Source organism: Hyaena hyaena, unplaced genomic scaffold, assembly GCF_003009895.1.
Source record: "Hyaena hyaena isolate Hyena2069 unplaced genomic scaffold, ASM300989v1 scaffold_66, whole genome shotgun sequence".
Lineage (NCBI taxonomy): Eukaryota > Metazoa > Chordata > Mammalia > Carnivora > Hyaenidae > Hyaena > Hyaena hyaena.
This window is the reverse complement of record NW_024080696.1, coordinates 721,179-793,267: the sequence shown is the minus strand read 5'-3', so window position 1 is coordinate 793,267 and position 72,089 is coordinate 721,179.

Below are 72,089 nucleotides of genomic sequence, written 5' to 3'. Positions count from 1 at the left end.
CAAAAGAGACAAATGAGTATGCAGTAAAGATATCTGCAGGAAGACCTTCTAAAAAGCAAGAGAAGCACATGCAAAGCCCTTGAGATGGGAGTATGTCCCGGGAGTTTGAGGACAGTGTGGACAGATGGTGTGTGAGTAGAGAGAATGAGAGGAAGAAACGTAGGATATGAGATCAGAAAGATGGTGTGTGGCCCATCAGGTAGGTCCAGGCATGTTAAGGTAAATATTGACTTCTATTCTGAGTGAGACAGGAGTCATTGAAAGGTTTTTAGCAGAGAAATGATATAGTTTGACTTATGTTTCAAGATCACTCTGGCTGCTGTGATATAAGGCTATGAGAGATAGAGAATAGAGATATAAGAATAAGGCTAGGAGAGATAGAGCAAGAATGAAAGTAGGAAGAAAATTAGGGGTCATTTGCTTTATCTAGGCAAGAAATGAAGGCAACTCCAAACTCAGAAAAAGAATGTGGTAGTGTGGAAGGTTAGAAGTGGTCAGTTTCTGGATATACTATTAAAGTTTCCATGCTAAGGGACAGGAATGTAATTCAGAGAAAAGTATGTGGTGACATAGACCAAAACTGCTTTAGCTCCCTAAACCAGAAATTCCAAGATCTGCACGTGGTAAGCTAGATATCCCCAGGAGATCCGATGTGTAGTACCAGTCTCTAAAAGCCTGTGGGCTCAAGATCCAAGATGCTTCAGTCTCAGTCCAAAGGCCATGAAAGACCAATGTCCCAAGTCACACAGTCAGGCAGGGGTTTCTTCTTAGCCTTTTTGTTCTACTCAGATCTTCAAATGATTGGATGAGTCACATCCACCTTAAGAAAGGCAATCTGCTTTACTCAGTGAGCCTCTTCAAATGTTAATCTCATCTAGAAATACCTTCACAAGCACATTCAGAATAATGTTTGACCAGATGTCTGGGCATCCTGTGGCTCAATCAAATTGACATATAAATTAACCATCAAAAAACCAACTCTTGTATGTACCTTCTTAAAACATACTTAATCTCCAAACAAAAATAACAACACAGTCATAATTCTACCTAACATGATACAACTATCTTGTATACAACTGAAAATATAGCATCCCCTTTCGCAGAACAGCAGGTAATGTTCTTGAGTGATGTTCACTCTTTTCTCTGATATTTCAAAACTAACTAACAATACTTAAATATAATGTGATATAAAATCAATACATCTTATCCTACATGATGAAAGAATAGAAACGGAAGAAAAGAAAGATAATTACTTCTACATACACACATATTTACAGCAAGATACAGAGGAAATACTTGTGACAATTTTAGTCCTCATTTGTATAAATGGTTGCGTAGTCATAGCTGATATTTGTGACTACCTCTCTCCAGTACCCATTCTGTATTACCTCCTGAAGCAAGCACTCCAGCTGGTTGTGTTTCTTTTCCTGGTGGGGTGACCCAAACCTTCATTGCTGAAGAGTCTGAGCCGTTTGTAGATCTACCTGGGTTGACTTTCCTATTGTGCGTAATCACAGGGGATGGTGATACTAGAGAAAACCTAGGGGATCTCCAGAAATACTCTTCCTTACCTCTATTTTGGAGTAGTAATCCAATTTTTCCTTGATGGTCAGAATTAAGCATGAGAATTAACCTTGCTAGCAAGGTTAGTAACTCTTTTATTTGCCCGTTAATTCAGAGGCACGAGTTGCCAAAATGGCTGGACAGCAATTTTAATTTCCAACTGAATGGAATCATTGTTGTGTCTTCTGGTGGAATTAAGACAAAGCTTAAGGTCATGGGAGCAGGAAACAAAACTTTTGCTAGTGGATTACTAAGGGTAATAGCGAGTAATTCCATTTCTATTTCTACGTATGATTTCTGGGCCTGTGAAACTGGCCATGAGAGAAAACGATACCATGTATCTGGAAAGAATCTTACCTCAAACCCTAGTTGGCATTGTACTTTAAAATGTCATTCAACAATTCTATTAAGCTCGCTGCTTCAGGATGGTGGGGAATATGATAAGACCAGTGAATTCCATTAGCATGGGCTCATTAGCATACTTCTCTTGTTATAAAGTGAGTTTTTTCTCCCTCAGCCCTTTAGTTCTATTCAGGTCTTCAACTGGTTGGATGATGCCCAATGAGGAAGGGCAATCTGCTTTACTCAGTCTGCCAATTCAAATGTTAATCTCATTTAGAAATACTCTCACAGACATACCTAGAGTAATGTTTGGACAAATGTCTATGTATAAAATTATCATCACACCAAGCTTTGTCTAGCCTAGCTTTAAGAATGAATGTGCAGTCAGCAAGGAAACCATCAATGAAATGAAAAGGCAACCTACTGAGTGGGAGGAAATATTCACAAATCATATATCTGATAAGAGATTAATATCCAAAATATATAAAAAACTCATATAACTCAATAGCAAAAAAAAAAAAAATCTGATTAAATGGGCAGATGACCTAAATAGACATTTTTCCAAAAAGATATACAGATGACTAATGCCACTTATTATCAGGGAATTGCAATTCAAAACCACAATGAGATATCAACTCATACCTGTTAGAATTGTTATTATCAAAAAGACAAGAAATAACAAGTGTTGACAATAATGTGTAGGAAAAATAATTCCAGTGCATTGGTGGTAGGAATGTAAAATGGTGTAGTCACTATAGAAAACAGTATGGAGACTTCCCCCCAAAATAAAAACAGAACTACCATATGATTGTAGCACTTTCGCTTCTGGGAATTTATATGAAGAAAACAAAAACACTAATTCAAAAAATACATGCACCTCATGTTCATTGCAGCTTTATTTACAATGTTAAAGACATGGAAACAGGCTAAGCATCCACCAACAGATAAATGGATAAAGAATATATCTAATTCAACCATAAAAAAGAATGAAATCTTGCCAACTTTGCCAGTGGAGGCAATATGGACAGACGTTGAGATCACTATGTTAAGTGAAAAAAGTCAGGCAGAGAAAGAAAAATCCCATATGATCTCACTTATATGTGGAATCTTTAAAGAAGAAGGAGAAGGAGAAAGAGAAGAGGCAGCAAGTCATAGACACAGAAAACAGACTGGCAGTTGCCAGAGGTCCAGGGTTTGGAGATGGAAAAAATGAGGGAAAGAAGTCAAAAAGTACAAGTTTTCAGATGTAAACTAAGCCAGAGGAATGTAATGTACAGCATGGTGACTATAGTTAACAATATATCATTGTATTTTTGAAAGTTGTTAATAGAGATCTTAAAATTTTTTATCACAATAAAAAATTTTAACTGTGTATGGTGAAAGATGTTAACTAGACTTATTGTGGTGATCATTTCACAATATATAGAAATATTGAATTATTACATTGTATGCCTGTAACTAATACAATGTTATATGCCAATTATATCTCAATAAATGAAGCAGCAGCAAATAGGAAGAAGAAGAAGAAGAAGAAGAAGAAGAAGAAGAAGAAGAAGAAGAAGAAGAAGGAGGAGGAGGAGGAGGAGGAGGAGGAGGAGGAAGAGGAGGAGGAGGAGAAAGAGAAAGAGGGAGAAAAGGAGGAAGAAGAGGAAGAGGAAGAGGGGGAAGAACGGGAGAGGAGGAAGAGAGAGGAGGAGAGGAAGAAGTGGAGGAGAACAATGAAAGGAGAAGGGAGGAGGACAAATAGGAGGAGGAAGAGGGAGAATGGATGCACATCTAAATCAAGCCTGTCCTACTAGCTTTGGTGGGGATAGAGTTCATTTCAGAGCCAATCTAAAGTTTAGGTCCAAACATTACCTTAAGGTCACAGTATGGCCTATAATAATACGTTAGAGAGAGGGTCTCAACATTTTAGTGTACCCTGTTCTGTTACCCTAACATCAGGGCAAGATAGAATAAAGGAAGTAGGAAGTCAGAAAGAGACATAACCTTGCTCAATGGGAGGCAATAGCAATAAACTGAACAATAATACACTACCCAGGAGAGAAGATTCTTTCCATACTTGATACTGAATGTAATATGCAAAATGCAGCTAAAATTTTTGATTTTAGCTCAGGAAGGATGTTTAAGTCTGAATCTACATAATGGTTCTTGAAAATATAGTGCCATAACCTTTTAGATGTTGACCTTGATGTTACATTTACTGTCTTATTGGCACCAAACTCTGATAATCTACCAACAGATGGTCAGGGTATCTTGGTATGCTTTCTAGTCCCTTGTCTATTTGTGCATCATTTGACAGGATACTTCTGAGGCAGCAAAATTTAGCTGATGATGTTATGGTTCATTGTTTCCAGCAATGGTTTTGGCTTTATCTAGAAGTCTTTGATTCAAATTGACATATAACTCTAATCTTATTCAACCTGATTGTCAAATTTTAAGGAAGTGACAACTCTGTAAAGTTTCAAGATCTATTGTCTTCTGCAGCGTATTTCCAGAGTGCTGTCATGTTGTGGTTAGTAAACAGAAGCATTTTTGAAGAGTGGATTTAAAAATGTTATGAAGATTAGTTATCTTTTGAACTGAATGAGTTAAACTGACTAGTATTTTAATACTATAGCTCTGTATTCCTGGCAAATATTAAAGTAGAATCAAGTGTATCATTATTTATTTAGAGATAAGTGGTGGCACAGATTTTTATCAAATTGTCCTCTTCATACTTTTAATAATTCTATTGTAACATAGAGGAATAGTAGAGGAATTCAAAGCCAAAAATAGTTTGCGGTTAGCATGTGATAATAAATAAATAAACCTTTGACAGAAGTCAGTTTATTTCACAGCTCTTGTAAAGAAATATTACAAATATAATTTGGCAATATACATCCGAAGGGTTGAAATTTCACTTTTGTCCTAAGAATTCTATTATCTTTTACCTTGATGAAATATCAGAAACATAAACCAAATTTTAAGTATAAAGTTAATTATTACAGGATTATATATAAAAGCAAAAGTGGGAAGTAATTTTAAATATAGAATATTTGAATAAATTTTGACATAGTAACATGATGAATATTAATGCAATGAATATTATAAGCCAGCTACATAGTACCCCCCAAATATTTACAGATTATTTCAACTATGGGTTGGTATGTGTGTATATGTATATGCAAGTAAATGTAATAAAATGTCAATAGTTACCTTGTTTTTAAGGAATTTACATGTCTAGTTAGCAGGAAACAATGTTTCTTTAGTGGTGAGATAATTAGGTGCTTTTTATTTTTTCTTCTATATTGAATTTTTGCCAGTTTCTACATTGATACATACCTTGTAATTAGAAAAAAATCCACAATAGTTAAGACATAACACATAAATATTATTTAGTGGTTAATTCTGTGCCACTAATAGACTTAACAGGGTTTTTAATCTCATTGTAGGTGAATAAATGTACCCAGAAAAATTACTCTGAGTTTTACGTCCTTAAGGAGTCTTATTATGATATTCTAACAAACCCAAAAGAGGCTTTCTCTTATGCACTTTTTAAGAATTTAATAATTAAAAGAGTAAATTGTTTTTTTGGAAGTTTCCATAAGAATTAATCAATGTTCCCAGTGATTTAATTGGCCTATTATCTCAGTATCTTCTGATTTGAATGGTACTGGTGCCAGAGTCAGAAAAAAAAATAAATAAACAAACATACAACATTGGCTGAATCAATAAAAACCAAGCAGAGGAAATTGTTATTCCCCATGAAGTATCAGATACAAGAAAGGCAGGCATAATAATAACTTATATGAAGGTTTACAGTGCATACGGCACCTACTAAACTGAAGACATTTCAATGACAAACATTCTAGTCACATCTGCTCAATAAAAATTTTGCTCTATGTAAAATGTTAACACATAATGAGGAACATTTATTGACATAATGACATAATAAGGGTGGGGTTTTTTCCCCTTATTTAACAAGTCAGGCAATCATTTTGTTTCAGTCTTTTTGTATAAAGTGTGTAATCACTTCATTTTTACCACTTGACTGTTTACTAAGGTTTCCCTGTGTACGAATGTCTTGTTTTACCTCATTATTTCTTTATTAGATCTCCACTCAGTGGGTTCCTCAACGAGACCCAATAGCCTAAGTAACACTAGGAAAGAATGAAGCTCTGATGCTGGATAAGTCTTGAGTCTGTTCTTTATGAAACATATAAGGAAAACCAAGCAAATAATAAGTCCAAATTTCTACCCTTCTTCTTTCTTGTTAGATACTGTTGATACTAAAGCTTAGCGATCAAGTTGGCAAGGAAAAAACTTAGTTCTAAAACTTTTAAAAGGTAAAATAGAGGGGCACTTGGGTGGCTCCGTTGTTTAAGCATTTGACTTCGACTCAGGTCATGATCTCATGGTTTGTGAGTTCAAGCCCCGTGTCAGGCTCTGTGCTGACAGCTCAGAGCCTGGAGCCTGCTTCAGATTCTGTTTCTTTCTGTCCCTCTCCTGCTCACATGTTCTCCTTCTCTCTCTCAAAAAAAATAAATAAATAAACATTAAAATTTTTTTAAGTAAAATAAAGAAATTGTGCTGCATTTAAAAGTTTTACCAAAAACAATTCTTCTGAGGACCTGATACCATTTAAATTAAAGTCCTACTTAAAAGTATAGTGTGTCATACTAATTTTGAGGTTATGTTGGTTCATTAGTTAACAGCCTCAATGTCATTTGATACCATCAAGCAGATGACACCAGAATGATTTATCTAATACAAAGTTTTTCTTTTTGATAAAGAGTTTTTCTGTTGTATATATACATATATATATGTATGTATATATATATAGGAAGCAATTGCTTCCTAAATTATATAGCTACATCAATCTATCAATCTATTGTCTAAATCAATCAAGTTTAATAGGAACAAAGGTAACATATTAAATGACATTAAAAGATTCTTATCTGTTGAAGTGAATCAGACCTAGGGACATGATTTAACTCCTGAGGGATCTAGAGTCTGCTCAATGATTTTCACTTTGAATGTCTTGTTTATGCTATTCAGCATAAAAAATTAAAACATGGATTATATAAAATGGATTTTCATCTCTCATCCCATTTATCAGAATAGGGTTGCAGAATTAGGAAAAGAAATTTGTTGCAGGATGGTCTTGTGTTAAATTCCTAGGATGGCACCCTCGTTTTATATGTTCATAAATCCTCTCTTTGAAAAAACTCCCTGTTTCTAACATCAACATGACCACAGACACCATTTACAAAGAACACAATTATGTCTGTATAACATAATGGAAAATATATATTGGTCTCTGTCCCTGGTTTCTGGCATAGAGTTCCTAAAACCTTTGTGATTTCTTAACTGATAAGAATATCTTTTATTCTGATGAGTCAATGCTAGATGGGCTCCTGGGATTCTAAATGAAGTCTGTTCCCTGTAAAGACCAACCCATGACTAGAAGCTTGGAATTTCCAGCCCTGCCCCTGTTCTCTTAAGAAGAAAGAAGGGCTAGAAATGGAGATCATGATCAATCATGCCTATATGATGAAGCCTCCATAAAAAATCCTGAGGTTCAGAGAGTTTCTAGACTGGTGAACATGTTCACGTGCTGGATGATGATATGCCTCAACGCCCCAAGAACAGAAGCTCCTGTGCTGAGGACCTTCTCAGAGTTTGCCCCATGTATCTCATCTGGCTGTTAATCTATATCCTTTGGCATAGACTTTAACAAACTGATAAAGTTTTCCCAAAATTCTGTGAGCTTCTCTATCAAATTAATTGTACCTGAGGAGGGGGTCATGGGAATCTCTGATTCACAGCCACGTCAGACAGAAGTTGTGGGTAATCTGAGGACCTACTACTATTTGTAATTACCATCTTGCCATCTTGAAGAAGGCAGTTTTGTGGGACCAAGCCCTTAACCTGTGGGGTCTGATGCCATCTCTAGGGAGATATTATCAGAATTTAGTTAAATTATAAAACACACCCAGCTTGTGTCACTGAATTGCTTGGTGTGGAGAAAAAAAAACACATATATCTGGTGTCAGACATGTAGATGTCATAAGAATATGAGAGTAAGGGAGAGAAACGCAAGTGGAAAGATGGATTTTCCTCAAACAGTCTGGTTCTACACTAACCTATTTTCAAAAAGCTTGGAGTGTATAACTGTACTCCTGAGAAGAGGGCCATGCATAGGTATGGCTAGCAGTTACTACTCCCAATAATGTTGCTGGGGAACAAGAGTTTGGTGCTGTACAAGGCACGTTGGGGGTCAGGATGGTCCTGGGATGTAGGGATTGTCTGATGAAAAATGGCAGCTATCTCATTTGGAGGCTGCTGTGTGCTATATGGAGGTGCATATAGCAGACCTGAAGCAATGGGGTAAGGCAAGGTCCTAGGTCTGAAGCTATGTAAGTCTCAGAGAAGAGCAAGTTAGATGAGTGGGTGGTAGGAGTCTTTCCATATATTAAACATTATTATTAAATATGTATTTACCAATATGATTATATTAACATTATGTAAATTTTAATATAATGAATATCATTAATATATGATGTATAATATAATATATATTAAGTCATGATGCATTGACACATTTTCTATTGGATATCAAACTAGATTAAGTATGACATCAAATATCTCAGAAAAAAATTACTTGCTATTAAAAGTAATATTGACTTTAATCTTAAAGAAAGCAAGAGATACAGACTGAATAAACTGAGTTTGTTTTTGTATTCTGAGTCATAAGGAGTTGCAATATGAATTAAAGTAACCAGGAAATAAGCAATTAGCCTAAAAGTCCATGTAACTTTTAAGATTTAACTATTACAAAGAAAACAGCACAGCACTGTGCAGCAATGAATTATGGATTATAATTCATTATATTTTTGTTTATATGAAAAAATACAGTAGAGCAACTGAATTTGACTTAGCTTCCCAAAAACTTTTATCTCTTCATGTATAAAATCATAATATCTATCCTATTTGCCATGAGGTACAAATAAGAGAATTCATATGACAGCAATGGGAAACTCTATTAATACCCTTTACAGATGTAATGAGTATTACAATGATGCAGATTACTACAAGTTCATTTGTCATGGATGAAGTTGGAAATGTCATTTGTGAGATGAAAAGCAATAGTTGCAGAATCATTGTGCATTAATGTTTTTAGTGATGATGATGATGATGATGAAGATGAAGAAAATGGTTTTTCTTTAAACATTATCACTTTTTAAAATAATATATCATTTTTTCCAAATCTATACTATAATACAATGCCATTTTAATTAATTCCTATAAATTAATTAATGTAACTTTCTGAGAGTTTTTAGGTTTGAAGGATTAATGCACGTTTTCTAGATTGGGGGTGGGATGATGAAGAACCCATCATTTAGGGAATGTATCTGAGCTCCTGAGGCAGATGCTGAGATAAGGACTCAAGTGCAGGGAGCGTGCCTGGGAGGTAACCTCAGAAAGCAAGTGCTAGAAGTAGGGGGAGGGATAGTAAATATGTAATTACTGTGGCCAACTGGGGTTCAATCCATCTGGGGACTCTCTGAGGAACTTTGTAGAACCTTTCTCAGAACTGTCCTTTATTGAAAATATTGCTCAAGATTCTTATGAGTTTTTTGTCTGTGTGTTTGCACCTGAGGGTGTTAAATCCCTGGAAGAGCTGAGTTCAGTAATCCTTGGACTCAGCAATTTCCATGGTACTGGATAAAGCCCCCAAGAAGAAAAGCAGAGATGTAGGAGCTCTTAGTGGGTGGTTGTCAGTGTGTATAGGAACTGGTCACTTGGGCTCTACCTGAACTTGAAGTTTAGTTGAGGAGGCATGGAGCATATTAACAGGAAAAACTCATGAAATCAAATATCTCAGGTATTTGGAGAAAAAGTATGGGAATGAAATAATCACGTGCTGGAATATTTACTTTATTTACCTATCATTTCTCCAAAAGTGTATAAAGCAGAAAATTTAGCTTTCAAGCCAGAAGACCTGGGCACAAGTCTTAACCCTATTTATTAGTAGCTGTGAAACTCCGGTGAACATAACTGACAATTTCACCATTGTTTCTTAATGAATAAAGGAGGTCCATATAAAGCTACTCTGCAACTTTGTGGAGAGAATTCAACAAAAGTGCACAGCTCAAGGTGTCGGCCCTCGCTAAAGATTTAATATGCGCTATCTGGATTTCCATCTCAACTGTTGCTATGGACTGAAATGAATCACTCTAAAGTTCATATATTGAAACTTTAAGCCCCAATGTGACTGTATGGAGATATGGAGACTGTGAGGAGGTAGTAAAGGTTGAATGAGATCATAGGGTGGAGCCTCAACCTAATAGGGCTTGTGTCTTTAAGAGAAGAGGAAAAGACACCAGAGTTCTCTTTCTGCGATATGAGGACACTGCAAAAAAGGGGGTCATCTACAAACCAGGAAAAGAGTTATCACCAGAAACCAAATCAGCTGGAAACTTGATCTTGGACTTCCAGCTTCCAGAACCAGAAGAAAATGAATGTCTGTCGTTTAAGCCCCCCAAGCTATGTATTTTGTTATGGCAGTCCAAACAGACTAAGACATCCCCCATTTAAATCTATACTTATGACATATCAAATGTGGTAGTTTCTTAGTCTGTTCAGGAGGCTATAACAAAGTCCCACACATTGGGTAGCTTATAAACAGCAGCAATTTATTTCTCATAGTTCTGGAGGCTGAGAAACCCAGGATCAAGGCACCACTGTGGGCCTGTTCTAGTGACTGCTCTCACTCTGGTTAATAGTTGGCAACTTGTTGCAATGTACTCACATGGGTAGACGAGGTTAGGGATTTCTCTGGAGCCTCTTTTACAAGGTCATTAATTCCATTCATACGGGCTCACCCTCATGACAACACACTTCAATGATCCCACCTCCAAATACCATCACCTTTGGGTATTAAGATTTCAGTATATTAAATTGAGTGGGAACAGACATACAGATAATAGCAGGTAGTTTTCATCTGATGGGGAAAATAATATATGCTTTAATCTAGGCTTGTTTATAATTTATTTGTATGAGAGATATACAACCTACTTCAGAATTGTGTTATCACTGCCACCTTCCACTTAATTATAGTAGTTTGTTCACTTACTGCGCTGGTGATTGTTTGCTTGCTTTTCTGATTTTTGGTTTTTGATTTTTAGGATCACCTTTGGTTTAACTGCCTTTTACATCCGGTTTTATGTTTCAGATATTTATTCCAGTTCACACACTCTTAAATAAGGTCAGATTCTTACCTCTGTGATATAACAGTTTTGTTTAATCTTAGATGTTAAAACCCTAAGAATTTAATTTAACTTTGTGTTTTACAAATAATATGTTGTAGATTTGAAATCTACAGGGAGTTCCTGACCTCCCAATTTTATCCTGATATCTATTTTTGCTTACAGCAGCCTCTTACCATTAGCTGCTAGTCAATTATACAAATATGTAGTAAGCAACTTTTATGTGCAAGATCCTCTCACAGATATACTAAGGATACAGAAGATAACCTCACCTCCTCCACCTCTCACTATACCCCGAACTAATAGTGTACTGGAGCATATAAACAGACTATTACAGTTCAGGATAATAAATAAATTATAGAAGCATAAAAATGTTGCTATATTAAGTGAGACACATCTGGGCAGAAATAAATCTCTTCAGGGCAGTCTGCAAAGTGTGACACTGGCCTGATTTTCTCATGCTGGGCACTAGAATCTTTATACTAAGTAGTCAGACAGAGTCAGCTCTGATTATAGAGGTTAGAGGGTTTTTGTTTGTTTGCGTGAACATTTGTCTTTTTCCTTAGGGCTTTGTAAAGATGACAAAATGATTTGTTGACAATGAATGAGCGCACACAATACAATGACAGCTATTTTATAGCCTTCTATATGTATGAAATATATATCCACAGACAGCAAACTGTAAAGGATATATAATAGATTCTGATATCAGCGTCTTTTCCTCTCTCTATTGGAACAGATAATAACTCTTAACCAGTGCAGCTACAGGGATGAAAGATTCCCTTCAGTGCATCCCACATGGATCCCTCCCCATGCCATCTGCCTTGACATGTGCATACCAGTGCTTTGAAAAGACCTCTAGAGGCCTAAGGCACAGATAAGCTGTTGACATCCTCCCCCTGCTCCGATACAGACACTATGTAATTCAAAATGTAAATAATACTAAATTCTCAAAGAAAAGTTAATGAAAGTTCAGCATAACCTTATTTTTCTGCAGTCACTATGATCATGCATTTTTTAACAGTTGTATTGGAGTCAACTTTACATACCATAAAATACACCCACCAACAGTGTACAGTTCAATGAGTTTTAGTAAATTTATGGATTTGGGTAGCTATCACTACAATCCGGTTGTACAACTTTTCTGTCGTGCATCAAAATTCCCTCATGTCCACTTATGATCAATCTTTTCTACTATTCTACTACTCTCAGCCCTGGTCAATCATTGATCTGTTCTCTGTCTTTATAGATTTGCTTTTCTAAAACTTTATATGGATGGAACCATGCAATATATAGTCATTTGTTTCTGTCAATGCAGTTTTTATTTTGTTTTAGGTTTTTTTGTTTTTTTTGAGGGAGTTTGGCTTTTTGTGAGATAACTACAGGTTCACAGGAAGTTACAAAAATAGCACAGACAGGTCCCATTTTCCCTGAATCGTATCCGCCTAAAAAGTGACATTTTACGTAACTGTAGTACAATATCAAAATTAGATATATCCATTGACACAGTGTGTGTGAATACTTCTAGGCAATTTTGTCACATCTGGTAGATAACATATGTAGACTTGTATTAATGTGTAGAGTGTTATATCGATGAAATCAAACAATGCAACTCTTTTATACTATAATTATGTGCAATAAATTGTATATTAATTACACCTCAAAAAGATGTTAAGATGAGAGTGGGCAAAACACTGATTTATGCAAATCAGAAGGACCTTGCTCTATACTTTTGAAGTAGTAATGACCATCTGGACATAAAATCTCTTTTGTCTCAGTTCCTCATGGAGGAGGGTTGACACAGATTGTGTTTATGTCAATATAAAACATAAGCAGATTAAGGATGATAAAAATAACTCTTTATAAGAGTTGTGACAATAACCCTGCAAGTCAGTTGATGGGGAACATATTCCTGTTTACTGAAACATTTCAGCAATTCACAGGAAGTGCATAACGCATAGGCAAAGTGTCAGGTGAAGACAGATGACGTAACTCAGGATTCCTCTCCTGGCCTTTCCTTTTATTAATGAGAAAGAAGCTATTACAGTAAAGATGCAACCGCTGATCATTCCCTTAATATTTCTCTATAAAATGAATTATTTTGATTTGTTTATAGTGGATTTTTTTAGTGTATCTCTTTGTATAGACATTTAGTGATTGCCCTAGGCATCATATTATACATACATAAATGATCACAGTTTATTAATGTCATCATGTTATTAATTCGGGTGAAGCCTAGAAAACTCACCTTTCTTTTAACCCTCTACTCCTCCCCATTATAATATAATCGTCTTCAATATTGACTCAAAATACAATGAGAACCATATCAAATAGTGTTGTAATTTTCTGGATTGTTGTCTTCTCCAATATTCAGTCTGGGACATATGAAGCTGAAACAAAGCCCAGGGAATTGCCCACTGAGGCTTGAAGTCTAACCAGTCTTCTTTCTTCTCAACACCTTTCAGAGTGTATGTATATTTATAATTTATATATATATATTTATTATTTATTTATATAATAATTTATTTATATCATATTGTATATTCTGATGTGTTCCAGGGTTTTTATCTGTTGTGATTATGAAGACTTGCAAGAAGCTGTTTCTCCACGGGCACCCTCCTACACTGTTGGTGGGAATGTAAACTGGTGCAGCCCCTCTGGAAAACAATGTGGAGGTTCCTCAAAATATTAACAATAGAACTCCCCTATGACCCAGCAATAGCACTGCTAGGAATTTACCCAAGGGATATTGGAGTGCTTATGCATAGGAGCACATGTACCCCAATGTTCATAGCAGCACTCTCAACAATAGCCAAAACATGGAATGAGCCTAAGTGTCCATCAACGGATGAATGGATCAAGAAGATGTGGTTTATCTATATGGAATACTACATGGCAATGAGAAAGAATGAAATCTGGCCATGTGTAGCAACATGGATGGACCTTGAGGGTGTTATGCTGAGTGAAATAAGTCAGGCAGAGAGGGACAAATACCATATGTTTGCACGTATAGGAGGATTAGGAGGAACTTAACGGAGGACCGTGGGGGAGAAGGAGGGAAACAGTGGGGGAGGGGGAGAGAGGCAAACCATGAGAGACTCTTGAATCCTGAGAACAAACTGAGGACTGATGGGTGTGTGTAGGGGGGGAGATGGCATGGAGGGGGGCACTTGTGGGGATGAGCACTGGGTGTTATATGGAAACCAACTTGACAATAAACTATTTGTAAAAAAAAATAAAAAAAGAACATTTTGCAAGTCAAAAAAAAAAAAAAAAAGAAGCTGTTTCTCCATCTTGTCACTGCTCCCCAAATGTTTATTTTTATTATGTGTCTTTATTTTATCTCTATTACTAAATTACTATACAATCAAAGAGTTTTTACGCAGAGGCAAAAAGTTAATAAACTCATAATAAAAATTCAACACATGGTGTACCTGAGGGCTCACTCGGTTAAGGGTCCGACTTCAGCTCAGGTCATGATCTTACGGTTCATGAGTTTGAGCCCCGTGTTGGGCTGTGTGCTGACAACTCAGAGCCTGGAGCCTGCTTTAGATTCTGTGTCTTCCTCTCTCAGCCTTGCTGCTCTCTGTCTCTGTCTCAAAAATAAATAAACATTAAAAATATAACTCACTTTAAGGAAACATAGTTCAATACTCTTGGTTATTGGTATCTAGGAAGGCAGTTTGTACATTGCTCAACTTCACCTTGGGGCTCCGCTAACTCTGAATCTCCCTTATTACTAGGCTTACTCTTTATTCATGTGCTTAGCCTTCAAATACTGAACCCCAATGCTTCATTACTGCAGAAGTATATACTCCCTTGAATATAATTTTCAAAATGTGTGTGATTGTGAGAAGTCACACTTCCATAAGACCCTAATCTCTTCCTCTCTGTGTGATCACTGTTAATTTTGATGATTCCCCAGAAAAAACTTTTTTCTTGAACTACATCCACATAAATATGGCTATCGTTTCCTTCCTCAGATGTTCCCCTCAAGTTTCCTCACAGTCAGCTTGCCTGTCAGCCCCTCAACCTTTCCTTCTTTTTTCTCTAGAATCAACCCCTTTCCAATCTGTCTTTTGCCAAGAACACCACTTGATCGGTTCCAATTTGAACTTTACTAAGCCGTAATGCCCCTTGCGTCCAGCTCTAGCTTCCCTTCTTCTGAAATCTCTGATCTTTTTCTCTGCTCTTCCTACCTTCTTCACCAATTCTGATAAAGGAAAACTGTTAGAAGTTTGAAAAGGTTAAACTTTCCTGATGCTGAATTTGGTATCCATCTGATTCCACTTAAGAACTCAGTAGGAGGAATAGTTTCTTGGTATTCCAACTCAAATCCCTAAATGGGTTGTGCACAGGGACACAGGTAAATATAAAAGTCATGGTATATAATACTCTTCATGTATCTAGCACATGCTTCTTTCTTCCAGGACTTTTCCAAACTTCCTTAATTAGACTCGTGTGAGCCAGCTTCCAAATTTAACACCTATTGATGTTGATTATATTAAAAATACACTCTTTCAGAAAAACTGAATTTAAAAGAACTATTAAGGCCTAATTAATTTATAAGTTTTAAGCAATTCAATTACTAATATGTTTAATTATCTGGTTATTAAAATAAAGTGTTGAGGTTAATAAAGGAAAGCTCTTCTAAAAATAATAGCATGGAAGTAAGAGATGAGCAAATGCAATCACATGTTCTAGAAAGGGGACTTCAAAGCACAAAGTACTGGCCTATGCCACTCCACTATTAACATTAATATTTGACTGTCTAATGTGGGCTAGTGCTCAGTTTATTGGAAAATGCAAATTAATTTAAGGTTTTCCTTTCTTATTAATATAACCGGAACTAAAAAATAAATTCTAACTGTATTTATTATTATAGAATATGCAAAAGCATTTAGAAGTTTGTATCTGTAATATCATAAAGTATATGGCCTATTATTACATGTAATCAATTTTATTAAAGTAAAACCTACCCCCCCCACAAACAACTATTGAACAAAACCTGCATGAACAGATGAGCCAATGAAGTGAATATTCATCTTGTCATACAAAATTAGTATTACAAAAAGTGTTCACTCTGTGCTTCAGTTAAAGATAATCTTTTAAAAAGCCTATCACAAGATAACACAGTTTTAGATAACTTTGGCTTCAGCTCTTTGTTTTTATTTTTTGTATATGATGCCCCTGTTCTCCAGTGATAGAATTGTAATTTTCTTATTTGACATGCACCATCGCACCTGCGACTGCACGTAATTACATAGTAGAACTCCTGAAGTCCTTTGACCCCTTATTAGAATGTACATTCTCTTCCACCCATCAGTTACCAAGTGTTCACTACCTGTGGAGTCTTGATGACACAGCTCAGTTCTGCATGTCAAATAGTCACTTTAGTCCAATTAAATTCTCATTGCATGACATTTTGGACTGCTGAGGAAAGGTGGAAGAAGTGGTACTTCCATTATGGGGTTTAATAGTATGCCTTTTTGACACAAAGTAAAGATAAGTATTCCAAAGTGGCACTGTGTGGCTATTTTCTCTCTTAAAAAAATAATCATTTGGCAGTGCAATATTTTCCTGTCTCAAACACCATAATAAATAGGAATTTGACCATAGTGGTTAATATAGTAGTATCATGGACTGAGATACTGAGGTTTTACTATTGACCTCTCATCAGGAATTAGACCTGCCAGGCTATTTCACTGATTAAAACTTGATTAATCACTTGTTAACTTGTCAGATTTTACTCACTGTGGCAAAAGGCACTGCCCATGAAGAATGGGTGGTAAAGAACTAAAGAAAGTACCATTCGTAGATAATCAGATCCTTATCCAACTCCCATCCCATGCATTAAACTATTTTGTGGATATTTCTTCAAATGTTTCTTTCAGTGAATAATACCACAGACACAATCAAAGGGAATAAATTACCTCTTGTATTTAAATTCGATGAAATCACCAAATTTCAATTTTATGTGTGTATTGTAAATGAAATATATTGTGTGTAATGAAATGACATATACTGTGAGAAGGGCAATGCCATGATATAGGAAATAGACTTATCCAGCAAGTAATTTCAAGTAAAAATATTATTCAAGAAGTATTCCATATTTAGCTACAAATGGTGGGTTCTCACCACTGGAATGGCAATCCTCTTTGCCTATAAATAAGTGAGTCAGTGAGACTTCTGGGGCCTTAGCATCCTACCTTCAGGTTCACAGTGACAGAGAGCCAGAAAAAGCATAAAACTAAAGACTTACATTAGAAGCTAAAATTCACAGCGTAATTCTCAAACCAAGTCTCAGTTTTCTTTCTCTCAACTCAGTTCTTCCCTCCTGAACCCACTTTATTTTTTGGAAACATTCACACAAACATATCAAGTTCTATCACTTTGTTCATGGCCTTCAAGAAATCTGACTTTTTCCTGGTAAGTTTCCTTATTTGGGTAGTACTCTTTTTCTGCACAATATCTGCTCTTTTGATCTCACCCCCATCACTAGTCACAGTGGACCTTTGTAAATCGAAGGTGCCATTCTGTTATACCATACATCAAAATAAACTCAAAATGGATGAAAGACCTAAATGTGAGACAGGAAACCATCCAAACCCTAGAGGAGAAAATAGGCAACAACCTCTTTGACCTCAGCCACAGCAATTTCCTACTCAACACATCTCCAAAGGCAAGGAAAATAAAATCAAAAATGAACTATTAGGACCTCATCAAGATAAAAAGCTTCTGCGTAGCAAAGGAAGCAATCAACAACACTAAAAGGCAACAGAATGGGAGAAGATATTTGCAAATGACATATAGGATACAGGGTTGATATCCAAAATGTATAAAGAATTTACCAAACTCAACACCCCAAAAACAAATAATCCAGTGAAGAAATGGGCAGAAGATATGAATAGACACCTTTCCAAAAAAGACATCCAGATTGCCAATAGACACATGAAAAGATGGCTCAACATCTCTTGTCATCTGAGAAATACAAATCAAAGCCACATACAAAGCCACATTGAGATATCTCCTCACACCAGAGTGGCTAAAATTAACAACTCAAGAAGCAATAGATGTTGGCGAGGATGTGGAGAAATAGGAACCCTCTCACACTGTAGGTGGGAATGCAAACTGGTACAGCTGATCAGGAAAATCCTATGGAGGTTCATCAAAAACTTAAAAATAGAATTGCCCTACATCCCAGGAATAACACTACTAGGAATTAATTGAAAGGATACAGGAGTGCTGATTCATAGGGGCACATGTACCCCAATGTTTATAGCAGCACTCTCAACAATAGCCAAATTATAGAAAGAGCCCAAACGGATAAAAAAGCTGTGGTTTATATATACAATGGAATACTACTTGGCAATGAGAAAGAATGAAATCCTGCCATTTCCAACAACATGGATGGAACTGGAGGGTGTTATGCTAAGTGAAATAAGTCACAGAATGACAGATATCATATGTTTTCACTCATATGTGGAATTTGAGAAACTTACCAGAAGACCATAAGGGAAAAGAAGGGGAAAAAATAGTTTCAGAGAGGGAGACAAACTGTAAGAGACCCTTAAATACAGAGGAAAAAATTGAAAGTTGATGAGGGGGATGAGGGAGAGGGGAAAATGGGTGATGGGCAGTAAAGAGGGCACTTGTTGGGATGAGCACTGGGTGTTTATGTAGGCAATGAATCATGGGAATCTACTCCAGAAGCCAAGGGTACACTGTGTACACTGCATGTTAGCTAACTTGACAATAAATTATAATTTTAAAAAAAGAAATATTCTTAAGTTATATTGTCTGAATTCTACATTTTATCTATAACTTCTCGATAAGAATAATTTTGTTGTGCCCAGAACCAAACATTGCTATAAATTAAGAAAAAGTGAAATCAATCAATCAATTAATTAATAAAATAAAGTGTCATTCTGGGTTGCTTAGGTCAGTGGGGCTTTATCCTTCCAACAATCCTTGTCTATTTCATTCTATCATTGTAGAAACCACATGAATCTACACAAATCATTATAGTATTTAACACTTAAGGTCACTGTGTTCACAGATATATGTAAAATTGTTGGGAGCCATTCTGAGCCCACTAGTCGAGAAAACTCCTGGTGGGGTTAAAGCAAGTTTGCACGGTCTCTTGCCAATCAGATGACGACCGATATCCACCCTCACTCAATTATTTCTGCTTGAGCACTCACCCCTAGAGTACCTTGTTGATCAATATTGGGAGTGACTTGTCCCCTTATTCTGGCCCTGGTATGATGATTGCACCTTGTGAAGGAACTTATTGTGGGAACTTCTTCTTTTGATTATGGGACCAGACATCGTGTCTCCAGAAGGTCCTGTTTCCCTCCATACTTTCCCTTGAGCTAGGAACAGGCTAATGACCCCTAGTCATAAAAGATTGACCTTTACATGTACAATTCTGTTTCTACTGTTGCGTTAGTCCAGGATGTTCATACAGCTCAACATGCACATCAACTAACCAAAAATGTCTCTCATGCCCTAGCTATTCAAGAAATCATAAAAGCAGACACAAAGGTAAATGCACTCGTGGAGGCTATTCTACGTATTGGGAAATAAGCTAAACTCTTTACAGGTATGGTTGGCTCTCTGGTGCCATAAAGCATATAACTGGAAAATCAAGTCTTGCCCGGAGACAAAGAGCCTAACTTAGAGAAAAGGAACAGATAAGGGCAGAAGATAAGTTAGTACCTACACCTTTGCTAACTGATGGTGTAGAGCAGCCCCTTCCCTAAGGCCTACTTTCCACAAACACCTTCCCTTACCCTGGCAGCTGTGATGAGGATGGATAAGAGTATCTACAAACCTATGACTTAATCTTAGCGTAATTAAAATGTGAACACCTTGTTATTTTCTTAGTTACTCAACCTCACTATAATTGGAGCAGTTCTGCAAGAAGACTTCTGTAAAACCTGTTTCTGTACATTTTCCAAGAACACCTTATCACAAAGAGCTATCCATTGTAAAAATTCCATTTCCTGATGCCATGTTAACTTTTGACCTATAAATAAAGACACCAAAACCGACAGGACAGAGATGCCTGCCTGGTGATCAGAAAGGATCTCGGGGCTCTCTCACTCTCTCACCGACACCATCCATCCTTCAGGGATCCCTGGACCTGTTGGAGCCGGTGCGGCCTCTGACATAAAATAAGTTATAATATTAAATATGCATATTCGATCTCAAAAACATACAATGTTTAGCTATTACTGTTCTCTACAGGTTATACTGTTAGTGATGGTCAAGGGTTTCTTCTCAGGTTAGAGTTCCAGTTGTCTGTAGAATTTTAACTTTTGATTGTGCCAAATGATGCACATGTAAACTCATTTAATGTTTCCTTCTATAACCCTTTTCCTCCAACGAGAAGGTGATGAAGTGGCACAGAGATTCCCTAGCTGGAAGTTGTGCCCATCAGATGGTCAAATAGGAAGGAATCAGTGAGCAGTAATAAAGATGAGTGGATACATGCTCAGCCTGACAAGAACAAAGAAACTTAGGGGGAAAATAACTCTTTCTTTAGGAGATGTCAACAAGTGGTACAGTTGAGTGCTCTCTGCCTCAGAGAAAGAGAAAGGAGTAATTATATATTCTTAGGAGAGAGCTCAATTGTTATTAGGTTCATGTGGCTGGTTCACTCTTTCCTTGAAAAAAAGGAATTCAAACAAAGGGTAAGATCATAAAGTAACATTGTTTACTGCTTACATCTTCAGTCCTCACTAACTTACGCAGTGGCCTAAGGATCTAGTAAAAAGAGTCTCATTATACAGTTCACAAGATGCTGAGTTACACACTGACCAAGAAGGAGTTTCTTAGAATTTCATGCACAGTGTTTCTGACCATCAAAGATGATCACTATATAAAGAATACTGTAGAAAACACATCATGTTCTGGTTACTTCTTATAGGGCCAAAAAATTCATATTATAATGGTTTTAAAAAAGAATAGTAGGTCATCATGTTTTTTAGTGCATTAAAAGAAAAGAAATTTATAGTAACAGGAAAACTCTAGCCCATCTAGGTGATTTTAGTCTTCTACTAATATCCAAGATATGTTCAGAGATCTTGTCTTAGGTGTTGCTGTGTTATTACCAGACAAAAAAGAAAGGACGGAACTTTGTAAGCAGAGGAAAAACAAATGAGAAAATGAGAAAGAAAGAAAACCTCTACTGGCTACATATTGTGCAATCATCATGTGTTTATACCTGCTTTCTTATCGGGCTGAGAAGTCAGCTCATAAGGTATTATAGAAGTATAATGTCCTATATGGTCATGGGGACATGTGGGTTTCATCACAAGAGTTATTATATTTCCTAATAGGAATGATTTTGAAGAAGAATACTCATTTAAAAGCATTAGTTCTGTTGTGCTGAATAATAAAATTTGTTTCATTGTTTGACAACCAGTAGTACATCATTAAAATTGACTAACAACAATAAAACCAAAAATGGAATTTCAAAATTAGTGAGAATTGCAGAACCGTTCAATCAAGAGTTTGTGTGGAAGAATAGACTTGATTTTTAGAGATGGAAGATTCGTAGATTCAGAACACAAGGGCTAGGACAGCATGCAATTGGCACTGTGAGAGATTTCAAAGACACTGAGCATAGGATTGTGAGCTCTGGTTTAGAAGGAAAGATTGAGGGCAGATTCCTGGTCCACTTAGATATATAATACCTAATTCCTTTTTTTGTTCAATCCAACTGCCCTTTTAACCTTTAAATATGTTAACATGACCCTTATTTCTGCTTACACCATACACAAAACTTGCCCTACATGTTAAGTAACATGGGGAAAAAGAGAATATTAGAGACAGGTCATGCACTAGAAAGGTATGTGACAAAGTCTAGCTGCTTTTCTAGTAATTGAAAACTGCAATAATAGGGATTTTTTTGGCCTTTAACTTCATTGAAAATGTCACAATGAACCCTCATGATGCAACCTAAAATTAGAAGTTCATGTACATTTTTAGTCTCTGTCTGATGGAATCAAACCATTCTAATATGAGAAAGCCCACTAGGGGAAAGCCATTTAGTGCCTTCCATACAACATTTAGAAGTGTAAGTCCAAAAATATCTTGCCTTAAATATTTCCTACTTCAAACACAAAGGTTTCTAGTAGAAAAACAAGGTTTTTATAGACTCTGGGATAAAATTGGAATAAAATTTTGTAAATTATTACTATTGAGTACTCCAGACCGAATGAGCCCTACAATTTCAGTTGAGAAAACAGACACTGTTTATATATCATAAACATAAAGGGAAGATGTTTTTATGCCACTGCTGTCTTTTAGGGGGTGATATTTGCAATCAGTTGACGGGACTTAGCAGATTAATGAATGAAGAAGCTGAAATGAAAGCTATTGTCAGTCAATTTGATTATCTTTTGAATGCACACTTGGACAGCCTATGTGGATGGCTTGAGGTCTAAAATGAATGTTCTTCCTTCATATCTTCACTGAAAATTTGTATATTTACATCCTTAGTTATTTAAGACTGTCAGGTAGAAAAGTAAAATCCTAGCTCTATTCTGCTAAGTCAAAAATGACTGCAAAGAAACAAACAAAAGTGCCAGATCTGGGCTCCATTAAAGTTGTAACAATAAAAATGTGAAGTTCAATGAATGCTTATAATTTAAATACCAATAATTTCAAAGTCAAAATATTACTGCAGACTAAGAGAGAGCACTGTGTTCTAATTTTACCTATATTTATTTATCACCTGAACTTCTCATCTGTTAAAATGGGAATGATGATGAGTTTTGTAAAAAATATAATAGCTAACAATAAAGCCTGGATCTTGTTAAGGAAGCACTTGCCATTCTACATGAACATGGCATTTACAGCATATTTTGATTACCCCGTTATTTGTTGAATTGAGTTATATTACCACCTACTGGGAGACAGAGATGATACTAATAACATTAGAGATTTTAGTTCAAATAAAAAAGTGATTAGGACTGGTAATAAAAATAGAGGGGACCATTAAGGGATTTCCTGATTTACTGCTGTTAAGGCACGTAGGGACTCCAATATGACACAGTCTAAAATATACTAAAACGATGGTTAACCAGGTGAAGAGAGGGAGCAACATAACTTTTATGATTTCCCCTCAGAATGGAAGCTGAACAGTGGTACTCGTTTTCTTGATCTCTGTATTAACATTAAAGAATGCAATAAAATTGAAATATTATCATGACTTCAGTGTGTGTGGACAAGTAACTCCCTTGGCAGCTTGAAATGAGAAATGTTGCCAAATGTACCATGGTTTCAATATTTATGGTCTTGTTTCTAGGATGGGGGAAATCATTTAGTCCTTGTACCTCATTTGAGAGATGAGGACACTGAGACCCAGAGAGAACATGAACTTTCCAAGGTGGTAGAGTTGGCCTGTGGCAGACGTCATGTTTAGGCCAGAGTTTTATCTTACAACCTAAATATCTAGGAGTTATGGTGAAGATGCTATTTTAATGACCTCCCATTAGATATACTCTCTTTGTTTTGATAAAATCTCCTTGTTTTATGTGTATATTTCGAGTACCATATACATCTACTTTTTTTCTGCCATAAAATGGAAGGAAATGTTTTTCTTCCTGAAATCTGGAATATGAAAGATATTTTTTATTACTACACATGAGAACTCATCTTACAAATTCAATACCTGAAAAGAAAAAACAAAAAACTAATGAGATAAAACCTTTCCAAAAGAGTAAAACACTTAATCCTAGAGCTGATTTGTAAAAAAAGAAAACACACACACACACACACACACACACACACACACACACACAAATCTTCTTCTTTGTTTTTCAGGATTCAAATGAAGGGAGAAACTAATGTTGGTCACAATATGGTGGTTTTGATATGACACCTCGAAAGGATTATCTTAAAGACAATTCTGGGGATTTCAGGCATGACAGAAAAAAGAAAGAAATTAATGAAGCAAAAAATAGTCAGCGATACTTTTCTATTTTAGAATCAGAAAAAGTGTTGAACAATATTTTATAAGGCTCACCATCAGGTCTAAGATACAGGCAAAGGGAAGAGAAAGAGACAGTTGTAGAAAAGGAAAAGACACGGCAGTATAATAGAACAGAGTGGGAGGGAAAGAGAAAGTGAGACAGAGAGAAAAGAATTGCATATGGAGGGGAGGGGTAGAATGCCATGGATAATGACTTCAACTGTCACTCAGGGTTACCACTGTCATACATTGATCTAGCTTAATCCTCTACAGTACCACTCCCTTTTATTTTTGCTGTCTGGAGAAAAAAAAAACCTAGATGGATTGCATACTTACATAAAAATTTATCTTTAACTGGATTAAAATGTAGAAGGATTTTTAATGTTTCAGATAAGATGTATTCCAAAGCCAATACAATTTTTTTCTTGCAGAATTTGCAGTTAAAATACTTGACTAAAATCCCTTTTGACTTTCTTTCTTTCTATTGATTTTAAAACTTCAACCAAAGAAAAGATTTAAAGATGCCATCTGTAATATGCTCAAAATCTTTCTAGCTACAAACAACATTAAATCTATTAATTTCCTAATTCAACAGTTTTAATTTCATAGGATTTACTTTTTCATTATGATAGTTTTGTTTATGAGCACAAGCTCAGTTGATTTGTTCAACTCTTAGCTTTTAACTGTCAAGACCATTAGCATAGCTTAACTACAAGAAAAACATCAGCAGCCTGCCTGGTATCATCAGTGTTTATCATGAAGGTGGTACTGGATTTCTAGAATGATGTTCTCAGTCTTTGCTTTTTATAAATTGGAGAAAAGGAAAATCTAGGCTTTTTGTCATGAAAAAGAATAAGTAAGGATAGAGGAAAACATCAGTACATCATGTACATATAATTAAAAACAAACAACTTTTTGACTGTAAGACCTTGAAACAGAAATCTAGAGTTGTGGACTCACGCACTTTTTTTGTTTCCCTTTTTTTTTTTTTTTTAATAAATACACCTAAATCTCCTGCTTTAAGTGACTTCCATATGTTCTGTTAGAATGTTCTATCATTAAGACTGTCTCTTTGTGAGCTAACAATACTCATTTCATGGGCCTTTTGCATCCCGTACTTAAGAAAAAAGTAAATCTAATAATTTTTAGCCTAGACATAAGCTGAGTCAATAATTTCTATTCAGCTCGATTGGAGAAAATTTCTTTCCATTTGTCCTCGGAGAGACCACAATACTAGTCCATCCTGCATTCTTTTCAATGTCAGATAAGAAATTGGAGTTTCATGCTACTCTTCTGCTTTCCTTGAGTGTATAACCAAGTTGCAAAGTCCGCCGAGCAATTTGGTGCGATTTGGAGTCTCTCCTTAAACAGGCTAAGACTGGAGTTACAGGGAGGGAGCAGGTCAGAATGAAGGAGCATTTGCAGAGCTGCACTCAGACACCTGCACGCCTGCCTGCATTATACTCGGCTCTAGTGGAGAGTGCTATTAATCCTCCAGTTTAATGAGCACCAAGCTTTTGCACAAGATTTAAAATAAATCTCCTATCAGTGTCCCTTCACACTGTTACTGCAATTGCATATGCTTCCATTAGACCTTGCAACTGGTAAAGAAAATGAGACATTTCAAGGCTCTCGAACACAGTGAAGCAGGGCAGGTTAGTTAATATGGATTTTTCCATAATTTTGGCAGAAAAGGAAATCCTTTGTGTGTGTGCTTCATATTCTCCCCAGCTTTATGGATCTACCTAGAAAGGATATTGTCTCTTTGCTTATTTAGTGTATGAGAATATTATCATAATTATTTTTTCTCCCATGTCACCAAATCTAAATTAGATTTTTTAATTATTCCTTCTCATCACTTCACTCTGATCCTTTATAGAACTTAATGAATGTTTGATGGATAAATTAACACATTTCTGGGTCTTTATTCCAGCTTTTAAGAAGGAAAAATGAAAGGCTATTCTAATGCAAGATTTTAAAACAGTTTGCTCTAAATGCAAATTCAAAGTTAATATGAGCTTAATGGAAACTGGACAAATATCCTCTTCTAACATTTTGGTAAAATCACAATGGGTAACTAAACACAATGGTTGTATGAGTGAAATGAGTAAAACGAGAAATGAGTGAAAGAGTACTCAAATTGGCAACTGATTCAGAAATAGGCAATGCTTTGCCTCAACAGTACGACCTGATTTTAACCTCACACATTAGAGGCCTGAAGATACTAATTGGAAGGAGCTTATGAAGCCTGGGGTAGCATTGAGTTCTTTTAGGAAACAGGGATTATGAAACCTACATCTGTGTTTCAGTATGGACTCCTGATCTGGCCAATAGCATTTGTTTCTTTGTTTGTTTATAAATGTTTATTTATTTTTGAGAGAGAGAGAGAGTGAAAGGGAGTGGGAGAGGAGCAGAGAGGGTAGAGGACAGAGAATCCAAAGCCAGCTCTGTGCTGACAGCAGAGACCCCATGTGGGGCTCAGACTCACGAACTATGAGATCAGGACTTGACCTTAAGTCAGACACTCAACTTACTGAGCCATCCAGGAACCCTATGGCCAATAGCCTTTCTTGCAAAAGCTGCAAACAAAATTTTAAAGCAGTGAATTAAGCAATGGAAATAGTTCTAATACTTATCCATATATTCTGGCCTTTAAATAGTAACACTAAGCATCTTGGGTGTCTAACCTCATGCTCAATCTTCATGTTTATTTTTTTAACTTGTTCACTTCACTGACCTTCTGCTTTTTAGTAAGGATCTAGTGGAAAAAATACAAAATGGAGATCTCCCCCCAGGAAATGTACTCTTAAATCCAAGGAGAAGCACTCTCTGAACTGTTTTGCCAAAATAACTTGCTTCATACCTGAAAGGAAGAGACAATGTTCCCGCAATTGCAATCCATTCACAAGTGAAAAGTGTAATCCATAGTTAAAACTATTGGTTATCAAACACCTATTTTCTTTGAATTTTTATGGAATTATTTTGGTTTAATATCACTTGGCAGAAATTAAGTGTCAAAAGGGAGAGTGAAAAGACTAGGAAAAGGTAGCTCCTACAAAGAACTTAAGCATGTGCTCAGAGAAGGTGATGTTAGGTACTCGGACTCCTCAACTGTTGGATTGAGTTGAGTCTATTGAGAATGAAAAGACACTTCACTTCTTTGTCTATTGAGAAAAGAATGTTCTTAATGATTAAAATTGCAAGTTAAGGGTGCCTGGGTGGCTCAGTGACTTAAGCGTCCCACTTCTGCTCAGGTCATGATCTCATGGTTCATGAGTTCAAACCCCACAGTGGGCTCTGCACTGATGGTTTGGAGCCTGGAGCCTGTGTCAGATTCTCTGCCTCCCTCTCTCTCTCTCTGGCCCTCCTCCACTTGCTCGCTCTCTCTCTCTCTCAAAAACAAATAAAACATTTAAAAATTTTAAAAAACTACAAATTAAACTCACATTTAATAATGATTTATCTTGTCTGGAAGCTAAAAGTTTAATATGAGGCAAAAACAGACAACCTTGCCTATTTTGAATAACGACACACCAGGTAGGCATGTGTACTCCAATCTCTTGCCAGAGCCACCACACCTGCATAGAGTGTCCTTTGCAACCACTGTCACCACACTAGCTAACTTTTCATATTAATATTCAATGTCAGTACTGACACAGACATGCTGGCTTGCCAGCTAGTCTCCTAAGCATGTTAGCAGCATAGTTTAAAGGGAAAGAAACAGGGGCGCCTGGGTGGCTTAGTCGGTTAAGCGTCCGACTTTCACTTAGGTCATGATCTCGCGGTTCGTGGGTTCGAGCCCCGCCATCAGGCTCTGTGCTGACTGCCAGCTCAGAGCCTGGAGCCTGTTTCACTCTGTGACTCCCTCTCTCTCTGACCCTCCCCTGCTCAAGCTGTCTCTCTCTCTCTCTCCTAGAAATAAATAAAACATTTAAAAAAAAATAAAAAAAAATAAAAGGAAAGAAACAATTGGGTATTTATCCAGAGAAAATGAAAATACTAATTCAAAAAGATACATGCACCTTGCACCTTATGTTTATTGCAGCATTATTTACATTAGCTAAGATATGGAAACAACCAATGTCCATATATACATATACGTATGTGTACATATATATATGTACATATGTATACACACACATACACACACACACACACACACACACACACACACACGATGGAATATTACTCAGCCATAAAAAGGAATGAGATCTTGTCATTTCAAGCAACATGAAGGGACTTAGAGAATATAATGCTAAGTGAAATAAGTCAATCAGAGAAAGATAAATACCATATGATTTCACTTATATGTGGAGTCCAAAAAACAAACAAACAGAAGCAGAAACAGATCCATAAATATAGAGAACAAACAAATGGTTGCCAGAGGACAGGGAGATGGACCAAATGGGTGAAGGGGAGTGGGAGAAGCAAGCTCCTGGTTATGGACTAAATAAGTCACAGGAATAAAAGGCACAGCATAGGGAATATAGTCAATGGTATCATAATAATGTTGTCCAGTGACAGAAAATTGTTACACTTGTGAGCATAGCATAACATAGAATTGGTGAATCACTATGCTGTGCATTTGAAATTAATGTTATATTGTGTGCCAACTATATTGCAATAAAAAATAAAAGTTAAAAAAACAAAAGGAGAAAAACAAGTATATGCTTTATTTTTTAATTCAAAAATTTTTTACATTTATTTATTTATGTATTTATTTATTTACTGAGAAAGAGATAGCTGAGTAGGGGAGAGGCAGAGAGAAAGAGAGAGAATCCCAAACAGGCTCTGCACTATCAGCACAAAGCCCAATGGAGGGCTTGAACCCATGAACTGTGAGATCATGACCTGAGCTAAAGTCTGACACTTAACTGACCAAGCCATCTAGGCACCCCCCAAAAGAGTTTTAAATTACACAGTTAACATAAGCCCAAGGCAAAATCAAATAATAAAAGTATGTACAAGTAAAAAGTGAAAGTTCTCTACCTTTCCATAATATTCTACCCCCAATTAAAACCACCATTAAGAATTTGGTGATTGTTCTTTCAAATGTTTTTGGTTTTTTTTTTTTTTTTACCTAAAATGTACCTGTACACATACATTTATACAGAAGCTATGAAAATAACATATACATACATATACATACTTTTAAAGTTTCAATATGCTATTACCATTGCTTTATGCCATATATATCTAACCTGAGAGTATTATATTGTATGGATGTCATCAAACTACTATTGGTTTAATAACATAGAGTGATTTTTGTTGTTGTTTGTTTGGTTTGGTTTGTTTGTTTGGGTTTTTTTTTTTTTTTTGCTACTCCAAACTATGCAACTGAGAAGTCCCAAGGATCAAGAAGTGGCTTTTCACATTAAAGAGAGGCATATTTTTCAGGTTTTGATGGACTTTATTAACTTACCCAGAAAATTTGCACAAATTATACTTCCACATAAGTGTATGAGAAGATCTCTATGTTCTCTCGCACACTCAACACAGCTTAGTAGATAACACCTGAATTATTCTTGTTTTATTTATATTTTTTCCAAAATGAATATGGCTGTGGCTTTTATTTAGATATTAATAAAAACTTAAAAAGTGAGGATAAGCTTACAGTCATTTTTTCAAAAAGTACAAAATTTATTTTAATTGATACACAGGATAATCAGTATTAAAATTTGTGGGAATATCTTTCTAGATATTCTCTTTCTCACTCACTCTCTCCCATTCTTTCTCTCCTCTCTCCTCCTTTTAAGTAAATGGGACCATACTAAATGTGCTGTACTGTAAACTTCTTTGTTCCTTCCTTCTACTAGTTGGTAAGATTGATTTAAGACTAGGGAATGATTTCTCAATAATCAATATGATGTTGATGACTTTAATTAAACTTAATGCTTTTATAACAGTTTTATATGGTTATGAAAGCAATTATCAGCATAACTACTCCATAAAATCTCTCATATTAATTGCAACTATCAGAATGCCTGACAAAAAGTGTTTAAGCTGTGCAGATTCATTAGCTCACACTATAAAGATGCTGAAGGTAAATGCTTTCAGGGCTGGTTAATCCAAAGGCTTCTGGATTGGCCTCTTTGAAAAGTCTCGTAGCTTGATTCTCTGTTTCTAAGGCAGCTGATCTGTCCCCACGTCACCCTTCTACAGGGAATAGCACCTAACGGCAAGATGGAAGGCATGCTTTCACCTCCACATTGCTGGTATTTTCATCAGGGAAGAAGTCCCTTCCTGCAAGCCAGAGGGAGAGCTCCCCTTTGAGCAGTTGCCTGTGCCTTGGCTACAAGTGGCTGGTAAAGCAAAAAAGCTGGCATTTCAGTGTCTGCAGTGGGAAAGGTTCTTTCAGGCAAGGGGGAAGGGAGAAGAGTGGTCGGTGGTGATCAAGGCTCTGCGACTATGCTGAAGTCTTCAATAAATGTATGTGTTTATCCTCAGAATCACAAGATAGCCACATCTCTCTTCTTTTGTACCTGTTTTATTAATAGGAATTTTTATCTCAATTTTTAATTTCTTTACACAAACTACGTGAGCATGAGCATGCCCTTAATTCATTTAAGCTACTCGAGGTAATTCTCAGCATCGACATGGTTGTAATTGTTATTCGATGTTAATTTGTTTCAGTGATTTTGAACAAAAAGAAAGAGCATTATATATGATAATAAATTTGAATGTATTGTTACGATTGCAAGTGCACTTTTTTGAAAACATCAGCCGTTGATTTATCATTTCAGCATGAGAGAATGTCAGTTCAAGAATCACCCATTGACGAATCTCACCCTTACTACCACAAAATCTAAAAACTCTGCAACCTTCGGTTTCAAGAAGGTTGTCAATGTTTTTCACATACAGTTTCCATCATACAAATTACACCTGTAAATGAGATGGAGCCCTTTATTTTGTGTTCATTTTTTAGTTATTTCTTGGATATATTTCCCACTTCCTAGAATGGAACACTACAGCAACCCTGTAAATAACAAAGTAACAAAGCAATGATAGCTGACATTTATTGTATTCTAACTCTGCACGAGACACTCTGCTAAGAGCCTTGTATGTGCCCTGTCATTGCAACCTTATAACACCTAATGTGGTAGGAGCTATTATTATCTCCATTTTCCTGATGAGGAAACTGATTCTAAGAGATTCAATGATATGATGATGCTCACCTTGATCATAAGTGATCAAGCCAAGTCATCCTATATTGAACACAAACAATCCAGATTGAGACTCCATGACCTTAGCCGCTGCCTATCCCTCTTAGGGTTTTATTGTAAGACTGGCTGATTAGGCACAACCCACAAATACAAATCTGTGAATCATCACATTAGATCACAGCTTGTGGACAATGTTATAAATGTTCAAAACTTCATATTGGACATGTTTCAAGAGCAATTTACATCATATGGGTCATAGTTAATGTGTAAATGATAATGATGGTATGAAATTGGAAATACAATTACTTATTAGACAACCTCGCTTGCCAGAATTAAGAGAATTCCCAGAGAGATAGCTTCAAATGAACAGGATTTGTGAATTTTGCCTGAACTTTGGGAGTAGCTACCTTTTCTATCTTTTCTTTTGTATTATCAATAATGCTCTGCTCACTGGGCACTATACTGTGACCTTTGTCCTGATCAGACACATGACTTCCTTTTATCATTGTTGTATGTATTTGGGAACCATGATATTGTACTATTCTTAAAAGCAGAGAGCTGCAATTCAGCTTGACTTTTAACATAAATATCACTGTAAACTAACCCGAATATAACACTGTCCAGCAGATAATAGAATTTCCTCCTGTTCCCAAAGCAGTTCTCTCAAAAGTGTGTGTAAATTAGACTTTTTCATCAAGCAGCTTGAGAACACTGCTGAGGCCTTTTTTAAAAGCCTTCTTTGAACTAACAGAGAGTTCGCAACTGTTTGTGACTCATTGTTGGGAACTGGACAAGGATACCCCATGCCCACTAAAGACCACAAACCCAGTGGAAGCCACAGACCCAGAGGAAGGGAGGAGAGGGCTCCAAGTGATGTTTGCACTGTCAACAACTATCACCCCTCACAGAGCAATACAAGTAGAAAGGGGCATTTGAGCCCAAGGGAAACCCAAACTCAGAGATGATGCTGAAAACAGAGCGATGGCTCCCTACTCACGAAGTCCAGGTAGATACAAGTCAGAAGTACCTCACACAGACATGACTGCTCCCCAGTGAAAGGTTTATCCCTAGACCATTTTCACGGCAAATATCACAGAGGGAAGCTTTTCCCATTACTATAATCTAGCATACAGATAACAGGGTAATTTTAGGACCCCTTTAGGTAGGTAATGAGTTACCTATTATTGGTTTCAATGTTATTATATTTCTTTTCATTTTCAATATTTTAAAATTTGAATCTATAAAATCAATAACCTCACACTGAGTCCATTACGGAAACAATACTCAAGAATCTCAAAGTGAACAATTAGCAAGGTAAATTCTAAATGTGATTCCAATAGTAAATGAAAATATGTACACATATACATGTATGTATATACATATAATAAAGAATTATAAAACTTTTTTTTTGCATTGTAGATCCGTTTTATACAACCCCAAAGCTCTTATTCACTTAGTACTTATACTCTTCACTGTTACTGAGATACCATTATAGACTGAATTGTATTCACTCCCTGAAGCTTTAACCTCCAATGTAACTATATTTGGAGACAGAGCCTTTAAAGGAGTAACTAAGGTAAATGAGGCAGTGAGGGTGGGGTCCTACTCCAGTATGACTGGTGTTCCTAAAAGAAGAGGAAGAGACATGGGTGTATGCACACAGAGAAAAGGCCACATGAAGACACAACGAGGAGGCTGTGATCTACGCGTCAAGGAAAGAGGCCTCAGGAGAAACCAGCCCTGCTGCCAGCTTGATCTCACACTTTCAGCCTGCAGATTGTGCCTGTTGTTTAAGCCACCCAGTCTAACTACTGTGTTACATAGTCTTAGCAAACTAATACTATCATTCCTTCTGTGCACTACAGGTTTTACTTTAAACTAACAGTTATATTCTTTATATTTTACATATGCGTGGTTTTTTTTTTTTTTAAAGCTTATTTATTTTGAGAGAGAGACAAAGCAGGAAGGGACAGAGAGAGTGGGGGGGAGAGAAAGAATCCCAAGCAGGCTCCACACCCTCAGTGCAGAGCCCCACATGGAGCTGGAACCCACGAACTGTGAGATCATGACCTGAGCCAAAGTCAAGAGTCAGGGGCTTAACCAACTGAGCCACCCAGGTTCCCCTTTACTTATGAGTTCTTAAAGAGAAAATGGTAATATCATTTTAGGGCATAGCATGAAATGAATCTTAAATGTCATCTACCTCAATAACCTTTTTTTATATATGAGTTAACTACAGCTCAGAGAGATTCAATGATGTACCCAAGGTCACACAGCTACTTAGTGGCAAAGCTGGAACCAGAACACATGCGTCCTAATTCAAATCCAGCCAAAAATAAACCAATTTGCTTACTGTTTTGTAGACTCTTTCATATAACTTTCAGTAATAAGAAAAGAGATATCATTTCATAATAGCTCAGTTACTGCAGTATTTTGTGGCCATTTCTAATCATGGTTTCTCCAGGGACACATAGAATAGCTAATGGTTCCTGAAATGCATGTAGTGTTTCTTTTCTTTTAAAAATTTGCATGATTGTTTCATAAGTTATGATTACTTTACAAAAACCCTAGTACTACTCTTTTTTAATCCTTCAAAAGTAGTGGTCTCTTAAAAGTGATTTGACTTAATTTATTTTTTTTTTTTTACAAATAGTTTATTGTCAAGTTGGTTTCCATATAACACCCAGTGCTCGTCCCCACAAGTGCCCTCCTCCATGCCCATCCCCTCTCCCCCCCACACCCATCAGTCCTCAGTTTGTTTCTCAGCATTCAAGAGTCTCTCATGGTTTGCCTCTCTCCCTTTCCCCCACCATTTCCCCCCTTCTTCTCCCCCATGGTCCTCAGTTAATTTCCTCCTAATCCTCCTATACGTGCAAACATATGATATTTGTCCTTCTCTGCCTGACTTATTTCACTCAGCATAACACCCTCAAGGTCCATCCATGTTGCTACACATGGCCAGATTTCATTCTTTCTCATTGCCAGATTTGACTTAATTTAAACTGGCACTTCCAAGTGGAAATATTTTTTCAACAAACTACTTGTCATTAAATAAGCTTTTTAAAAATGTTTATTTATTTGTGTGAGAGAGAGACAGATAGAGCATCTGAAGAAGGCTCTGAACTGACAGCAGAGAGCCCAATGGGAGGCTTGAACTCACAAACTGTGAGATCATGACCTGAGTAAGTCAGACGTTTATCCGACTGAGCCACCCAGGTGGCCCCAAAATAGGTTGTTGATACTATGTCATCAAATGATAATGTAGGGTATAATTTGTCCTTTCAAAATTTTCTGCCTTTAAATAATAAAAATATACATGTTAGATATGCTTACCAAAAAAGATGATGTATCAATGCATGAAAATCACTGAATCTTTATAAATATTTTCTTAGCAAGCAGAAAAGTCCATTAATCTAGAACCAATTGCAAAGAAACTATCCTCATCCATGGGGTCATTGGAGTAGCATCTTAAATGTATTTCGGGACTTAAAGAAATGAAAAATGATCAGTTTTATTTCTATTAGCTTGCCTTATTTTCTTAAACTACTCATATCCTTTATTATACTCATCGATCAAGTCTTGCCTACAGTTACAAAGTGGAAATAAAAAAGCACTGAAGCAAATGGGGAGAAAATAGTAAACTTTGCCTCCCCTTTATCATTTTATCTGGGGCTGTAAGTATGAAGGAGTTATGAATCTCTGAAAATAACCCTTCTTCAATTCACATGTAGCTCCTGGGGAAAATCTGTAAAGGAATAGTGATCTGATTCATACCTCTGAATAAAAAAGGAAAATCTTCTTTGTGAAATAGTTAATTGATCAGTTTCACATATTTGTGCATGAGAGCTGAGCATAATGCTGGAAATAAATCCACTCTTGGGGCACTAACACCCATAAGTCAGTCTGGCTCACTTTACTGTGTGTAACTCGTTTGGTGCCCTTGTGGAATCTGTCATCTGTCATATTTTTATCCAAACCATTAACCATACTGGTAGATAACAATTACATCCCATAAAACAACTTGTGCAACCTAGATGAAGTGCTAAAACTCAATGCCATTCTCGTACAGCAGACACATATATATGTGTGTTTATGAGACTATGTACACAACATGACCTGCTTTTCCTCAGTTCCCACCTACGTGGATCACTGCTGTATGCACTGGTCCCCTTCCTGCTAAAAAGGTTCCATGTGTAAAAGATGCTTTTGGTGGTAGTTCAGAGCTTGCAGTTTACCTTTGCCATCATTCTTTGTCAAACCTTTGCTGAGACTGCTAGAGATTTGAGATTTCTGAAGTCTATATAAGGACTCCAAAATCATAACTGAGTTAATCTGAGACTCAATCTCATCTGACTTTCCCATTCACTGTTCTTTGGATGCCTAGAAAAAAGACAAGCTCACTTTCTTTTTCAAAACCTTGAATCTATGATTCTTTCTACTGGAACCATCTGTCTCGTTATTCAAGGTTCTGCCCTTTGTCACCTCTGTGAGAGAACTCTGCTGACCAGCGTACGATAGCAGTTCCTTCTTACCTACTTTTATATCTTAATTTTTTTGCCTTAACAGTACATACCACTGTACCAACTTGCCTTCGTCACTTTTTAATTCCTTGTTTATTCCATCCCCCAATTATATAAATTCTAAGAGGACAAAACTTGACTTACCAATTCATCGCTATGTCTACATGACCATGAGCATTGTCAGATACAGAACAGACGTTCAATAACATTGCAATGAATTTATGTAATGTAATGAAATAGTTAATGACAGATACTTTGGAAACTCTCTGGACTCTCGTATCCTGATAAAACTTAGAAAATTGCCTAAACATCCTTATATGTGGCCTCTTGAAATGGCTATTGTATGCACATGACTTGTTTTTAAAGAGTTGCTGAAAATGCTAATAACATTCCCTAGTTTTCTGTTGTCAAAAGTCAGAACCAGATTTTCTGACTTTTGGAGGATGTTAGGGTTTCTTGTTCTGTCCTTTACAGTTACTTATGTCCATTTCTATTTCTAGGGCACTTGTTGAAAAGTTCCAAAATCATTTTTATTTTAAAGCAATTTATTTTATAACAAATACAAAGATTTTTAATTAAAGAAAATATAGAAAAAATGTGCAATAGAAGCACCTGCGTGGCTCAGTCACTTTAGCGTCTAACTCTTGACTTTGGCTCAGGTCGTGGTCTTACAGTTTGTGGGCTTGAGTCCTGTGTTGGGCTCTGCATGACAGCACAAAGCCTGCTTTGGATTCTGTCTCTTTCCCTCTCTCTCTGCCCCTCCCCTGTTCTCTTTCTTTTTCTCTCAAAATAAATAAATGAACTTAAAAAATGTGCAACAGAAAGTAAAAGTAATATATATTGGAGCTATCCAAAAACAACTTTTGTGCATTTTTATAGATTTGATAAGCATTTATTTCTGCACATGCATATACACTTTTTAATAAAAACAAAAACAAATAAATGCAGAAACAAACGTGTTGTCTTCTGACCTCCCAAGTCCTAGTTGGGAAGTAAAGTGGAATTCCTTTCTCCAGTCATCAAGAGTTACAGGGGCGCCTGGGGGCCTCAGTCAGTTAAGCATTTGACTTCAGCTCAGGTCATGATCTCAGAGTTTGTGAGTTCAAGGTTCATGAGTTCGAGCCCCGCTTTGGGCTCAGTGCTGACTGCTAGAGCCTGGAGCCTGCTTCCGATTCTGTGTCTCCCTCTCTCTCTGTCTTTCCCCCAGCTCACATTCTGTCTCTCAAAAATAAATTTTAAAAACGTTTAAAAAATGTTAAAGAGTTACAGAATCAGCCCCTGTAGGCAGGAGGTGCATAGGAAGCATAGAGCAGACAGGGAGAATTTGTTTTGGTAGCTTGGGGTGCTCCCAAGGAGTTCTGTCTGTCTCATCCTTTCAGGGGAGAAACAGCATTTCCTATAAAAGATTCCAAATACAAAACAGTAATGGCAGGGACTGGATATGTGCCTTAGAGAGAAAATTGAGGCCTCTTCCTTTTACTGTTCTAAATCGTGCATGTTAGCTAAAGACAGCCAAGTACTCTAGAACTGGGCTCACCTTCCCTGGTTAGTCTATAGATGATATAACTAACAGTTAATAACACACTGATATTTAACACCGAGTTTGCACCTGAAGTCAAATTATTGCTCTATAACTATGTTGAATTATCATGCTTTCAAGTTTTGGCCTCTAGGTTTTGTATCTGTAGGGCTCCTGGTAAGAAACAGATGCTGCCTTCAGGCTGGTCAATTGAGAAGCATTTAATGTAAGGATTCTTTACAAAGATGGGGTAGGGGTTCAAGAAAACCCTGAGGGCCTGGGCTGGTAAGGGGAGCTGTCCCCATGCTGGACCTGAAACAGAATCACCTGTATGAAGATTTCCTGACAAAACTGTGGACCTGGTCCACTTCTAACATTTGTGCAGCCCTGAGCAAGAGTATAAAGTGTGGCCTTCAAATCATGCGTCTAAATATTTAAATTATAAATTGGGTTAACCAAAAGAGAAATAATAAATGTCTGGCCTCAACGACTATATCTTCATAATAACGTGGATGATCATATTTGCGTTTAGGATTCTCAGACTCCGTGAAATTTCGCACTGACACATTGCAGTCTGAGATGACAAGCCGCCACCGCCGGCCCACAGCTTCCTCCGCCTCATACCCCTCCTTTTCACACCGTAAGATATTTTTAATCACATATGTGGTCACCCCAGTCCATATTTCCAAACTCTGTCTCCTCCTTGATCTCCATCCCCCAAAGAGCCAGTTTGTTTCAGACCCGTTTCATCAGAAAACGCCGGACTCTTGTGTATCAAGAACACGGGTCAGAACGTAGAGGCTGAACTCTGGGTGCGCATATTCCCTTGGTTTACACTTGCCTCGTTCTGCGGAAAGTGGCAAGGCCAGACAAAGGCTAGAACAAGGTTCTCTTCTCCTCCCCATATTGCCATGGCCCAGCTATCCCCTGCTTTTTGAAATTTCAAGTTATGCCACTTTGCTTTTACAAAAGACCTACATCAGTTCCTATTTTGATTGACTGAAAGAAATCTGAAGAGGATTTTTGCCTTAAAAAAAAAAAGACAGAGTAAAAATAGCACTCTAGCTAGCAAGCTAGAGGCAGTGTACACCCCAAGAAGCAAAAGTGGCCCGTCCCCAGGTACCACACTCAGTGTGTCTCGGCGTCAGGCTGCCTGAGCTTTGAACCGCATCTGTAAGCATCTGTGCTTTATCTCAGTTTATTTTGTGCATCTGTTAGCAAGATGTGTCCTAAGGTATTGGAAAAGTCTAAGAGAGGCTATTTTGGGGGGTTGGGAACACTAAAAGGTTTTTTTCCCCTTAAATTAATGGTAATTGCTTCTTTGCCCTAGGTCAATTTGGCTTACCAGAGGTTTCCTAAGGAATGTTCTACATTTGCATAGCAGGGGAAACAGGTATTACTGTGAATTTCAATAAAGAGCCACCTTCCTCTCACATCAACAAAGGACCTGCAGAATGATATTCCTTTCCTTTCTCACTTCCCGCCTTCCTTCCTCTTCTCCCTGGTACCACTGCCTCCCTCCCTGTTGGCCCAATCACTGGAAAGCCAGAGGCAGAAGCGTCCTCTGAGGACGTGTGTCTAAATGGTCATACACACCTCCATGCAGCAGGTAGAGAAGAGAAAAGCCGGACTTACAGCGGCAAACTGAATATTTCCAGGCCAGGTAATAAGTAATTTAGGGGACAGTCTGATGACCTAAAGAAGAAATAATTTTAACAGATGGGCCTTTGTTTTGGAGGCCCTGGCAATCCCTACATATATACACTCCTATGAAGAGTATCCTTGTAAATAAAATGTTCTACTTAAGATTACTTTTAAGGATCTATTCATAAAAGGTTTTCTTACCTAGAGTGCCGTAACAGCCTCCTGTTTGGTCCCCTGAGTTCTGCTCCTGGCCTTTTCAAATCTTCTCTCCACTCCACACAATGGCCAGAGTGATCTTAAACTTAAATTAGATTACATCACTCCTGTTTTCAAAATGCTTACATGGCTTCCATTAGCACTTAGGTTAAAATATAAATCCTTGCTGTGGCCGGCAAAGTGCCGTGCAATCTGGCTCTCGCCCTCTCTTCGCCCCACGCCCCAAATTCACCTGATGCCCCTTTTCTTTTGACTTGCTCCTTTCTGACTATACCCAACATTGTTTTCAAGGTTTCTAAAAGTTCACAGCTCTTTCTTGCAAGTCAAAAATGAAAGATGAGCAAGACTAAATCAAAAGAAAAGAGCCAGGAGAAGTACAACCAGCCTGTTGAACGCATCTGATGACAGTCTTGTGATCAGAATGTGACATTCACCCTCCTCCCCAATTCTTTTAAATTTTAAACAATGAGAATAAATGTTTTTCTCCAGATGAGGATTTGGACAGGTCTTGAACTTTTCTGGTCACTCTCAGATATTTTTTTTTCTAGTTGTTTTTAGGAGTGGAAACAATCTTATTTTAGTAGTTAAAATGCCCTGTCCAATATATCAGTCAGGGTTTCACCAGAGAAACAGAAACAGAATCAGTAGGATATATCTATATCTATCTATATCTATATCTATATCTATATCTATATCTATATCTATCTATATCTATATAGTGAAGATTTACTATAAGGAGTTGGCTTGCATAATTGTGGATTCTGGCTAAGCATCTCCAAAGTCTGCAGGGTAGGCCATCAGGAAGGGTAGGCTGGAAGCTCTCAGACAGGAGGTGACCCTCCTATCCATGGCAAAGCTTCCAATTGCTCAGGAAAACCTCAGCTCTGCTCTTGAGATCTTTCAACTGATTGGCTCAGATCCACTCAGTTTATTGAGTATTTTTACTTAAAGTCAGCAAATTGTACATCTTAGTTACATCTGCAAAATACCTTCACAGAAACATCTAGATTAAGATCCTATTGAATAACTGAGGGCTATGCTCTAGCTAAATTGAGACATAAAACTGACCATCACACCATATAAGAACCCAAACTCCAAATTTGGTTTGTGGTCCATCTTCTCCTCTCCCAAGGTGGACCCTGGCAATGGAAGCTCTCTCCTTTGATACACCTACTCCCTTTCTATCCGTGTTCACCTCTTCTACACTCCCTTCCTCTGTGGCTTTCAACTTCATCCATCAAAATGTTTTCTATTTTTTTGTATAGTGAACATTTTGTAAAACTTCTTTAGCTGTTCTGAAATTAAATTCATAGATGATATAACTTACCTCACTACATAATTGGAAAAAACAAAATATCCGAAGTTTAACATAAAAACAAAATAATAGAAAATGTATGTGTATTAAATACAGCATAATTAAATATGTCAATGTGTGGGCCTAGCGTCACTAGAATTTGTAATCAGGAAATCATGGGGTTGGGGATGTGTGAGCTATCATGGTGAATGTCACAACTCCAAATACAGAGCCATGTCAGGAATGTCATACAGGTGAGTCATTAAATACCACGAGTAGCACTGAGGTGGTAGGGATGAATCTGTTTCAAACTCACTAGAGTATCTTAATTTCTATTAATCACTTTCATGTTGATGCCTCAATTGGAATTAATACATAGTCGTTCTTGTTTCTGTCTTTTTCCCTGCACATTCGTAATGTAACTTTCAAGAAGTTCCCTCCAATTATCATGTGACAGAACAACATGTTCAGAACAGCACATGGTCAGATTATATATAAGTGTGTATATAGATCTCATACCTGGGACTAAAACAGAGCCAATGTGTCTGGAAAACAGCGAAGCATATAGGGCATGATGCAAGATGGACCAGAGACAGAGTGAGGGCTTACTTACATAGAATCATTCAGGCCATATCAAGGTGTTTTGTTCATCCAAAAAAGTTCAAAAGAGCCTTTGAAGTGTTTTTAGTAAGTACATGACATGGAGAGATTTACATTTGAAGAATCTAATTCTGCTTGTATATGGATAACAGACTGTGAGGAGTTGTACCCTGAAGAGTGAGCCACTTTTTGGAGTCATTGAAATGAGAAGTGATACTCTAGACTAGGATGGGAGTGACAGACATGGAGAAAAGTGGATAGATACTTTCAGTAAGTGATACCTTGAAGATTAAAGAGGAAAAGCTTGGTGATAGATTGGATTTGGGGCATAATAAGGGCAGTCAAAATGATTCCTAGGTTTTGGGCTTGAACAACTGGATGGATAGTAGTGACATTCAGTGAGAAAGGAAACATTGGGGAAAGTGGGGTAGGAGATCATAAATTAAGGTTCAGTGTCAGAGGCTGCGCCGGCTTCAACAGTTCCAGGGGTCCCTGAAGGATGGACAGTGTCGGTGAGAGAGAATGAGAGAGCCTCAAGATCCTTTCTGATCACCAGGCAGGCATCTCTGTCCTGTCGGTTTTGGTATCTTTATTTATAGGTCAAATGTTAACATGGCATCAGGAAATGGAATTTTTACAATGGATAGCGCTTTGTGATAAGGTGTTCTTGGAAAATGTACAGAAACAGGTTTTACAGATGTCTTCTTGCAGAACTGCTCCAATTATAGTGAGGTTGAGTAACTAAGAAAATAACAAGGTGTTCACATTTTAATAACTCTAAGATTAAGTCATAGGTTTGTAGATACTCTTATCCCTCCTCATCACAGCTGCCAGGGTAAGGGAAGGTGTTTGTGGAAAGTAGGCCTTAGGGAAGGGGCTGCTCTACACCATCAGTTAGCAAAGGTGTAGGTACTAACTTATCTTCTGCCCTTATCTGTTCCTTTTCTCTAGGTTAGGCTCTTTGTCTCTGGGCAAGACTTGGTTTTCCAGTTATATGCTTTATGTCACCAGAGAGCCAACCATATCTTTAAAGAGTTTAGCTCATTTCCAATACATAGAATAGCCTCTTCGAGTGCATTTACCTTTGTGTCTGCTTTTATGATTTCTTGAATAGCTAGAGCATGAGAGACATTTTTGGTTAGTTGATTTACATGTTGAGCTGTATGAACATCTGTGAACATCTATGAACGCAATGGTAGAAACAGAATTGTACATGTAAAGGTCAATCTTTTGTGACTAGGGGTCATTAGCCTGTTCCTAGCTCAAGGGAAAGTATGGAGGGAAACAGGATCTTCTGGAGACACAATGTCTGGTCCCATAATCAAAAGAAGAAGTTCCCACAATAAGTTCCTTCACAAGGTGCAATCATCCTACCAGGGCCAGAATAAGGGGACAAGTCACTCCCAATATTGATCAACAAGGTACCCTAGGGGTGAGTGCTCAAGCAGAAATAATTGAGTGGGGGTGGATATCAGTCGTCATCTGATTGGCATGAGACCGTGCAAACTTTCTTTAACCTCACCAGGAGTTTTCTCGACTAGTGGGCTCAGAATGGCTCCCAACAGTTCAGATTTTAGGGTATGGATACGAAGTACTGTTTATATAGACATATTGAAAAGTCAAAGCAGTGAAATAACTCTAAAATGTGTGTGTATAGGAGAGAAATAGCAAATGAGGTTGCCGTGGGACAGAGTATAGATTGAGGAGAGAGGAGGACCCTACTGAGTACTGTGAAACACTAGTGTTAAATGGCAAAGTAGAAAAAATGTTCAAAAAGAGAAAGAAAGTACACAACCAGAGAGCTAAGAGGAATATAAGAAACATGAAATGCCATGGAAACCAAGATAGGAGAGAATGTTATTGGAGGTAGTAAGAAGCATGGGATTGGAGAGCCTCAATGTTTCATGAGATTAGCTCTGAGTGCAATCACAAAGTTGGAACTGGAGGGAATGTATAGTTAAGACGGGACTTTTTTTTTTTTTTTAATGGGGGAAAAATCTTTGAGAGAGAGAAGTAAAATATCAAGAGGGAATATGTTCAATGCCGCAGTTCACTCCTAAGAAAGTGAGAGGGGCATCAGTTTTATACACTAGGAAGAGACTGTTTTGTAGCAATAAACAGTAAGAAATAGAAGATGGATGCCATTGTGCAGGCTTGCATTTTTTAGTATTGAGAAGATAATGATTTAATGTGATGCCTTACATGTTTTTTTTATTTGAACTAAAATATGTATTGTGAAGTAGTAGAAGGGAGAAGGAAAATCTGAGATGAAAGGAGAAGGTTTGAAATGCAGTAGGACAAGCAAATGAGTTTAAGGGCCTATTTGATTTTTGGGATCATAAATGTACAGGGGACCAATACACATAGATCTTCCTGTCGTAACACTCAAAGTTCAGGAGCAGGTGGTGGGGCAGGGGGGAGTGTGTGGTGAGGAGTTCTGAGAGATCTGCCTTGCAACTAGAAGGCAGAGGGACAAGGAGTTAAAGGTATTGGCCAAAGGTACATTGAAGAAATGCACATGAGATAAAAGCAGGATAATTAGAAAGTGAATAAAACAAGGACAGAACAAAGGAGAAGTTAACATCAACTTGATCTTAATGAGGTCAAAGAGGGGTCAGAGTGAGGGAAGTTGAACACATCAACTGGTAGGGGAAGAGGTTGTAGAGGGAGCTTGGGAAAACCCTATCTTGGAGAGGTCCCTTGACTCCCTAATCCAAATTGGTACCTCTCGTGGTTATGCTCTCATAGTATTTTATAACTTCAATTAATTTTTTTAATTTTATTTCATTTTTAAAAATTTTTAAAAAGTTTTATTGATTTCTGAGAGAGAGAGAGAGAGAAACATTATGAGCAGGGGAGGGTCAGAGAGAGAGGGAAACACAGAATCTGAAACAGGCTCCAGGCTCTGAGCTAGCTGTTAGCACAGAGCCCAACGCAGGGCTTGAACCCACGAACTGTGTGATCATGACCTGAGCCGAAGTTGGACACTTAACCAACTGAGCCACCCAGGTGCCCCAATTTTTAAAAATTTTAATTCCACTATAGATAACATGCAGTGTTACATTAGTTTTAGGTGTACAATATAGTGGTCAATATGTCATATATTATTACTCAGTGCTCATCATGATAAGTGCACTCTTAATCCCCTTCACCTATTTTACCCATCCTTCCACCCATCTCCCCTCTGGTAACCATATAACCATCTCTTTGTTCTGTATAGTTAAGAGTCTGGGGTTTTTTGTTATTTTTTGCTTTGTTTTGTTTTGTTTTGTCTCTTTTATTGTCCCTTTGTTCATTGTTTTCTTTCTTAAATTCCACATAAAAATAAAATCATATGGCATTGGGCTTTCTCTGACTGGTTTATTTCACTTAGCATGATATTCTCTAGATTCATCCATGGTATTGAAAATGGCAAGATTTTATTCTTTTTTATGCCCAAATCATATTCCATTGCATATATATACCACATATATATATCACATTTTCTTTTTTCACTCATCAGTGGATGGACACTTGGGCTCCTTCCATAATTTGGCTTTTGCAAGTAATGGTGCAATAAACATAGGGATGCATATTTCACTTCAAATTAGTGTTTTCATATTTTTAGGGTAAATACCCAGTAGTGCAATTACTGGATCATACTATAGTTCTATTTTTAATTTTTTGAGGAACCTCTATACTGTCTTCCACAGGGGCTGCACACATGCCCATCAACAGTACACATGGGTTTCTTTTTCTCCACATCCTTGACCACACTTGTTGTTTTTGAATTTTGTTTTCTAGCCCTTCTGACAGGTGTGAGGTGATATCTCTTTGTGGTGTTGGTTTGAATTTCCCTGTTGATGAAATGCTAGGCATCTTTTCATGTATCTGTACGTTTTCTGGAGAAATGTCTTTTCATGTCTTCAGTCCATTTTTAATTAGATTACTTATTTTCTGGGTGTTGAGTTTAATAAATTCTGGATACATCATTTGCAAATATTTTTTCCCATTTCATAGGTTGTCTTTTAGTTTTGTTGGTTGTCTCCTTTGCTGTGCAGAAGCTTTTTATTTTAATGTAGTCCCGATAGTTTATTTTTGCTTTTATTTCCCTTGTCTCAGAAACATATCTACAAAGATGTCAGAGAAATTAATGTCTGTGCTCTCATCTGGGATGTTATGGTTTTAGTTCTCACATTTAGATCTATAATCCATTTTGAGGTTATTTTAGTGTATGGTATGAGAAAGTGATCTAGTTTCAGTCTTTTGCATGTAGCTGTCTAGTTTTCTCACCACCATTTGTTGAAGACACTGCCTTTTTCCCATTGCATAATCTCCACTCCTTTGTTGAAGATTAATTGACCATATATTTATGGGTTTATTTCTGGGCTTTCTATTCTGTTTCATTGATCTATCTGTCTATTTTTGTGCCAGTGCCATACTGTTTCAATTACTATAGCTTTGCAATATAACTTGAAGTCTGCAATTGTGATACCACCAGTTTTGTTTTTCTTTTACAAGATTGCTTTGACTATTCAGGGTCTTTTTTGTTCCCATACAAATTTTGGGGTTGTTTGTTCTAGTCTGTGGAAAATGCTATTGGCATTTTGATAGAGATTGAATTAAATCTGTAGATTGCTTTGGGTAGTATGGACATTTTAAAAATATCTGTTCTTCTAATCCATCTATATTTTCATAAAGTTTTATATTTTTCCTTCATTGCTCTTATCAGTGTTTGTAGTATTGTGTGTGTGTGTGTGTGTGTGTGTGTGTTTTAAATTCTGCCATTCTTACTAGACCAAAAGATCCATTAAGGTGGAAATAATATATATTTAATTATTATTCTTAATTTTTCACCTTTGAATATCAAGCTCAGTGCCAAACACATAGTAAGTGTTCAATAAACACTGCAGAGTAACTGAACAGATTCTTTAATGAACTACAAATGCTGGGTCTCTGAGTTAAATAGGGTGACCTTACTTTGTATAAATTTTTTAATGGTTATTTATTTTTGAGAGAGACAGAGCAGAGATAGAGCATGAGCAGGGGTGAAGCATGCGCACGCACACACACACACACACACACACACACAGAATCCAAAGCAGACTCCAGGCTCTGAGCTGTCAGCACAGAGCCCAATGTGGGGCTCGCACTCATCAACCACAAGATCATGACCTGAGCCTAGGTTAGAGGCTTAACTGACTAAGCCACCCAGGTGCCCCAGAGTGATCTTATTTTTTAAAGTCATTTAAAACATCTTAACATCCCAGACTAAAAATTTTGGTCAAATTTACCTTTCCATGACTAGTATGTCTAAGGCTAGCTTCTACACGCTGTCTGCATATTGCAAAAGATACTTCATTCTAGGGACTCCATGGGTGGCTCAGTCACTTAAGCAAATGCCTCTTGATTTCAGCTCCGCTTAGGATCCCATGGTTCCTGGGATCCAGCCCCATGTCTGGGCACTGCGCTGACAGTGCGAAGCCTGCCTGGGATCGTCTTTCTCTGTTTCTCAAAGTAAATAAAAATAAATAAATAAACATTGAAAAAAAAAAAGGGAAAGATACTTCATCCTGGCATAAGCATCTTCTGCAAAGACTGTGACTATACCTGGAAGTGAAAGTGTTGTGATTATGCTGATTTCACTCATGATGCCTCAGAAGGAAATTATGTGAGAGCTCCAGCTTCTGATAGTCTTGATTTACAGTCCCTGTGGGCAAAGAGAAGTCTCTAAATCTGTAGCTTCTGGGTGGCTCCCAGACTCGGTGTCAATTCAGATAGACGCTGTGCCTGTGTTGTTTATATGGAACATACTTTTCTGAGAACATTCGTAGTGATATTTGTCTTTCTCTGTGACTTTTTTAAACCTTAAAAATATGCTGCCCTGGGAAGAAAAACATTTTCTCAAAAATCATAACATCTGGATTTTAACTACATGCCTCTTTCTTATTTCTGTCTGCAATCATTCTCACAGAAATGACTGAGCATTCTACCAAGCTTTATTTCCATGCTTTTTAACTACCTAAAGAATGGATTTTATTTGGTCCATTTTCTGAATGGAGATACTGCAATTTAATGGAGTCATTAAAAAATTGATATAATTTTGTAAAACAGGTAACCATGCAAGACTAAAACAAATAAAACATTTCTTAGGTAATAAGTTACTTAATGTGAATAAAGGGAATTTTGATATTTTTAAAAAATCAAATCTCTGTATAACTGGGGCTGTCTTTTTGTATTATGCAGCTGTGTGGTGCACTCATGTTGGTACTCGATAAATACTAAGTGAGCATAATAATGATATCACTGCAATCAAATAGTCAAAAGAATAACATCAATGCAAATATAGAGCACTTGATGCTATGGTTTAGACAGAAGTCTGTGATATGCATAACAACAGAAATGGAAACATCTGCTGGGATCTGCTTCACAATACAAGAGACAACAAGATAAAAAGCCATTGTTTTTGTGTGAGACTAATCCCCTATTTGGCTTCCTTTCAGCTAGTAAAGGGATTAAGGTGGCAAATATTAGCTGACTATGGGAATATTCAATAAGTAGAATTGTGTTTTTGTTTTCAATCCATAAGAGCAATATGCTGTATTTACGATGCCCCAGGAAGGCAACATGTTAATGCAACCACGCCTATCAGCTTAGAGGATATTAATGTGACTGTATTCTTCTGAGTCTGTAGTATTTTCATTTTAGGTTTTGAATCTTAAATGCCATATCCCCCCTTCTGCTCTCTGATGGCAAGAAAGTTTAACTATTCAGCAATATCTTTCTCCAAAAATACAGGAGGCAAAGAAAGAAAAAAGGAACTTAATGTCTAAGAAAAATCTGAACATTGGGCTGAAATGGAGATTGCATATTATAATTAAGACATAGATTTTCATTTTGATTTCAATAAATGATGTGTAGTTTATCTCCTACTTTAACTTAAAGTATAGTATCTTGTACTTACCTGCTATTAGGTTCTGTGACAATGTCAGTGCAATTGAGGAGAGGAAAAGGCAGATAGTGCCTACTGCAGTAACTCCATGTATATTGATTGCCTACATTTTCTCTAAGCTCAAAGACCCTATGTCTTTGATGGTATTATAAGAAACACAGGCCAAGATTCATATGCCTGGTTCTTGTTGTGTTTGTGTGAGTGTGTGTGTGTGTGTGTTGTTGTTGTTGTTTACTTGTGTTTTTGTTTTGTTTTGTTTTGTTTTTTGTTTTCTTTTACCATGCCTTGTAGCCATTCAGTGTTTTGATCTGTCTTTCCATCTGGACTTCCTAACATAACAACTTAGGCATCTAATCCATCCAGTTTATTATCTATTGAAATACCTACTGCCTGAGGTGAATTTATTTTGGCAGCGATGACTTCTGATAGAGATGTATTTTGTTGTCTTTGTGAAAGACAGGTGAATCTGAAGATTCCAAACTCACTCACTCCCTGATGACAATCCTTTGGACTTATTTTATGGCAAACCTGGAAAAGAGGGGAAAAAAACTCTATGAACACATTTGCTTTTATTTGCCATTATCAACTTGTTTTGTCCAGAAGTCAGAAGTCTCGGAGGCTGAAAACAAGGAATAGTTACCTGCATAAAGAAATCAGGTTATTAGAGCACAATTGAAGCAGATTCTAAAAGCACCATATAGGAACGTTATCCCCTCCTTCTTTCTAACTCTCAGTGCCAAGTTCTTTTTAACCTTTAAAATGTAATTTGTGAAAGATTGTGGCTGTATCAAGCTTCGCAGAAACTGTACTTCTGAAGTGTTTGCGTATTTTGTATGTTGACGGTTTACTTTCTGTTACATCTACCTGACGCTGAAACAAGGAAAGCATGAGGGAGGAAATGGTGTAAAAGGAGCATAAGAAAGGTCAAAACATCAAATTTTATTTCAATCTTCATGTTGCACCTTAAGACTTTCATTTTTGCCTTTTCAAGTTACATTGCAAAACAAAACGGCAGTATTATTTAATCTAAATCCTGTTTTGCATGCAACTTTAAAATGGATTTGTTAATGTATGCTTCTACTCAGCTGCTCACTGTGTAAGTTATTTTTTCTTTTTTTCTCTTTTTCTTTCTTTTCTTTTTTTTTCTTTCTTTCTTTTCTTTTTTTTTTTTTTTTGAACGTCTCCCAGGTTTCATTGTGTTGTGGTTCAGCATTGCTTCAGAATGGTATTAGGTCAGAAAGGGCCTATACCTGATGGTCAGGTATATATACCCTATGCCTGATACTGCAGTTTTGGTCTGCACATGCTATAACTGGAGTATAAACCATACAATGTCATTTGGAAAGAGAAGGATAAACATTCTTTCTTTGCTACAATAATCCATAAACAATACGAGTATCCAATGATTAAAAGTATTAGTTCTGGTGACACCTGTGTATGTTACTCAATTTAAACATGAGGAAGCTAATCTACATATTCCTTTGGTGAGTAAGTGAGTAGCACTATGTGTCCATAGAAATTCTTTCTTAAATAGTTATTACTTAAAAAAAAGCATTTGTGATGCATATTATTGGTATATTTCACATGATTCATCTATATCGCCCCCTTTTTCCTGCCTAGGTGTTGAAAAGAATTGTGTTTTGTTATGGCAGAGGTCGCATCTCTACTACTACATTTGTCCCTTTTAGAGAATTTATCTCATGGCCATCACTAGAGTCATTCAAAGCTCCTTTTCCCCCTGAACTTGTACTGCCCCTTTGCAGCCAGTATACTACCTATGAGACCATGTGATTGAAAAAAAATTTGTCCACAATTAAATCTATTTAGATAGTGTTTGAGATGTGCTTTTTATCATTCATTCACTCATTCATTCATCTATTACACATTTCAATTTGGTTCTAGACACCCCCAGAATAACACAGATCTCCAGGGTATTTGCCAGTTCATATAGGAGAGACAGATCAAAAAATGATACAGTGAAACAGAATATGAAAAAGAATGAGGTTTTTACTTACTGGTTAGGTTTTCCATGTATCTATACATAAGTGAGGAGAGGATGGGTGAGGAATAATAAGTAATGGGCAAGGGCCAGATGATGAGAATCTTACCTACAAAATGAGATGTATAGACTTTATCTTAGAGAAGACTGGTTTTCAAAGTGTGGTGCATGGCCTCCAGGGAGAGCACAGGTGGATGCATGACTATATTGTCTTAAATTGGGTTTCCCTAGGGGAAGACCCTGAGACAGACATGTGATAAGTCTTTGGGGGGGAGATCCCAGAGAGTATGAGTAAGGAATCGGGGATGTAAGATAGGGAAGGAAAAAGATTCCACGAAGAGTTGCTTTCTTGAGCAGGTCACTCCTGTGTGTAACTGGTGTTCCATTTAGCTAGGAAACCCTAGGAAGACAGCGTAGACTATGTATCAACGTTATCTCAGATGAGGGGCTAGAAAGCTGCTAACACTTCACAGATTTCCAGCCGTAGGGGAAAAGTTGCTCCTGGGAACCTGAATTTCTTGGCACCTCTTATGTTCCCCATATGGAGCCCATGTAGGCTCTAGTAGGCAGAGAAAGCTGTCAGGCAGTGAGTGACAGGAGCTTGCAGTTGGAGCTGTGCATGACAGTAGTGTCCTAAAATGGGTAGGAGTCAATAAGAGATACTGCATAGATCGAAAGAAAACATTAGATCTCCCATTTAAATGTTTTATCTAAATACTGAACTACTGTCTCATATTAAGATTGGCACAGTACCTGAATTTGACCTTTATGCGAGACAGCCACTTTTAAAATGTATGTCATTTTTTCCTGATCAAAAAAATAAATAAATAAACATAAAACAAAACATGGACTGTGCACAGGAGTGCTCTCTCTAGTTTGTTTATAATGAATCCTTACAAGATATAAAAACAGCTTAAAACATGTTTGCAAAAACAAAATTGAAATTAGTACTGATAGTTGAAATACAAATGAACGGGAAACATTTCTAGAATAAGATTTCACATGGGGCGCCTAGGTGGCTTAGTCGGTTGAGCGTCCGACTTTCGCTTAGGTCATGATCTCGCGGTTCGTGGGTTCGAGCCCCGCGTTGGACTCTGTGCTGACTGCCAGCTCAGAGCCTGGAGCCTGTTTCAGTCTGTGACTCCCTCTCTCTCTGACCCTCCCCTGCTCACGCTGTCTCTCTCTCTCTCTCCTAGAAATAAATAAAACATTAAAAAAATGTTTTATAGAAAAAAAAGATTTCACAGAGAAGTTACTATATAGGATCAGCCAAACAGCTTTGGGAAATGGTTATTTGACATATAAATCTATATTCACCATCAGAAGTGGGAGTAGGTATGGGAGTGGGCAGAGATAATGAGTTCATCTGATACATGTCATAAGAATCTCCTGAAAATCCAGTGGGAAAATGAAAGTAATATTTTCTAACTTGAGATTGGGGATGAAGGGGTAGATTTGGTCCATCACTGTACATTTTATAAAATATCGTTTTATAGATAAAAATGAAGCCATGATAGTCAATGACATCACCCAGGGAGAATGTGTGGAGGGGCAAGAAAAGAGGATCATAAATATCTTGATCAGCATTTCTCAGAGAGACCAGTAGCAAATCTTTGTGATTTATCACATAGTACACAAGAGGTTTGGTTGATTTAGAAAAATAAAAACAAAATGAAGCAATTTTGACCACAAACGTTTCATAAGAATAATAACTTTCGTAGAAATATCACTGAAGGGATCCTGAAGATGTTATTGCAAAATATGCCACTTTGGCATGTTGATTATTTTGAATTAAAGGCACATTCAGAAGCAGCCAGTACAAGAAGGCCACTCTGACCCTCTTTTTATCCTCCTGAGAGCCGAGCATACATCTCCTATGTAAGAAGTTCCCTTCCTGTAAATAGGAGGAAGACATTCACATCACCAGAGTCAGGGAGTTAGGAGCCCAGAAACCTGTACAAATAAACCTTGTTAAACTAACCCTTATTTTTCTAGTTATTTCTTCACCATGTACTACCCCTAACCTAAACACCTTTGCCTTGTCAATTCTTTACAAATGCATTTTTTCTTTGTCTAAAAGATAAAAGCTTCCTGCTCTGGTCCCTTCTTTGGATCTTCAGCTATTTTTTTAGAAGGCCCCTATACACATGTAGAAAATTTCAATAAAATCTGTCTGCTTTTGTCCTGTGAATCTGTCTTGTGTCTATTTAATTCATAGCCTGAGCCAGAGACCCATAGATGGCAGAGAATTTTTCTCCCCTTCACCATCAAAGTCTAAGCATTAGGATTTTCAATATCACATATTTGTTTCAAAGACAGTGTTAGCCACTTATCTCTGCTTACACAGAGAAAATACAACTCACTTATGTTTTGCTCACAATTTCAGGCCATGTTCATTTGGTTTTTGTTGTTGCTTTTGCTGTTGTTGTTCATTTGTACTTTTTTAGTGTTCATATTTTAATGTTTAAATTGAATTGGCAATAGTTTGTGCTATTCCCTATGGTAGGCATAATTTTAAAATAGCCCTTAAAAATGTCCTGCCCTAATCTCCAGAACCTCCGAGTTCATGGTATCAGTTCGATAATTATGTTATTTTATGAAGTACTACTGAACTTTAGATTATCCAAGTGAACCTGATCTAATCATGTGAGGATTTAAAAGCAGAAAGTTTTTCCTGCTGCTGGCAAAAGGGGAAGTCTGAGAGTTGTAAAGTGTAAGAAGAACTTGACAGGCTAGTGCTCGTGCTGAGGATGAAAAAGCCACGTAAGAAGGAATGTAGACAGCCTTAAGGACCACTGAGGTCCTCGGCTGCCGAGAAAAGAGGAGCCTCAGACCTACAATTATAAACTACTGAATTCTGCTAATGACGTGAATGAATTGGAAAGCAGATTCTTTTCCAGAACCTCCACATAAGAGCCTAGCTAAACTGATACCTTAATTTCAACCCTGTGGGACGTTAAGCTGACAGTTCAAAAGCACATCAGAACTTCCTGATCTATAAGAATGGCTAAACTTAACCACTCAAGAAACAACAAATGTTGGAGAGGATGTGGAGAAAGGGGAACTGTTTTGCCCTATTGTTGGGAATGCAAACTGATGCAGCCACTCTGAAAAACAGATTCCTCAAAAACTTAAAAGTTGGGGTGCTTGGGTGGCGCAGTTGGTTAAGCATTGGACTTCGGCTCAGGTTATGCTCTCTTGATTCGTGGGTTCAAGCCCTGCATTGGGCTCTGTGCTGACAGCTGGGAGCCTGGAGACTGCTTCAGATTCTGCATCTCCCTCTCCCTCTGCCTCTCCCCCACTCGTGTGCACACGCACCTGCGCTCTCTCTCTCTCTCTCAAAAATGAATAAACATTAAAAAATTAAGAAACTATCCTATGACCCAGCAATTGCATGACTAGGAATTCATCTAAAGGATACAAAAGTGCTGATTTGAAGGGGCACACCACTCTAATGTTTACAGCAGCACTATCAATAATAGACAAATTATGTAAAGAGCCCAAATGACCATCAACTGATGGATAAAGAAGATGTGGTATATATACACGAGGGAATACTACTTGGCAATGAAAAAGAATGGAATCTTGTCATTTGCAACAAGGTGGATGGAACTGGAGGGTATTATGCTAAGTGAAATAAGTCAGTCATCAGAGAAAGACAGATGTCACATGATTTCATTCATATGTGAAACTTGAGAAACTCAACAGATGAACATAGAGAAAAGGAAGGAAAAATAAGATACAAACAGAGAGGGAGACAAACCATGAAAGACTCTTAAATACAGGAAAGAAACTGAGATTTGCTGGAGGTGGGGGTGGCTAAAGGGGGGGCTTATGGGGGGACTGGATTAAATGGGTGATGAGCATTAAGGAGAGCACTTTTTGGGATGAGTTCCGGGTGTCATGTGGAAGAAGTGAATCACCGGGTTCCACTCCTGAAGCCAAGCTGAATATAAATAAATTTTTAAAAGAACTTCCTGATTTACAGAATTATGAGATAATAGATATTGTTTTGATTTAAACCTCTAAATTTGTGGTAACTTTTTATGTACCAATAGAAAATTATATAATCTCTAATTCACAGAATGAGTACTTAGCTCAGTGAAACAAAAAATTACTAGTGAAACTGCTAAAATAGATAATTAGGATCCAGAATGGCATCACGCATGTTTTTAAGTAGAGAGGACTATGGCATGAATAGAGACTGTGAATCTACATGTGCTGGGACAATCGAATTTGTAAATGTGATAATTTACAGACAAAAAATGTGGCCAAGAGTTGCCAAAATGGATATTTCAAAAAAATCAATTTTATTGGATTGGTATTCAATTTATTCCAAGTTCCAAGTGTTATGAAGTCTTCTTAGAGGTTAAGCCATTGAACTTGATCAAAATTTAAAGTAAGACATAAGAACTTCCCTTGATAAAAGTCCAGACCTTCTAAATCATATTTTCCATGGGGGAGGGACAGACTGACACTACATAAGTGCAATCTTCACTGAGGGCAATATGTTTGATAAGAAAATCGGAATCTATCAATATCCACTGGAGGGATATTACATAATATTCATGCAGCCAATACAAGAAAACAGTTACCATAACAGATCTCTGAGCAGATATTTGACATAACATTTGGGAGAAACCAGTGATTTTTATTCTGAATCAACTCTTGCCCAATGGATGGTGAACATGTGAAGGAGAAGTCTGATAATTTCCTCTTCCATTCATAATCTATAACACATGCACAAGGATAAAAGTTGTTTTGTGTGGTTAAGATTATCTGTAAGTCATGATAAGTACTGGAAAATGTCCCAAAGGAACAGAAACTATATATCCAGAAAGGAAGGGTATCACTCTGTAAATAGCAGAGATTACTCCTCGATGCCAACACACATACAGCTTGATACAAAGTGAAGACTTTGGTCGGTAGCGACCTGCACCTTATCTTCATTCCATGTTGATAAAATCTGGACATTATACATGTAGTCAAAATGCATGTTTGCCCTAATAATTGGACAACAAGTGAAGACCAATTTTACCTATTGACTTATGCCAGCTATTGAAGGAAACATTTCTCATAAGAAGGCCGAAAATATTAGAAGTTGCCTTTCCTATGATTTTAACTGATTTACCAAAGCTGCATGTCTCAATGATATATATTCTGAAGCTTGACTATCCAGCACTAATAATTTCTGTTGTATAGAATATATTTAAAAAGCCACATCTGTCGGAGGCCAGGTCCAGGTCCAGGGGTCCCTGAAGGATGGATGGTGTCGGCGAAAGAGAGCGAGAGAGCCCCGAGATCCTTTCTGATCACCAGGCAGGCATCTCTGTCCTGTCGGTTTTGGTGTCTTTATTTATAGGTCAAGTGTTAACATGCCATCAGGAAATGGAATGTTTACAATGGATAGCTCTTTGTGATAAGGTGTTTTTGGAAAATGTACAGAAACAGGTTTTACAGAAGTCTTCTTGCAGAACTGCCCCAATTATAGTGAAGTTGAGTAACTAAGAAAATAACAAGGTGTTCACATTATAATAACACTAAGATTAAGTCATAGAGTTGTAGATACTCTTATCCATCCTCATCACAGCTGCCAGGGTAAGGGAAGGTGTTTGTGGAAAGTAGGCCTTAGGGAAGGGGCTGCTCTACACCATCAGTTAGCAAAGGTGTAGGTACTAACTTATCTTCTGCCCTTATCTGTTCTTTCTCTCTAGGTTAGGCTCTTTGTCTCCGGGCAAGACTTGGTTTTCCAGTTATATGCTTTATGGCACCAGAGAGCCAACCATACCTTTAAAGAGTCTAGCTTATTTCCCAATACGTAGAATAGCCTCTTCGAGTGCATTTACCTTTGTGTCTGCTTTTATGATTTCTTGAATAGCTAGGGCATGAAAGACATTTCTGGTTAGTTGATTTGCATGTTGAGCTGTATGAACATCCTGGACTAATGCAATGGTAGAAACAGAATTGTACGTGTAAAGGTCAATCTTTTATGAGTAAGGGTCATTAGCCTGTTCCTAGCTCAAGGGAAAGTATGGAGGGAAACAGGACCTTCTGGAGACACGATGTCTGTTCCCATAATCAAAAGAAGAAGTTCCCACAATAAGTTCCTTCACAAGGTGCAATCATCATACCAGGGCCAGAATAAGGGGACAAGTCACTCCCGATATTGATCAACAAGGTACCTTAAGGGTCAGTGCTCAAGCAGAAATAATTGAGTGGGGGTGGGTATCGGTCATCATCTGATTGGCAAGAGACCGTGCAAACTTGCTTTAACCTCACGAGGAGTTTTGTCGACTAGTGGGCTCAGAATGGCTCCCAACACACACCCAAATATTGTAGAAATAAGAAGACATACTTTACAGAGTACAATTTTACCCAAATAGTGATTTGGAGATCCTTTCACTACTATTGTTCAAAAATTTCCAGGTCTTAAAAAATATGATATATCTTTTAAATAGCATCTGACAAAATTCCATTAATTTGAATGAAACAATGTTCTGTAATCCTTGGTCAATATTAGAACTGAATGATTAGCATTCCTTGAAGAAGGCCTGGACTCCTTGCTAGCATTTCTGTTGAACTATTATGTGATTTAGAGTTTTCTAATTTGGTGAAAATGTCAAGTTAAAAAGAAAACCAGGGGCGCCAAGGTGGCTCAGTTGGTTGGGCAGCTGACTTCGGCTCAGGTCATGATCTCACGGTTTGTGGGATCGAGACCCGCGTAGGGCTCTGTGCCAACAGCTAGCTCAGAGCCTGGAGCCTGTTTCAGATTCTGTGTCTCCCTGTCTCTCTGACCCTCCCCTTCTCATACTCTCTCTCTCTCTCAGAAATAAATAAAAAATTAAAAAAAAGAAAACCAATTATATGAATATATATATATACACTGTATGTATGTATATGTGAATGTATACATATACATGTGTATATCAGTATATATATATATACACATATATGTACAGTGTGTAAAGCTATACATCTATACATATGTATTTTATATGTATATAAACTTTATATTATATATGTATACATATATATACATATATGTATTTATATAAATATGTATGTATTTATATGTATATAAATATATACATATATATTTATATGTATATAAACTTCAACTTTGAGTGAAGTCTTACCTACAGCTAAATTTTGTTTTTTTTAATGCATTGGCTAAAGTCTGCATTAGGATTGTTCCTTTCACTGGTTTGAAGCAACTGTTATTTTTAATTTTAAATATTACATTCTGTTTTGTTATTTAAAATTTACTTACTTTTCTTAACTCATGTAATTTACTTAAAGTTGAGAGTCTGCATATGTACCTGAAGAGAATGTTTGTTTTGGACACATCTTCCAAACTGATTTAAGAAGCAGAAAACTAAATACTCAAAAAGGCAGGAGCAGAACCAAGATTAGGCATGTACAAAATGCCAGGAATTCACCAAGGGAGGTAGTGTGTCCAGTGCCATTTAGCATATAATAATCAGTTTTGTGTTTTGGCTTGTCTGTAATACCCATGATACATAAGATTCTTTATTTTCTAGCACAAAATTTACATGAATACCCTCATGCTGTAAGCATCCTCTGTTCTTTTTAGGAAGCCAACTATGAGCCAAAAGCAAACTACTTTTGATGACAGAGGCTCTTTCTCAGCTATTTTATTTATTTCTTGCCAAATGGCCTTGCTTTCAAATATTTCTGGGCATGTCACATTTCTAAATGATTGCAAGTCATCAAAACAGAGACCAGAAAGAATCACCAACCCATGTTAAAAATACAGCAGTTGTACAGAAGGCTAAATAACCAGACAAACAGTGTCCTAGTTCTGGGCAGTGTGCTCCTCCCAGGTGAGGCAGGCGGAACAAACAGGCTTTCTAGAAAGAACAAGTGTTGTTCCCATTGATGTTCATAATAAATCATCATTCAGGAGATTCTGTCAATAACACATTGCCCCCAATCGCTTCCTGCCTGCAGCATTACGCTCATGCTATTGCAACTAGATGAGCTATCAAAGCCTCATGCAGTCAAAGAGAGTAGTTTAAAGAGGTACAATAACAGGCGATTTGCAAACAGCCCGAACCTTTAGCTTCTTCCCCCTTTCCCAAAGTGTGCCGTGAATTTACATTAACACCTGCTATTGGAGATAAAAGAATGGATTTGCACTGCAAGGAGAATGCCACATCCTCCTGGAAGAGTGACTTCTTTCCCTATATTGAGGGATAGCAAGGTGAACTGGAAGCTGCATGTTGCATGCACTACACCGGGTCAAGTTTGGGTTCTCAAGAATAAAAATCGAAGTACAGTGGTTAACACACAGAAGGCAGAAATCCTTCTCTCCGAACATTTGCCACCTAACCGCCACGTTAAATCCACTCCGTGAGCAGGTCGTTTTTATTGTCCAAGGATAATTTGTATCAGTAGACTTTTTACTGCATCCTGACTCAGATTACTATGACATCTAAGATTTTCATGCTGTTAAATTCAATTTATTGTGGAACATAAGGGCAATTAAGGGATAGGAGATGACATTATATTACATCAAGTGAACCACAGGAAAAGGAGGTGTGTGCTACTAGTAATTTGTTGTATATAAACTTAATTTTGAGTGTTTTCCCCATGGTAAAACGGCAGATACGACTTCTAGCAACTCACTATGTACCAGACACTTTACTCAGATCTTTGTCACAAGCTAAAAGCTAATGGATCACTGATTGAAAATTGGGATGAATAAAAATTAATAACAAACTAAAATTTCTGGAAGTCTAAAGAACACCACAGACATCACAGAATCCACTTAAGAAGCTAATTAAATAATGTCCCCAAACATCTATCTACCTGATACATCTAATATGCCTTTCTACTACATTTTTTGGATGCTGTATCATTTTTCCAGTCCTGGGTACCTAATTACCAGAAATCTAATAGCCTAAAATAAGCTACATTTATTATTTCAAATTTTCTGTGGGTGAGAATTCTGGTCATGTCTTAGCTGCAATCCTGGTGTCAGCAGAGCTGGGATCTCATCTAAAGTCCATAATAAATGTTCATTTAGGGAAGGATCACCTCAGGATCACGTGGCTGTTGGCAGGATTTCAGTTCTTCCAAGTGTTGTTGGATTGAGAGCCTCAATTCTTAACTGTTGGGTGGAAGTCACCTTAATTCCTTGCCATGTGGACCTCCTCAACCAGACAACTTTATCAAAGCCGATAAGGGAGAAAGTCTGCTAAAAAGGTGGATATTGTTATGTTATCTAACCTAATCGTGTAAGTAACATACATCACTGTTGCCCAGTACCGTGGCTAGAAGCAAGTCTAAGGTTCTGCCCACACTTAAGGGGGGCAAACATAAGACCATGAAAATTAGGAGATGGGAATTGTAAGTAGAGGACATTTTAGAGGGTGCTTGCCACATCTGCATTGTTCCTGGATATGACACTTTAATTTATCCCCTCTCCTCCTCTGAATTTGGTGTCCTTGAATGCAATTCAATTTTCATAAATTGTAAATTTCCAGAAATTGCCCACTGCTCACTCTGCAGATGTACCCAGTGTCAGGATCCAAAGAATGGAGTCAAAGGTCATATGGAGTCAAAGCCACCTGGGTGGCTCAAGTTGGTTGGGCGTCCAACAAGTTTGAACCCCAAATGGGACTCAGGGCCATCACACTGTTACTGCTGGGTGTGCTTTGAATCCTGTCTCCCTCTCTCCGCCCCTCCCCTGCGTGCATTCTCCCAAAAATAAATAAAATATTTTAAAAAAGAAAGAAAGAACTTTCTACAACCAACTATCCTTTTTTTTCTTTTTCTTTTAAATTTCTCCTTTCATATAGGTATCCATTTGTTTTCTGGGAAAATATTCAGATTCTCTTAATTATTTATCATCCTTCACTTAGAGAACTAGAAACTGGATAAAAAGAGAGAAAAAAAGAGAAAGGGAGAGGTCAGCAAAGCAGCCGTTCTTCTTTCTCTTTATAGAGATATTTGTGTACATCAAAAACAAAAAAAATTTGCTACTCAATATAACATAATAATTCCTCACCTTTGTACATAAAGTTTTAATTTCGTAATTATTGTAAATAAGTTCTTATGCTATTATCATTAAATTTAGTTGTATCTAAGGGATATAATAATAGATATATGTAGTCCTTTATTGTCAAAACAGCTATGAAATTTTGAATTTATTTTCATGTCCTTATTTTTTTTTAATTTTTAAAATGTTTATTTATTTATTTATTTACAAATAGGTTATTGTCAAGTTGGTTTCCATATAACACTCAGTGCTCATCCCCACAAGTGCCCTCCTCCATGTCCATCTCCCCCCCCCCACACCCATCAGTTCTCAGTTTGTTCTAATCATTCAAGAGCCTCTCAAGGTTTGCGTCTCTCCCTCTTCCCCACCATTTGCCCCCTTCTTCTCCCCCATGGTCCTCCATTAAGTTCCTCCTAATCCTCCTATACGTGCAAACATATGGTATTTGCATTTCTCTGCCTGACTTAATTAGCTCAGCATAACACCCTCAAGGTCCATCCATGTTGCTACACATGGCCAGATTTTATTCTTTCTCATTGCCATGTAGTATTCCATCGTATACATAAACCACATCGTCGTGATTCATTCGTCCGCTGATGGACGCTTAGGCTCTTTCCATGTTTTGGCTATTGTTGAGAGTGCTGCTATGAACATTGGGGTACATGTTCTCCTATGCATCAGCACTCCTATATCACTTGGGTAAATTCCTAGCAGTGCTATTGCTGGGTCATAGGGGAGTTCTATTGTTAATTTTTTGAGGAACCTCCACACTGTTTTCCAGAGGGGCTGTACCAGTTTACATTCCCACCAACAGTGTAGGAGGGTGCCCGTTTCTCCACATCTTCGCCAGCATCTAGAGGTCTCTGATTTGCTCATTTTAGCCACTCTGACTGGCGTGAGGTGGTATCTCAGTGTGGTTTTGATTTGTATTTCCCTGATGAGGAGAGATGCTGAGCATCATTTCATGTGTCTGTTGGCCATCTGGATGTCCTCTTTGGAGAAGTGTCTGTTCATGTCTTCTGCCCATTTCTTTACTGGGTTGTTTGTTTATTGGGTGTGGAGTTTGGTGAGTTCCTTATAGAGTTTGGATATTAACCGTTTATCTGATATATCATTTGCAACTATCTTTTCCCATTCCGTTGGTTGCCTGTTAGTTTTGTGGATTGTTTCCTTTGCCGTGCAGAAGCTTTTAATCTTGATGAGGTCCCAATAGTTTATTTCTGCTCTTGATTCCCTTGCTTTTGGGGATGTGTCAGGTAAGAAGTTGCTGTGGTGGAGGTCAAGGAGGTTGTTTCCTGCATTCTTCTCTAGGGTTTTGATGGTTTCCTGTCTCACGTTCAGGTCCTTTATCCATTTTGAGTTTACTTTTGTGTATGGTGTGAGATATTGATCTAGTTTCATTCTTCTGCATGTTGCTGTCCAGTTCTCCCAACACCATCTGGAAAAGAGGCTGTCTTTTTTTCCAATGGGTATGCTTTCCTGCTTTGTCAAAGATTAGTTGGCTGTACACGTTTGGGTCCAGCTCTGAGTTCTGAATTCTATTCCATTGGTCTATGTGTCTGTTTTTGTGCCAATACCCTACTGTCTTGATGATGACAGCTTTGTAGTAGAGGCTAAAGTCTGGGATGGTGATACCTACAATTTTGGTTTTATTTTTCAGTATTACTTTGGCTATTCGGGGTCTTTTGTGGTTCCATACAAATTTTAGGATAGTTTGTTCTAGTTTTGAGAAGTATGCTGGTGCAATTTTGATTGGAATTGCATTGAATGTGTAGATTGCTTTGGGTAATAATGACATTTTAACTATATTTATTCTTCAGATCCATGAGCATGGAATGTTGTTCCATTTCTTTGTGTCTTCTTCACTCTCCTTCATAAGTTTTCTATAGTTTTCATCATACAGATCTCTTATATCCTTGGTTAGGGTTATTCCTAGGTATTTTATGGTTTTTTGTGCAATTGTGAATAGGATCAGTTTCTTGATTTCTCTTTCTGTTGCTTCATTATTGGTGTATAAAAATGCGACCGATTTCTGTAAGCTGATTTTGTACCCTGCAACTTGGCTGAATTCTTGAATCAGTTCCAGTAGTCTTCTGGTGGAGTCTGTTGGGTTTTCGATGTAGACTATCATGTCATCTGCGAATAGTGAAAGTTTGACTTCCTCTTTGCCAATTCTGATGCCTTTGATGTCCTTTTGTTGTCTGATGGTTGATGCTAGGACTTCCAGCACTATGTTAAACAACAGTGGTGAGAGTGGACATCCCTGTCATGTTCCTGATCTCAGGGGGAAAGCTCTCAGTTTTTCCCCTTTGAGGATGATGTTATGAAGGCTTCTCATAGATGGCTTTTATGATCTTTAAGTAGGTTCCTTCTATCCCAACTTTCTCTAGAGTCTTTATTAAGAAGGATGCTGTATTTTGTCAAGTGCTTTTTCTGCATCTGTCGACAGGATCATATGGTTTTTATCTTTTCTCTTGTTGATGTGATGGATCACATTGATTGATTTGCGAATATTGAACCAGCCCTATAACCCAGGAATGAATCCCACTTGATCTTGGTGGGTAATTCTTTTTATGTGCTATTGGATTTGATTTGCAAGGATCTTGTTGAGGATTTTTGCATCCGTATTCATCAAGGCTATTGGTCTGTAGTTCTCTTTTTTTTTTTTTTGCTGGATCTCTGTCTGGCTTGGGAATCAGAATGATGCTGGCTTCATAAAATGAGTCCGGGCATTTTCCTTTGATTTCTATTTTTTGGAATAGCTTGAGAAGAATGGGTATTAATTCTGTTTTAAACATCTGGTAGAATTCCCCAGGGAAGCCATCAGGTCCAGGGCTCTTATTTGTTGGAAGATTTTTGATAACTGATCGATTTCTTCACTTGTTATGGGTCTGTTCAGATTTCCTATCTCTCCCCGTGTGAATTTTGGTAGTGAGTGTGTGTTTAGGAATTTGTCCATTTCTTCTAAGTTGTCCAATTTGTTGGCATATAATTTTTCATAGTATTCCCTGATAATTGCTTGTATTTCTGAGGGGTTGGTTGTAATAAGTCCATTTTCATTCATAATTTTGTCTATTTGGGTGCTCTCTCTTTTCTTTTTGATAAGCCTGGCTAGAGGTTTGTCAATTTTGTTTACTTTTTCAAAAAACCAACTCTTGGTTTCATTGATCTGTTCAATTGTTTCTTTGGTCTCTATGTTGTTTATTTCTGCTCTAATTTTTACTATTTCTCTTCTTCTACTGGGTTTAGGGCGTTCTTGTTGCTCTGCCTCTAGCTCCTTTAGGTGAGCTGTTAGATTTTGGACTTGTGCTTTTTCTAATCTCTTGAAATAGGCCTGGAGAGCAATGTACTTTCCTCTTAGGACTGCCTTGGCCGCATCCCATAGATTTTGAATTGTTGTGTTTTCATTTTCATTTGTTTCCATATATTTTTTAATTTCCTCTCTAATTGCCTGATTGGCCCATTCATTCTTTAGAAGGGTGTTCTTTAACCTCCATGTTTTTGGCGGTTTTCCAGACTTCTTCCTGTAATTGATTTCAAGTTTCAAAGCATTGTGATCTGACAGTGTGCATGGTATGATCTCTATTCTTTTATATTTATTGAGGGCTGCTTTATGTCCCAGTATGTGATCTATCTTGGAGAATGTGCCATGCGCACTTGAGAAGAAAGTAAATTCCCTGGCCTCAGGATGTAAAGTTCTAAATATATCCGTCAGATCCATCTGGTCCAATGTGTCTTTCAAGTCCATTATTTCTTTAGTGATTTTCTGTCTGGTTGACCTATCCATTGCTGTAAGCGGAGTATTAAAGTCCCCTGCTATTAGCACATTCTTATCTATAAGCTTGTTTCTGTTTGTGATTAATTGTTTTAGATATTTAGGTGCTCCCATATTCGGTGCGTAGACATTTATGATTGTTAGTTCTTCCTGATGGATGGACCCTGTAATTATTATGTAGTGCCCTTCTTCATCTCTTGTGATTGTCTTTAATTTAAAGTCCAGTTTGTCTGATATAAGTATCGCTACTCCGGCTTTCTTTTGATTTCCTGTAGCATGATATATATTTCTCCATCCCCTTACTTTTAATCTGAAGGTATCTTCCCGTCTAAAATGAGTTTCTTGTAGACAGCATATTGATGGATTTTGTTTCTTAATCCATTCTGCTACCCTATGTCTTTTGATTGGAGCATTCAGCCCATTTACATTCAGTGTTATTATTGAAATATGTGGGTTTAGAGTCTTTGTATCTTTTGTAGGGTTCATGTTTGTGGTGGTGTCTCTGGTATCTTTGTTCCTTGCAACCTTTCCTTCAGAGTTTCTTGTAGGGCTTGCTTAGTGGTGACAAATTCTGTCAATTTCTGTTTATTTCGAAAGACTTTTATCTCTCCTTCTATTCTGAATGGGAGGCTTGCTGGATAGAGGATTCTTGGCTGCATATATTTTCTGTTCATCACATTGAAGATTTCCTGCCATTTCTTTCTGGCCTGCCGAGTTTCAGTAGATAGGTCTGTCACCACTCTGATAGGTTTCCCTTTGTATGTTAGGGCCCTTTTCTCCCTAGCTGCTTTCAAAATTCTCTCTTTGTCCTTATATTTTGCCATTTTTACTATGATATGCCATGCAGAAGATCAATTCAAATTACGTCTGAGGGGAGTCCTATGTGCCTCTTGTATTTCAACGTTTACTTCCTTCCCCAGGTCGAGGAAGTTCTCTGCTATAATTTGTTCCAGGACTCCTTCAGCACCTTTTCCTCTCTCTTCCTCTTTTGGGATTCCTATGATACGGATATTGTTGCGTTTGACCATATCGCTGAGCTCTCAAACTCTTCTTTCATGTTCCTTGATCAGTTTGTCTCTTTTTTTCTCAGTTTATTCTTTTTCTAGAATGGTGTGTTCTGGAGGCGCCTGGGTGGCTTAGTCGGTTAAGTGTCCGACGTTCGCTTAGGTCATGATCTCGCGGTTTGTGGGTTCGAGCCCCGCGTCGGGCTCTGTGCTGACAGCCAGCTCAGAGCTTGGAGCCTGTTTCAGTCTGTGACTCCCTCTCTCTCTGACCCTCCCCTGCTCATGTTGTGTATCTCTCTCTCTCTCTCTCCCTAGAAATAAATAAAACACTTAGAATGCTGACTTCTAAATCACTTATTCTCCTTTCTGCCTCTTCAATCCGTGTATTGGATGCCTCCAATTTATGATGTATCTCATTTAGCACATTTTTAAATTCATCGTGCCTATTTTTATGCTCCTGGTTGTTTGTAGCCATAGTTTCTCTGATGTCCTCTATGCTTTTTTCAAGCCCAGTTATTAATTTTATGATTATTGCTCTAAAACCTTGTTCAGTTATGCTGCTTATATCTGTTTTGAGCAGTTCATTAGCTGTCAATTCTTCTTGGGATTTCTTTGCAGGAGAGCTCTTTCTTTTCATCATTTTAGTTAGCTTTCTCTCTCTTGTTAGTTATAAAGACTTGTTATGCTCTCTGCATCTGTGAGCGCTGCTGTACCCAAGAAGACTCTTTGAGTTTCCATGGCCTATCCTTTCAGGGAGTGATTTTTGAATGGTATCTCTTGGTCTCTCTTGATGAGACCTTGGTTATTTTATTTTCCTACTTGTAGTGATATTTGGAACTCTCCGCCATGTGTACTTTGGCTTGTTTCTTGAGGTAGCCCTGGAGAAGAAAACAGACAGACAAACACAGAAGGAGCAGAGGCACACAAATGCAGACACATCCAACAAACATGCAAACCGAGAGGGAAAACAAAATAGTTAAGAGAAAAGATGGAGGAGGGAAGGCGAATAATAGAAAATAAAAAATCAAAAAAGGTCAAAAAGAAGAAAAGAAAAGGAAAAAGAGGAAAACCTATGGACAAAGAACGGTTTAAAACATATAACCAGATGTCCCAGCTACACTTAAATAGCTGGGTGTATGCAGTTCTGGTTGAAGAGCATAGAAAAAGAGAGAGAAGACAGGGAGGGTTGAGGCAAAATTGGAAATAGAATGAACAGTCAGAAGGGATAAGAAGCTTTTTTTCCAAGAGCTAAAGGGTGGAATATGGTTGGAGAGGTGAGAGAAAGACCCTGGTGTTATCCAGAGAAACTATATAGTCTAATTACTCCTGAGAGAAAGAGATGATAAGGTAGGTTGGTGTAGAATTTACATCTACAGAATGGACTAAATGTGACTCTTTAAGCAAGCTGGTGACCAGAGTTAATCAGGTCAGTGTTCCAGAAAAAAAAAAAAGAGGAGGGCAGCTCTCTAGCAGGGATGGGCGTGGTGTGATCAAATGCGTCAGACGGGATCTCTGCCTCGGCGGTTGTGGGGAGGAGAGCGGCAGCGCTCCAGTCCCTTCTTGAACTAAGTGCTGCACCTCACTTTTTTGGGTGTGTAAACTCCCTGTGCCAGGGGCGCAGCCAAGGTGAGTCGCGCTCTTTAACCCAGGCCAGGCCTAGTTTCCAGATCCCAGTCCGCGCGCCCCACTGAAATTGCCAGAGACACAACCTCACAGGCGATCCCCTCAGGGAAGTTCCATACCTCTTGCCTAGCTCTGGGGGTGGAGCCAGAATCGCTGCTCCCTTCTTCTCCAGGTCGGGTTGGGTAGCAAGGCTGGGGGCCTGCCTGGGGGGTGCGCCGGGCCGCTGGAGAACAGGAGACTGGGCCCCTTTGTGTCTCGTCACCCGAAACACAAACTCACGCAGAGGCCTGGTACGCGCGCAGCTCCTCCAGGGGTCCAGCCAGCCAGGAGCACAATGGTGCGGTGGGGTGCGGCCCCTCCAGGACGAATCGGCGCGCGGGGACCTGGCACGCAGGGATTTGGCGCACAAGGTCCTTCTGTGCCCCGAGCAGAGGTTTTTCTGTTCCCAGCGATAGGGACCATGTCTTGAGTAGTTTCGGACTCTCTCTTTCCCCTCTCACTCCCTGCAGGGGGGGATCCCCCCTGTCCCTCTGAGTCTCCGATCCCAGCCCAATTTTATCTTGCCCAGTTCGCACTCACGTTAGAAGTCCTTCTCAGTGGATTCTGTGTCCTTTTTCTCCCAATCTCTTGGGTTCTGTACGGTTTCCTATGGCTTCAGATCTTTTCCGTGTGAGCTATGGGGGCGAGTGCAATGTACGGAGCTCCTTACTTCTCTGCCATCTTGCCCCCTTCTATTTTCTATTTTCATGTAATTCTTGTGATTAGGTATCTTGTCATTATATCCAAGTTATTGAAAAACCAAATGGACATACCTAATTGTTAAACAAAATAATAGTCAAATAACGTCAGAAATCGACTAACTCAGGGCCCCTTGCAAATTTAAGAGCCTACAGGCTCAAATATTCTAGAAGACTCTTACAGAGTAACTATTCCTGAATTTGAAATCTTTAGAGTTCTGTTCACTAGAATTGGAGTTCTGTTCTACACAAACAGGGATAATAATACAGATTGGTGACTTGGATGATGAAATGCCAAAGCCGATACCTTGCCGAATCCTATTTGCAGAGTTTCTGAATGGCTACCTGCCCGCGTTTGTGGGAATAAGACCCACACAATGTGTGCAGACTTCCCACCTGAGAGCACGGAGCACATTTCCAAATGCCTGCCCATCTTTCTACTGAGCTCTCTTTTTCTAAGTTTGTGTAACTCTCTTTGTACTTGAGATACTAATTTTTTGTCGAATAATTAGATTGCAAACAGCCTCTCCCAATTTGTTGTGTGTTAACTTTGCTCCTGACACCTGGTCATAAAGAATATTTAAAAATTTTAATCTATCACATTTAGTATAGGTTGCTATAGGTATATGCATGAAAAGTGTATAGAGGAATTTCAGGTTATCTGTTATTTGGAGGCCAGCTGGAAAAGGAAACCTGAGATTTTTTTTTGCTGTGTCTGTAGTTTTATTTCATTAGATAAAAAGCTGAAGCAAGTATGTAAATTTTGATATTTTTAAAAACTGATTGTTAGGATTATGGTCTATATATTATTTTTCTGTACAGATTTTAGAATATATCATGTCTATGGATAATAGTCAGATGTACACACACAGTGTATGGTTTGTGGCCCTGGTCGGTGTCACATTATTCATCCTCTGCCCCGTTGGGACTCTTTCAATCAGGGTAAGAGTAATATGAAGAGATCAGGTGGATGTGGGGGAAGCATCCGGTTGTGTTACTTAGCCCTGCCCCACTGTAATCAATTCAGGTATCTGCATTCAAGCTTCCTTAATTTATCCTGTCAAATGTAGTTCTTTCTAATTAAGAATATATCCTAGAAAGAAAATGGTGATAAAAAAAAAAAGAAGGGAGGCAAGGACTTTCAAAGAGACACTTTAAGGAGGGCATTTGAGAATGCATAAAGCACATAATAATGTTTTTCTGAGGATGTGATGATACACATTTTACAGCCACTGCTAAGAGGGAAAATAAAATCCACAGGGAATAAAGGTAGGAATTTGGCTGCAGATGTTTGTGATTTTTTGAGGAAATATGATTGACATGTCTGAAGAGCAATATCAGGCACCTGATGTTAGGCTTAAAGGGCAAGCAAAGAGAAGAAACGTTAGATTTAAAGAGCAAGGAAATAGAAATTATCCTTGTGGCTTGATATAACAAGGTTGATCACCAAGATTTGATGCAAAGGAGCAGGAAACAAACTGAGGAGAAACATTGTTCTTTTTAGGCTGAACCTAAATTGGGGGTAGGGAGTAAGATGGGCTAAAAGTAAACTTTGAAGGAATGTGGTAATATAGTATAGAACAAAAGGCAAGATAAAATTTCTTCATTATTCACTTAACAACACGGTATAAATATGATAAAAAAATTTTCTTCTGAGCTTATTAACTTGCTATTTTCCTTGGCTTAAGATAAATTTCCTTTATTCTCCCTGGTGATTTTAATTTCCAGATGATTTGGTACACTTTTGTGACAGCAAGCCATCTAATGTACAGCTGCTTGTTAAGCTATATAACCATCTTTTTTTTTTTTCCTGTTTGGTTTTTCAAAAAAAAAGTTTAGAAATTTGCCTTCTTCAACTTTTCACTTCATCTAATCCACGTAAATTTCTTTGAGGCTAAAGAACCTTTGGGAGTGAATAGAAGAATGCCAGCTTGTCATAACTCATAAAGGTGATCAAAGCCAGGTGCTCCCTTAACCTTTAATCGCTTACACACAGTTCAGTATCTGATTAAGGGAGTGTGTTGCTTTGTGTCCTCAGATTCTATTAGTGGCTCATAAAGGATATTGGGTAATGAGAATAGGAAATAGAAATGTCTAGCTTGAATACATCTTTTTAATTACACCACTATATATACAGATTTATTAGTGTTATCAGTAACAGTCTCTTAATAGAATGGTAAAACAATAAAGTAGCTCCTAAAAGTGGCCTTTGTTCTAACAGGGTATATATTTAAGTGGTACTATTATTTCTGTGTCAAGCTTAGGATACTTTCAAAAGAATAAGCCATTACATGGTGTGGAGTAGAAGGATAAAGAATCTTCAAAACCAGGTATTTTAGATCATCTTATGTAATTCTGATGATCTCTTGTCATAACATATCATCTAGGTGTTTTCCAAGTTTGCATTAAAGGGTTTATGACAGTCTTCAATATGGAAGGCAAAAGTGAAATAAATGATATTTCCAAGCCTTTAAAGTAAATTAATAGGAAATTGAAAGTTGAAAATGCCCTTAACGGTGGAGTGGGGGAGGCAATGGAGAGAAAATGATGGGTTTTGTAACCTGATATACTTTTGTCCCTATGGATTACCAAAAGGACCTTATATAATTACTCAGTTGGGATTTATTTCTAGAAAGAACTTTGTCAAGGAAACTCTGCTTATAACAATATAAAATGATGGAAAATATCAGTAGTGCTTAAAAAAATCACTTTCCCCCAAGTTTCTGGCTTTACATAAAAACATGAGTTGGGTGGTGCTGACAGAGAGTGCATAGCCTGGAAGTATGAACAGATGGAAAGGACTCCAGGGAAGGAAATGAAAGGGGTCATCTTCCTCTTGCCCACCTGGCTTAGAGAATACCATTAAAATCATGGGTGTCCCAAGTAGGAACTTGTCTAATTCTGCATTTGATGTAATAATGGTTTATCCTTGGTACTCAATTAATGCCTTTGAATATGGATAATAAAAACGTCCCTTTGCCTACAGTGAAATGTAGAAATTGGGTACAAGGATGAAATTCTCATTTTTTAACCAAAGGTTTGTAGCAGGTGAATACTGATCTTCATCTGAAAATATTAAAGCATTCCCTCCATGAGCTTTTAATTCTCCAAGGCCCTTAACCTTTTATTCTCCTTTAAAGGAACTACTTTTCTTTCCTGAAGGGACATTTCAAAATAGTTATTAAAAAAAAATCTTATCTCCAGGGCATCATCTGGAAATTGCCCTAACTGTTTTCAGTCCAAAATACAAAGCCAGGATTCTGTGAAGAATTACACAGATACCCAACAACTTCAAAGCTGGATGGGGTTGAATCAATGCCACAACAATATGTGTTAAGTGTTCCAGTTAAAGGTTGCTTCACAGGGCCTGCAAACACTGTTTTGTTTCACTTGCCTATCATCTGAACAATACAACTGGCAGTCACATTAATTTAGACAAATCTTTTAGGAGGAGTGAGTGGAGCAAATCCAGGCAAATATTCTCCCTCACAAAATCACCGGGAAAAGAAGAGATGCAATTAAGAAAACAAAGTATCTCAGCATATGCCCCTGCTTCAGAATTCCATCAGATGGAAATTTTGCCAGCACAGAGGCCAAGCAAGACTTCTCCAAATCTCTAGATCTTGCTGCAGAATGGAGAGATTTCAGAAGACATGCATGATATCCCTTTGGAAGTCACTTTCAGTGAAAGGATGATCTTTATTACCTGTTTTGACAGGTCTTTATTCTGCTGTTCAGTGCTGGCATTATCCATTTTAAATTTGCAGTTTAGTGTTGATAATCGATTTCTCACCTCTTTCTAGACTGTACACAAGTCTAACAGGACTCTTTCTCTAGGGCACAGCCCCTCTCTATTATTCTTCCTCTTTTTGTTGGTCATGTGGTTCCTGCTGTCTGAAATGCTTGTCCTTGCAATATACAAATCAGACCAGTTCAGATGTCACCCTTCAAACAAACCCACCTTAGTTTCCTCAGCATGCTGTGCTAGCTGTCCTTTCTGCAATACCAAGTTTGATTGCCTCTTATGTACTTGGAATTTTATGGTTTTTAGTTGTGCTATCCATTTCCATATCTGTCTCCTGCTAAATTATAAAATTCTCAAGCACACAGAGTCTTGAATAACTCATCTTTTTATCTTCTGTATGTTGCAGTAAATCACCTTGAACAAACCAAATTTTCAGTAAAAGAATACCTAAATAATACTAGTAATAGTTTACACTTAGATGGTATTTATATACATTTTACACCTTTCTCACATAAAATGATAGATATAATCATCACAAAACTAAGAATTTATTTCCATTATTATCCCTATTTTATGAACAAAAACACAAATGGCATAAAGAACTTGCCAAAGCTCACAGAGCTATTCCATGAGAGAGCCAGTATTCATGTCCAGATTTTCCTAACCATGCTTTTCTTCCCCATGCATCTTATTTTTGAATGAATGAATGAATGAATGAATGGACTTTGAAAAATGTATTTATAGTACTATTTAAAATTTGTTTACTATTCAAATTCTCTTTTCATTCACATTGGTGCCAAGATTTTTTGTTTATTTTTTACCTGTGTGAGGAATTGAAGCTTCAATCCAAGGAGGTCCTTGACCATTTTTCTTGGACTTGAGTTTCATAACTAGTGGAAAATTTCCTCATTTTTGTGGTTTATTTATTTATTTGAGAGAGACAGAGACAGTGTGATTGGGGGAGGGACAGAGAAAAAGGAGGAATCTCAAGCAGGTTCCATGCTGTCTGCACAGAGCTGACATGCAGGGCTTGAACTCACGAACTGTGAGATCATGACCTGGGCTGAAATCAAGAGTTGGACGCTTAACCAACTAAGCCGAGTTTCCTCATTTTTAAATATATATACACACATATAATTTTAGGTTCACAA